General features: G+C 35.6%; 2 protein-coding genes across 2 annotated transcripts; one reads left to right on the top strand and one right to left on the bottom strand.

Annotated features, from left to right (window-relative positions):
* Nucleotides 1-18763: 18763 nt before the first annotated feature.
* LOC115623789 (serine/threonine-protein kinase GD17699) lies at nucleotides 18764-20104 on the bottom strand. Its single transcript, XM_030518331.1, has one exon. It carries the CDS (start codon nucleotides 20102-20104, stop codon nucleotides 18764-18766), a length of 1341 nt encoding a protein of 446 aa, XP_030374191.1.
* A 9957-nt stretch (nucleotides 20105-30061) lies between these two features.
* On the top strand, nucleotides 30062-32042 carry LOC115623788 (another transcription unit protein). Its single transcript, XM_030518330.1, has 3 exons — nucleotides 30062-30084; nucleotides 30137-31658; nucleotides 31689-32042. The coding sequence occupies exons 1-3, from the start codon at nucleotides 30062-30064 to the stop codon at nucleotides 32040-32042; spliced, it is 1899 nt and encodes a 632-aa protein (XP_030374190.1).
* The last annotated feature ends 34987 nt before the right edge of the window (nucleotides 32043-67029 follow it).

Here is a 67029-nt window from a genome sequence, read left to right as displayed (position 1 = left end):
ATTTAAATTATTTAAAAAATTATTTATATAATGCTATTTTCATTAAAAACATTAACTTGCCAATCTGTCACGATCGCATCACAGATTCATAGAAAAATCTACTGGCACGTTGTGTGTTTTGGGTTTTGTTTGTTTTTAAACATTTCATTTGCGCTCTGCGGTTGCCAATTCGCACAATCATACGCACATACACACAAACACAAATATATACATGCCTGGGAAATTAAATAAGTTACTTACTTGGAAAAAGGCCATTTAGCTTTGCACGTTTTGTGCTCTCTTTTTTCATACATTTCGCGTTTTGATTGAAAAAAGAAAATCACGCACTTGCACATACATATATACATTGTTACATAATAAAGAGTGTGATTGTGGCTTTCACTTGTCTTGTTTGTGGCAAATTATATTGCGGCACGTGTTGCTGTCATAGCAAATCGCGTTCGATTTGCAAAAATAAAAATCACAAAAAACTGTGCGTACTTCTGTGGAATTCTTGATCAGCTTTTTCAGTTGTTGTTGTTATTTTTAGCTGTTTATGAAATTATGAAAGGCCACACCAATTGGTGTGTAAGCCGAATTTTGTTTTAGCAACCCCCAAAAATAAAACCCATCACACAAAAGTTGAGCTACACAATTATCAGTGCTTAGTGAGCTGAAATTTTGTTCCATTTGAATAAATAATGTGAAAGATATGCGGAAATGCGTGCTAAATTTGACATGAGTGCTGCATTGAGAGACAGCTCGTTTGTTACGCTCCTCAATTTGACTGACGGTTTAGAAAAAAGGCTTCAAAACATACAATAGCCGCCAGCAGGCAATAACTATTGCCTACTTTTCAGCGCTTGCTTTCGTCAGTGAAGGAATTTTAGAAACAAATGACTCATGAATTGAAAAATTGTTTTAAATTAAAAGTGAGGTAGGTTTATTTTAATTAAAATTTTTAAAAATTAATGTTTGACTTTTATAAGTAATTATTTATTTAAACTAGTCAGAACTTGTTATAATGTTGTCGTTTACCGTGTTTATAGGGTGGTTTTCAAGGAGATTTTGTTTAATATGGCACTTGTCGAAAAAGCCGTTTAAATTGGAAATACCCTCTCTGAGACACTCTTATGAGTCCGCTATATGGTCAACAAAACTTCCATGTATTAGTAACTTAATTAGTTGACCAGCAAAAAACGAACTGATATCATGAATCGGCATTGCATAGGAAATATACAAGAATCAGCAAAAGTTTCTTTATTAACATAAGTTTTAAATGCATTTAATTATTCATTATTTACTAGGATAAAAATGAAGTTAATTTTTAGGAATGAAGGTACCTTATTCCAATATTGTTAATACATTTAGTATATTTGAGAAAATATTGACAATTTCTTTTGATTAACAATATGTGTTCTTATATCATTTTGCTAAGTATAACAAGTTTTGCAAGGAATGTTCCAATTATGCCTTTCACGTCGATATTGCTTTTTATCAATTCGCTTACCTTCTAATTTCTGTTTTTAGCAGCTTAGACTTTGCATTCAATTTCACATTCCCCTGGGGCCAAATTATTTGTAAAATTTACGTTCGGCCACCCATAGTTAATATACAAAATTGCTGCATTGTTATGCCGAGCTGGTCATTAGGTATACAAATAATTTGAAAAATACAGCTTCAAGATAAGCAACAACGACCGTCTTGGCTTATTAAGTATGTCCCGCCCATTCGAAGAGACACAAAATTGCGAATGCAGCAATAGTCAGAGCCAGACGTAGACCTTTTGACTTTGGATGGCGCGGAAACGGATGTGAGCACGGTGGCTGCTCAAAAAGAAATAAACATCACTGTGTATACAGCGAAAGGATTTTAATTTGCATGCGCCACTTTAGCGATAAATTTACAAACTGTTTTCGGCAATGGCGGCTGCCCAAAACTCTGAAGACTAAACACGTTCGCGTGATTTGCATTTGGTCGACCCGTTGCATGCGAACGCTGCGATTGTTATCCGCGTCCTTTGGCTGTATAGTATGTCCTATTTGGCAGGCTGAAAGGAGAGGGGGAAGGATAAATCTTGTGTTGCGGCAACATTTGTTGATATGTCGCTCGCATTGTTTTGTGCCATGTGTGTCATTTTTTTTGCCGGGCTTTATCGTCGATGGTACTTTTTGTTTGTGCGAATTCGTTGCTGTGTGTGCGCTCGTGGTTTTTGTGCTCGTGTCAAATGGCTTTATCATTTCAATGACAGAGTATCCGGTTACGCGACTGGCTGTCTGTCTGACTTATGGTCGCCTAAGCTGGGCTCAAGTGCCAGCGGCTTAGCTAATGATTCCAAATGGAATTATTGAAATAAGTTTTATACAAAAAGCAGAGCGAACACACACATATTCAGACACAAATCCACGACGATGGCAGGCAGAAGCAAAATGTCTGCTACACTATCTCATGAGTTGTCAAGCAGCCGTCGTTGTCATTGCTATCATCAGGAGACGGTGGAACAAATGCGAAATAAATGTTGTTTCGGCTTTAAAAAACTCGCAAGCTGTGTTTTATCAATAATTTTTAATGATAGACAAAGGACATTTAATTTAAAATAAGGAATGATGAGTGTTTTCAGGTATTGTTTATGAGAGCTTCCTACTCAGATTATATTTGCTTTAGAACTGAACATTTTGGTAATTTCAAACAGCAAATGAAAAGATATGGAAGCTTTTAAAGTTAAAGGTCACACTAACTTAGATCTAGCTTGATTAAACAATTCAATAATGACTTTATAAAACGAAAAATGGTAAAAGGCACACATTTTTTGAGTTATTGATAACTGAAATTTCACTTTTTTTAACCCAACAGCTACGAGTACTGCAAAACTCTATGTATATATTTAAACTGAAATATAGTACCTATTTTATGAACAATAAATAATATAAGGCAGTCATGAAAACCAAGGCTGTTATTGTTTTTTTAATATCGAATTTTTTGTTTCTAAATTAATGATAATGATAATCAATTAAAAAATCTTTAATTAATACCTTAAACATTTAAAATGTGAACATAATTTAACAATCTTTTCAATTTAATATTATTTAAATTATTCAATTATTATTATTAGATTTTTTCCCAAAAACTCATTTAGTAAAGATTGCATTAGTTTCAATTAAAGAATCTTTGATTCAATTCGCATGCTTTTTCACACATCATCACAAATCATTGATTTTAAAATACAAATGCCTTTGCAAAATAAAAATGTCTGCGATAAATCGTAAAAATCTCTTAATCGACAACATTTTGCATTATCGATCATATTTGATTTGAAATATTTACGATGCGATGATATCATTTCAAATGCATTATTGCAATATTCGCATTCATTTTTATTCCCATTGTCAATCATCTGCATAATCGGCAGGCAGACTTACGCCAACGGCTAACAGCCAACAGTTGTCACACACTTAGCCAGGCACGAACACGCTGTGCCAGACATGGTTGCATCCTCATCCATGTGGGACCGCACACTTGCCACTGGCGCTTCCTATGCTGACACAAGCAGCTGAACAGACAGACAGGCGGACAGACAGATAGTCAGTCGGTCGGTCGGTCGGTCGCTTGGTTGGTTGGTTGGTTGGTCGTACAATGTCTGTTGGATCGAGTATATGCAAATTTTAATTTTATACATAGACACATAAAAATAAATTGTTTTTACACAGCATTGGCAACACTTGCAGTGCCACATGTGCTCATGTGTGTGTCTAGTATGTGTGTGTGTGTGTGTCTGCTTGTCATGCAGACAACGCTGTTGTCTCTCCGGCATATAACGTTTGGGTTTTTTTCCAGCTCTTCTGTCTTGCCGCGTCCTTGCCGTTTATCGTCCTATCGTCCTATTGCAAGAAATTACTTCAACTCAAAACTTGTACTCGCATGCATTGCAGCATATTGATTTTCTGTTTTCAGATTATGGCAAAATGTTTTATCACAGATTTTTATTGATTGTTTTCCTCTGTGTTATTACTATGCTTAAATGCTTTGGGAGTTCTGTGTGAATATACGTAATGGGGGAAAACTTCGACAATATGTAAATTGTGTTGCCGCACAATTTATTGCCATGACTCGTGCGTCGTGTGAGATAAAGTTCGGGGGCGTAGAGTTGAGAATATGTGTGCCATGTGAGTTGCGTTATATATTTTGCAAAGTATTGTGGAAATTTCATTTTCTGTGCGTTTTATGAGCTTACCAGTTTGGTTGCCTTGTGTAGGTAGGCAAGCAACGGCTATTGTTTGTGGTTGCCTTAAAGAATTGCAATTAAATTTAGAAATACGAAACAGAGGAAAACTTGTTTTGTAGACAAGATAAGAAGAAATGAACATTTCAAACGAAACAAGTTAACTAAATTCCAATTGCAAGCCACTAATGAAATTTTTTCGTAGTTTAATAAAGAAACCACATCTTTTGTACAAACTCAACTCAAAAATGTGACTGCAATTAATTGTTATATGTTTATTATACTCTAGCTATACCCTGCCACCTTTTGCTCAGGTTCATCCTCAGTGTACGGATAAGCAATAGAGATGAGCATATAATTCTAAAAAGTGTAAATACAGAATATTTGCTGGTATAAAATATTTCTCACATTTCCATTGTTTGCGTAGATGGAGAGACACGGGAACGCTTTTATTTTAAAAGTGGCATTAATTGAGAGGTCAGCATGACATCAGATGAAAGCAAATAAATGCAGCAAGTAGAGATTTTTAAATGTATTGCTCCTAAGCGAGCTGGTTTCTTGGTATGCAGCTGAAACTTCCTCAGCCTGTCTTTTTTTCTTCCTTCGATACTCGCTGTACATTAGTTTCGATATGTATTTCAATTTAATTTAAATAAAATTAAGTTATGTTTGCAAACTTTTCAACATGCGATTTGAAACTGCTTTTAGCGTATCATGTTTGCAAGTTTTCGGCGTTTGCCTCTTTAGTTAAATGGCATTACCACGGCCTCATGCAAGTAATTGGATTAAAACTCGCCAAACATGACCTCTTCACTCCTGCTTATTTGTTGAAATGACATCAACTGCATTGCGGCTCGAAAGCGTCAAAAACTATTTGCAGCTCTTGGCCAAAAACTATTTGTTAGTTTGTTTTTGTTTTTGTTTGCTGCTGGCGTGTCAACAAAACAATAGACAACGGCATTGTGCTGTCCTGGCAAGAAGCCAAAAGCAGATATGTGTGTATATAACATCCATACACACACATATACATATATATGTAAAGATATACAACTATACAATGAAGCACTCAAGAGGCAATAAGTCCAAGGAAGAGAGAGCAAATTTATTTTGTGCAACAAATTTTAATTAAACACTTTAATTCGTGGGCAACAATCTTTAAAATATGTCGCTGTTTGGTGTTGTTATTACTGATGTTTTTGTTGGTACATATTTGGTTTGTACTTATTTTTTAATCACATTAACCAAAACTTGAACAGCAGTCAAAAGTTGCAGTGTTTAGAATTTTCCAACTTTGTAATTTATGCGCCTAATTGAGTCAAAGTGGAATTTTCGTTTGCTGCGCATATTTTGACGTGCAGCTCTCGAGCTCCCCTACTCTGCTACTCTTCAATCCTTCAACCCACGACACACTCATCTCACATTTCATGTAAACGACAAACTTTGATGTAGGCGCGTGTTGCTGGGAGAGAGTGCGGGCGAGGGGTAAGGGGTTAGAGGTGGCACGCAGCCTTCTATGTTAAGCCGATCGGTCTACACAACTTTAACTTGTGCTTAATAAATAAATTTACCGGAAAAAACATGCTTCTAATTTATGCAAATTGTTTTGTTTGACAAATTAAATGCGCAGAAAATTGTTTTCGGTAACTCACACAAGCACCCAACCACTTTATAATTCAAAATATTTTCCAACTTAATTAATAGAATGCAAATATTTTGTTTTTTCTAAGCACACTAGCACGTAAAACAAAATTTTATTTTAATAGAATTTTAGATAAATGAGTTTGAAATTGAAATTGGCCTTCGCCTATTTACAATGGAAGGGTTGGTAATTGATTGGCAATTCAATTTATACTCTCTATCCATATAGTGGCGTTAATTTTTGTAACTTGTATAAAATATTTTTCGCTGTATACTTAAGCGTAGTAATTAAATTATTGGTCACGTGGCATTCGTCATCTTAAAAAGGCAATTTAATTGGGCAAATTAATTGTTTTTATGTAAAATATATTGCTTACATTCTGGCCGATTTAAAAAAAAACAGAATTGAATTTCAAAAACAACCAAATTATAACCGTCTCCTTTCATTTTTTCTTATTTCTTAATTTTTGTTTCTCACAAAAGGAAAAAGTTACTGATGCTATTAGCTGAGATAAAACATATCCCATACCCTATGATGAAACAAATCTGACAAAATGAAAATAAATTTATTAAGATATTGAGTTGCTACAAAGTTCATTGCGGACCAACATTGTGATTGGAAATACATTTTTAAGTAGAATTGGTATACCGGTAAATAATATACATATGTATTTTAATAATTTATATTTCAACTAACTCATGTTGACTTTAAATGCGAATGATAAAACATATCCCATACCCTATGATGAAACAAATCTGACAAAATGAAAATAAATTTATTAAGATATTGAGTTGCTACAAAGTTCATTGCGAACCAACATGATGATGATTGGAAATATATTTTTAAGTAGAATTGGTATACCGGTAAATAATATACATATGTATTTTAATAATTTTTATTTCAACTAACTCGTGTTGACTTTAAATGCGAATGATTTTATTACATAACATTTTTTCTCTATTGAAAACATTAAAGTATACTAATTAACGTCTCTTGTTTTCCAGACTAAATTTGTTTACTCCGGAATTTGTTGAGCCTGCAAAAAAATGCATTAAGGAAAGAATTGCAAAGTATAAATAAAATAATGCTGTTCGATGTTAATAATAGGTCTAGTTATATCAATTATAAACTTGTATAAGTTTAGTTTTTTTGTATGAGTTTAGCTATCAAGTTCAAGAATTTGTTTCTATTGTTCATATTTACTTCACCTTATTGTTAAAGCGCAATGGTTTATATTTCTGGGACTTGTGAACCTAAACCTAAACCTTGTGAACCTAAATAAAATACACAAATTTATTATTATTGAGAATATTCACTGAAAGCTGACATTTTTTGTTGTGTTTCTCTCTAGAGAACTAAGTGCAGAATAATGGATACCTTCTGAAGTGTTCACGAAATTCCTTTGCACATTTCCATTTATTTCATTTCCTATTAAATAAAACTTTGTCTTCTGTGATAACAAAACTCTTGCCTGCCTGTCTGCCATCATTTTTACCAACTTCCCTTCACATCAAAAATGTTCACAAGCTGCACGTTCATGAAAATGCCTAAATTATGTTCCTTTGCTGTTGTTGCTTGTGCTTTTGTTTTTGTTGTTGTAATTGCTGTTGCCGTTACTGCTGCTGCTGTCAGTTAGCAATAAACGTCTGCTCTGGCTCTAAACTGAAGTGGCTGACTAGCTAGCCGCTGAACATTACGTATACGCCCGCTAGTCCCTCGTTAATTGCAATGTTTGTCATTTGCCTGTCAATTTGCATTTAAATTACAAAATTTAAACGCGTTTTTTCGGGCTCGTGCGCTGCGTCCCAACGTTTCGCATTCGTCATGTGACGACGGCTACGACGGCGACGACAAGCGCGTTCAGGCGCATTCCACGTCCATGTGGACGCTTTCAGCCCAGCACGTGCGCCCGCGAACAGTCACTTGGACGCCAGTGTGCTGACGTATGACTTTTTATGGCTAAAGCAAAATTACGCCCTCATAAAAGTCCACCACACACGCAAATACATACAAGTGTACACTAATTAGCGTAAGTCTTTGGATTTATTGAAGGATTTACAGTGTCGAGGCTTTAAAATGTTTATTCTAGTAATCTGAAATTATTTTATGGAATCCATCAAATGGAAACAGTGGAACTAAATTCAAAAGTATAGAAGTGAAAAATCAAAGATATTCAAGGATACTGTTGTTAGTTTGAAAGCCTTTTACTTGTATCAAAGCTTACAAAAAAATATTTAAAAAAGTGCATTAAAGACTAAATTAGGGACCTAATAGAGTTCTGCGTTTCATACTAAATTATTTTAATATCTTAAAATCTTGAGTAAGTAAGTATTTAATTTAAATTTCATAAAAATTCCAATTCAGTCCGTTTGGTCAGTTTTATATACAAATTGTTATAAATTGTATATAAAATTGTATATCAATAGTAATTACTCCTATAACTGGAAGTTTATCTCTTGATTATATTTACTTTACATTTTCAAACATTTACAAAATTTACAATTGTTTTAAAGTGTTTTTTTAAATTGTTGAAATATGTTTATTTAGAATAGATGAGTTATTTAAGAAATAAAGCTTACAAATTTAAATTTAAGCAGGTTTGTCTAATTTGCAGATTTAAATTAAGTGTATATCTTTTTTTTACCTTTAAAATGAAGTCTTTCAGAATACATATGCCGGCTGGTGTGCAGACAAAGAGCTCACGCTTAACCCAATCTTTTGTTTATATTTTGGGCGGGCAAATTCTCAATGAGCGGAGCTGTCGTGGCTGGCTGCCAGTCAAAAACGTTTTTGGCTAATTTTGTTGCAAATTGCTCGACTGTAAAAAATCAACGAGATGTTTGTGTTTGCCTTGGTCTATGCTTTTTGGCCTAGCCCGACCTCGAACTTTGGTCTCTGGCTGGCAGCTCGGCTGAAACTGCTGCTGTTGCTGCTCTGTTGCTCTTGTGGCTGCTCGGGAGGTGGGAGAAGGCATTTGTTTGCCGTTTAATTAAAGTGTCCACGGCCACAGAGGCGCCCTCCGGAAACTCTAGCAACCTCCTTAGCTTGACGAGCTGTGTGTGCGTTCTGACCTTATTATGTATCAGTATGTACGCAACCAGCTAAGTATGTATGTATCTGTGTGTGTCTGTGTTGACTTTGTGTGTGCAATGCATAAACTTTTGATAAGAATCGCATATTCTACGCTGCTCTTTGGCCCACTCGCCATGTCCTGTTGCTTGCTGCCTTTCTGAAATGTCTATAATTTATGGCGAACCGTTAAGCTATCTGGCTTTAGCGCTTCGCCTTTTGCTTAACAAAATTTGATGGCATATAATTATTAGTTCGTATAATTTATAGCTTCATTTTCGGGTACAAAGTTGTGCAACGCTGCCGGCTTGCCTTATTTATAACCAATTTGGCTCGCATTTTATAACAAGCCATCAAAATGTGCATTTGCATGGCACAGCCAAACTCAGTGCGTATACGTAATGACAAGCTACAGCAGGCTCTGGACTGCCAAGAGCTGCTAAGCTCCCATCATTTCAATTTTTGAGCACTTCTAAGTTTCGAAAGGCTTAGATTTTTAAGTTGCAAAGTTTCATTCCCATAACAAATCAATTTCAAGTCCTTCCCTCTGCGGCGTGCCACAAATTCCCAATAAGCAGAACTTTTTCGTTTTGAATTCGCAACGTGCAAACCACATACAGATAAGGTACAGTGGGGCGTACACATTATATATGTGGACAGAAATAAAATAAATAATATATGAAAAAAAAAAAAAATAAATAAATGAAATGATAACAATTTTTATTCATTAAAATATTTAGTTCTACAAGGTTATTTTTGTTTTTGTATAAATATGATAAAGTTAACATAATTCCTTCAAATGCAAATATATTACAAGTATATCGGGGTTTTCTCAGCGTGTACTAATATAGTTTACGTGTTCCTTAATAAATCAGTGCCCAAGGGAAAACAAATTTGTTGTCTATTCATTGCTAAGGAACATAAGCCACATTTCGAGATAATCGGTGAAAAATTTACAAAAATGGGAGCCCCGTTTCTTATTTTGGAGAAACATTTTTCCAATACCGTTTCTTGTTGATCAGCACTGCGAAAGGAAACTTATGTCAGCATCTTAGTTTATATCCTTTGATCACCATTGTATCAGTCAGAAGAAACTATTTTGTACTTATAGATATTTATAAAATGATTTAATTATTTTGTATGTTACTTCAAATTGTCCTGCTATTCCTTAACAAGCAGCCTCGTCCTATTGCACATGCTCGGAGGGCCTTAATTCCTCAAAAGTATGATTGGAATGCCGATTTTTAGATTCAATTCATGGTAATGGACTGTGTCTTCGATTTTTTTCACAGTGTCGATTGATTTGTAATTTTTTTATTTATCAATTAAAATAAACAAACAAACAATCAATTATTTCCTCTTTATAATATTACTATAGTATATACTATATATTAGTATGTTATAAATACTAGTTTGTAGTTTATCATTTAAATAGTCTTAAAAGTACACCTTGGATTTAATACCTTTTCAATTAAAATGTGAACACTCTTAAATTATAATATTAGTTAGATTTTGTCATGTATTTGTTTATTTGTATACAACATCTTTATTAAACAACAACTTTTTTAAACTTGTCCGAAATATATATATTTTGGCATTCATACAAGGTTTTTCCACGGTGCATCGTTTGGTAAAAACGAATGTAAAATACTGAATTTTTGGGAAATGCAACGCATAGAAAATTGAAAAGTGCTTTGGGGCACCGAGCAAACAAAGCAATAACAACTACATATATGTATAAGTACAATAAAAACAGCAAAAGTTAATAAAACTTCAGTGGGTCTTTGGTTTAGCAATGGGAAACATGCTAACAAATAAATATCGTATTATATAGCTGACGCAGGTTGAACTTGAAATCGATATTGCCAAAGTTCCGCATCACTAAGTTTTAATAAATTGGCGTGTAAAAGTTTTTTGCGTGGACTTTTCAGAGCGCATTGAAGAGCGAAGACGGTTCGGAGCCAATCAAAAAATGCTTCGACTTGTAAGCCGCATGCAAAACTTACGCGCAGCGCTGTTAGCATCAAAATGGTTGCTTTCGATGTTGCTCGTTTTGTAACAATTTTAATATTACTGTTTTTTTTTTATTTTGTCTAATGCAGCAAGCAATGGAGCAAGTAAGCAAACATTGTCAACTCGAACTCATGCTAACAAGCGGCAAATGGCAGCGGCAACTACTTGCAACTTACGACTTTACGAGCGTAAAACTGCCGAGCAACAGACGGACGGACGAACAGCCGGACGGACTGAAAGAAAGATGGAACGACCCACCGACCGATATCAACATCCGCATCCACATCAGCGACAAGTTTTAACAACGCACAACCAGCCCAGGCTCGCAACTTCGAACTGTGTGATGTACGGCAAGATGTGAGGTGCGGAACAGGGCAAAGCCATTTGATTTTTACGAGCATGGCTAACGAGTTTCTGTTGCAGTTGAGCCCAAGCAGTCAGGCAGGCAAGAGAAGAAAAAAGAAAAAAAAAACGAAACTTAGAACAAATAAATACAACGTGGCGTATGAGCGATATGTATGCCTAAAGAGGCAATCAGCGTGCGCCACGCACAACGTGACGTTTGCGCATTTTGTCGTTAGCCTTGGCATGCACTTCAATTTGTGGTTACTTGGGCCATAACTAGAAAGCCCAGCTGCGATACGTGGCAAAACGGAAACGATGCCAAAATTCTTACAGGTCCAGTTGCTTTAAGATCTCAAACAATTTAAGACAAGCAATACAAACTATAATCAATTGGTTTTGGTGCAAATATAATGGTAACTCAAGCCCCTCAGTAATTATGATTAATGACTTATTAATTAAATTTTATGAAGGTATGCTGCTGATTGCAAACACTGTTGGAATTCTGTTGTATATTGAAACATAGTATAGGAAATTTGAAAACTTGGATCTACTAATACGCTGAAAATATGAATTTTAACTTAATTCCAGTGTTTTTAATCAATTTTCTTTTCCATACAGTGTATGAATAATCCAAATTCGTACTAGCCAGTATGGTATGAATGTAACAATAATAATATGTTTCTTATCCAACAATATTGTTACAATATTTGAGTAGCTATCACATTTGCGTTTGCTCTTTTCATAGACTAAACTTTGTTACAAAGTTAGCTTAATATTTAATTCAAACTTTCTCACGGAATTAAAAATAAATTGACCAAAACTTGCTGCTTCCCAAAAAGTGTATTATAACATGATTAAAGAGTTGAACTAAACTTAAAACAAGTCTTTTAGAAGTGTATATCAACACCATGAGCTTTAAATATTTGATAAGTACCAAGGCTACTCAAAAATGGTTGTCCATGATTAAAATTTGATTTAAAAGTTTTCAAATGAAAAAAATAAGTTAGTTAGTCGTTCAGTATGAACGAATAAAATGAGGAAAGACTAATATGCGTGATTTATTGATACAGCCTTCCATACGCGTTGTTATTCAGATAAATTACATTTCTTGAATAAACATTTCTTTGCATAAACGAGCTAATTTCAGTATCCTTACTGTTAACTGTCTGCTTGGCTATCAATGAAACCCACACCCTATGCACTGCTATAATAAAGTCATAGTATATTGCCATAATTCCTCTCAGCAGGAGCTCATTTATCATTCAATATATACGAGTACTTTGATGCCACATTTGGGCATACTGTTTCAACCACTGTGCATTGAACCACATTTGATGACAAATTTTGAGTGTGGCCAACTGCTGCTATTGTGGTTGCATATGAATGAGCTATGGCCACACGCAATTCCTGTATACAAATGTCTGTTTGTGTGTGTGTGTGTGTGTGTGAACTCGGCATGTGCCGCAATCAAACGTAAGAAGGAACAGCAACGACCTCAACGCAAAGCCACTCATTAAAGAATTTAAGTGCCCACGCGAGCTGTACAAATTGCAGGCCTATTACGATCACAGACACACACACACACAAACATATGCACACACATATACACCATACACACCCATTGTCAAACTTTGACTACTGTTATCGGAGGTGTGTGGGTGAGCAGCTGAATGGGTCCTGCGAGTTCGAGCTCGAGTTCTGCGTGAGCCAGTCCCTATTTCTTATATATATATTTTTTTTTTGTTGGCCCGTTGAACTTTGAAGGCGTCGAAAAGGCCTAATTATCTTAATTAATGAGTGCCAAAGTGAAATGCGCTGAAGACAAATGTGGCAGAGTAAAAGGTGTAGCTTGAGAAGGTGGTAGAATTGCACAGTGGCTTGACTCGAGTCACGTTGAGTTAAATATTTTTAACGGAATAAAAAATCAAAAATAGTGGAAAGAATTTATGGCCATATAAACAAATAATTTACGAAAAGTGGTGGCAATTGGACTCTATAAACGGAATATTAATGAATAAAGAAAAGGTATATCCTTAATAAATACAAACCTTTAAAGAGGATCTGAAGAATAAAATTGTTGTATGACGAAACAAATTTTTTTGTATAAAACTGTGATGTGTTTTTTGTGATCACATTCTGTAACCTTCTCCTAAGATGTATTTGCCCAAATTAGTATTTAATTTTTATAAAAAATAAGCTAATATTTTAGATACATATATAAAATTGTTTTTAAATACAATGCATTCTATCTTATAAGTAGATAGAATTGTATTTTATTGCTTCAATTATACATTTCGGAAGCAATTTCTCAATCATAATAATATGCCATCCTTAAATAGGTGTTCATTCTGGTTTACGTAGACACTATCTACTTATTTAACCTCATCTTCGTAGTCAACTTGTGTGATCCTGAGAAACTTGCACCACTGTGGTTCGTTAACGGCGTTTGTCTGACAAGCAGGCTGGTGGTTCGGGGGCTGCTTTAGCTGTCGGCATTCAGTCACCCACCCAGCCAGTCAGTCAGTTAGCGCGCTTGCCGCAAGGACGTTTGTGGCTGCCGTTTTAATTGCATGTGTTTGTGTGTGTGCTCAAGCGATTTTCATTAATTTTACTTCGTTTGCAGACGCCATCGTCTTCATAGCGCCTGCCTGCCTGCCTGCCAGCCTGCATGCCGATTTTGGTTTATGACCAGCGCGTCGTTGTGTCTGTGTGCGGTTTGCCACAAAACGACGCGGCGGCTGCCGAGAAAAAAAGGCAGAGTCAGTAGTCGCTGCCAATGGCCGCTAGGCAATAACTGATCTGAACGACAGCACCAGGAATAACACAAAACAAAAGAGAAAAAATGAAATGAAACGAAACGTAGGTGCAAATAATAATAATGAGACGCTTGCCACAAACACACTCACACACAATAGGTGACACTTGAAGTTTGACACATCTAATAGCGGGTAATAGGTAGCCTAAGGAATTGCATTTAGAGCATACTAGAAAATAATTTAATGGCGTATTATAGAAGTATGCCGACAATTCGGCTCATTTTGTCTTCAATATTATAAAATATATCTGAGAATCGATTAATTGATTTTGTGATTCCCTTTCTACATAGAAAAAATCCTTCATTAAAATTGTAATCAATTGAAAGTCTATAAATATGCTTTGAAATCAATTAAAAACTTTGAAATACTCTTCAATCGGAAATGGGAACAGAGTTTATAAAACATTGCCATTAATTTAATCTCAATTAAAATCGGAATTTTTATTATGTGGGCTTAGCTTAAAAAAAAATGAAAGAAAAGCACTTCTGATAATTGCGTTCCAGATAATTAGTTTTCTTTCAATAACATGTAGCCGAGCATGGATTTGAGTCAGAGGACCCCTTTTAAAAGTTGTTTAGAATTTTTGTTATTTGCAGAGGTACTCTTAGCAAAAATTTCGTTAAAATTAGTTAGAACTTAGAATAATTTTTATTTACATATTTTCATAATTTTTTAAAATTAAAGTTGGTAGCTTTTCTAATAAAATGTGTATAAAATTACACAGCAAAAACAATATATACGAGTGTATTGTTAAATGCTGCTGTCTACTTATTGGCGCTCATGTGGATGCTGTTTGAGTGTAGGTATATTTGTACGTGTGTGTGTGTGTGTGTGCATTAAGGCATCACAAATCTAGGCGTCTTTTGTGGCGAGCATTGGCATTGCGGTCGTGAGGCTCACAGCTGTAGGTGTGAGTGTGTTTGTGAGTGGATTTCAAACGAGGCAAGCAGCTGAGATGAGCGCATGTGATTTACAGCTTTTTGAATTTTGCATGCGTGGAATGTAAGAGCAATAATGTTGGGAGGCGAGAAAAAACTTTCTTAACCAGACTTTAATGTGAATGAGAGAAATAAAACGACTTGCTTCGTACGTTTATCCATTGTGAAATCTATGTGGAATGTAATTCAAAACAGCATTTCCCTTGCCTTTTTATAAATGAAATGAAAAACGCGGACCTGCAAGAGTTTACTAGTGATTAGGCCTTTGGGTATTCTAAGTGTTTAGCAATTAGTTTCTATAGCTTTTTCTTTGCATAATTACAAATTTAGTTGCTAGTTGAGATAGGTCCGTTGCGAGCCTCTGTCTCAATTCCATATTGTTTCAGCTGCCCAAAGCGCAAGCGCATTCCAGCCAACCGAGCGAGAGGGAGAGAGAGAGAGCGCGCACACGAGAGAGTGAGCTTTTTTTTCAGACCATGTGGATGGCATTTTGCATTGTTGCGCACGCTAAAAAACTAGCACAACATGTTTGGCATTTTGGTATTGAGTTACACCGATTTACAATTTTTTTTTGAGCCCTCACTATTTCTTGTGTTGCGGCGATTGAGTAAGCGTATAAAAAAAGAAAGAAAAAAGATGACAAAGGTTGGCGTGCAACCAAATCTGAGCGCGTCAAGTGGTTGACTGACTGAATGACTTCCTAAACGACTGACTGACTGACTGGCTGACTGACAGACTGACAATTGGACATTCGAACTGTCCTGACTGAAACTCTCAGTTCTAATTTCCTGTCCAAACCTAAGAAGAGAAGAGTGAAGAAGTGCCATCCAAAGGATCTCCCCATAAGATCCCTTGTATAAAATATATAATATATATCATAAAATATAATTTCATTTTTCATGTAAAACATTGTAAATATTGTATATACTATACATAGATGTAAGAGCGTCCTACAAGTATAGATGCTTAATATAGACAACTTTTGTATTCCCTAACTTTCAACAAGCTTAAGCTGCCATATTGGTAGTAGAAAACTAGTTTAATAAATTGTATATATGTAAAAATATAAAAAAAAAAAATAATGCGTCATTTGTTTGAACAATTCAGTAAATGAAAAAAGTGTAGCATACTGCTTGGCGCACATGTAATTATCTCTTCTTCGTGTGCTCTACGCATTGTTGCACCTATACAATACGGGTCATAAATCATACGAAAAGCACACACACAACGTCATGCAAATATTCCCCAATGCCACAGAAGCCTAGCTCCTAATTTCAAAAATAAAAAAATTAAATAAAAAGCCAAGGCGTGCTGTGAATTGTTCGTACTCTTATACACATACATATACATATGTGTTAGACTGCTTAGCAGTGTGTGTGCGTGTATGCATATGCCTATCCATATGTTACATATACGTACATATTAAAACAGTAGTAAATATTTTTATATGTACAGCTTTAATTTTTATTCACGTATCGAATACTTTTTTGAGACGAATAAGATAATTCTTGCAGTTTTACATTTTTGTGTAAAGGCGAATTGATATTTGGAATATGACTAAGATTTGGATTTATTATTTGATTATTATTTTTATAAATATATTTAGGTAAATTTACTTTACACAAATTATTTCTAAAATGTATAATATCTATGAGATCTTATGGTTTAATATTTTAAGATTAGCAACAAATGTTTTGATAGAAATTTAATATTTCCAGCTCACTTTCACTTGAATTTATCTAAATACAAATGCCGCCTAGTGTGCTTTCAAAAGATTGATTTCCTTTTGTTTGCCTTTTTGTTGTGAAAACGTGTGTGTGCGATATGTTCGCGCTTATTCACCTCAATTCCATGCGCCTACTTTGCTAACTTCCCACCCATTTATCGCACGCTGGGACCACAATAAACTACAAGGCACCATGGGTGGTAATTTCACATACATGTACAAGCATATAAATATATATGTAACAGTTTATATATGCGTGTGTGTGTATGTGCCCCATTTGGCTGTTGAAATAATATGTTATATTCACTTGATTTCGATTTTTGCGTTGCGTTTTTTTTTTTTTTTTTGGCTTCGTGCAAGGTGAATGACTTTGTTGGTGTCATTTGGATGTTAGGACGCCAAAAGCAGTCTTCCGCCACAGCTAACAAGTACGTTTGTCTTTATATGTATGAGTGTATGTATGTGTATGTGTGGGTGTGAGTATTGCTTTGGTTTTAGTTTTCTCATGAATGCGCATGTGCTTGTGCTTTACATTGTAATTAAGGACAGCTGTTAGTGGCGGTATTCCCCCGCGGCGTCAGACATCGCTAGTTGATTAGTGTAAGTATAAAATGAACATGTGTCGCCGTCGCAGTTATCCTGACTATCGTGAGTAAATCGACGAGGCGCTTTGATTAAGCGATTGCATTAGGAAATTTGTGAAAATTACAGCGTTCGTATTCGGTTGATGACAGTTTGATGCCAGAGTGAGATTGAAAAGTGCAGCATAGAGTGCCAAATTATGCAAATTGACACATGCAGGCCAAATGGGATCTCAGATTTTGCTGAGTTCAACTGAAAAGCGTTCGCATTAATTATCAAACATACATAATATATGCACATATGTAAGTTAAATCGAACAGAGAGCATAAATTAGCAAGTACGAATGCTTTGTGTTAAGTTTCTGCTTGTATTGTTATGCTCAAAGCATTCCCAATATATTTCATTGTTGCTTTACAGGACAGTTTAATTTCATTTTCTTTCTCGTGCATGGGAGTGGTAATAGATTGAGTTGATTTATAGAACTGATTACAAAATATGTATTTATTTATTTATGGTTTCCCAACATTAGAGATTGTTTCAAATTAATTTCCACAGTTCTATTAAATAAAGTGGGTCTGAAAGCTGCACAAATTTCTAACTGAATATTATTACTATTATTTATAATGCATAAAGTTGAAATGTTCCTCTTTAGCATTAAATTTATCGCGTTCATTTTTTCTTTTTATTGAGCTTAAAGTAATAACAATCTGATTTTATGAAAGAATACTTTACCAAATTTTTATCAAAAAGCAAGCATTTCGCTTGGTATTTTTTAGTTCATTAAAAAATCGTTCTTTCAATAAGCTTCAAACTTCTTCGGCGACCATTACTTTTTCGACGATAAAGTCTTTGACAGCTATCTAACCACAAAATTTCTCATAGCTTTTCTGATATATTTTACTTTTTTTTTTTCGATTTTTTCAAATTCTTTAATTGTTGGCTAAAGTCCACATCTTACTCATATAATAATGAATCTATAAACAGCACATATCTTATATAGTAATAAGTTGATTATGTTCAAAATTAATTATATTTTTTAAGGAGAAATATAAGTATATTCGTATATTTATACTTTCTTTGTGATAGCACTGTGAAATAATAATTTGGGAAATAAATTCATTAAAGCATTCATTTTAGATAATTGTTTTTTATTATCTCATCATTATTTTCTTTAAGGAAAATAACACATTCTTGTCCATCCATTAAAATATACTTTTAATTTTGAATCCTAGTCGACAAAAAAGCGTACTATGTATGGTGTCTGTGAGTGTTTTACATTACAAAATATATTCTATTTACAAAAAAAAAAAAAAAATATATATATATATATATATATAAGTTAGCCTTTGATATATTAGACCAACTGTTATTGAATTCTATGGCAACTTGCTTAAATTGAACCTTTTTCTTAGCCTACTCTCGCCACTCATAACTTAACTATTCTCTTCCTCTAAGAAACGCATGTTCTAACATTTGTTTGGAGCTATAACGCTTTGAAGGATCATATTCCAGCAGACTGGCAAGAAAATGCTTTAACTCGGGGCTCATGCATTCCGTGTGCTGTGGCCATAGAGGATAACTTAGTTTTCTTGATTCGTTTGGTACAAAGTTGGTAATTAGGGTATAGAGCAATACGCCCGCAGCAAAACAATCCACAAGGTATGTATAACCAGTTTTTTGGAATATCTCGGGCGCCATATAGGCATCAGTGCCAACAATTTGAAAGAGAACAAAACCAGCTGGACATTTGGAGGCAAGACCGAAATCAGTAATCTTTAGGTTACGAATATGCATTGGCATTTTTAATTTGACCAAAACGTTTGAGTCCTTGATATCGCGATGCATTATCTCATGATCGTGTATATAGTTCAGGCCTGTGGCTATACATTTCATTATGAAACGCAGTTCGGACTCATCGAAACTCTTTTTCTGTTGCTGCAAATCGAAAAGGTCACAATCCATGGCCTCGAATAGCAAATAGGCGGCGTTTTTTGTAGCCAGCGTGAGCACAAGATTCACAATATTCGGGTGTCCTTGCAGCTGACGTAGAAGTTCACATTCTAAAAGCTCCAGATGCTGTGCAGTTGAAACATTCACCTTTTTGAGCACATAGCGTTCGCCACTGTGCAAATGGGTGGCATAGAAAATAGCTGCTGAGATGCCATGTTCCAACTGCTTGCCGGCACTGAAATATTTGGCCAGAGTCGCCGGCATTATTGGGATATCATTATTTTTTGTTGTGACATCTGGGGTCAAAGTCAAGGCCTCTGTCGAAAGAGGGTGCAAGGCCGAACAATGCGTCGGGGGGCGAAAGCTCCGTAGGTTTGAATACACATTGGACTCTGAGTTCAAGTTAAAGCGAAGCCTCAATCGCACTCTTTGCTCCAAAGCCTCGACAACGGTTTTCTTAACATTGTAATCAATATTGGCAAATCTTTCATGCTTACACAGTGCCACAACAACATCGTCTTGAAGAAACTCCTCTATGCTTCTGATGAGCACTCCATTCAGCCGACGTATCTGCCAAATGGCCACTGGCAGATATCCTTGGCATTGCTGCAAAGCGACGGTCACTTCTTCCAGCAATTTGTCAAAAGTGCGATATCGATGTGCGGAAACGGCCAGTGGAACGCCTTTGAAGACGGAATCATTGTTCCTCAGAAAGAGAACGCGTTTAGCCTCGCGTGGCGTTCGAGGTCGTGCAACAACCAATTCGTGACACCGCGGGACACTCGTCAGCGTTAAGCTCGGTACGTAGGGGTTCACGCGTTGTAGCATCTGATGGTTTTTTTCTTCGTAAACTAACATTAACTTAACTTAAGCCTATCAGCCGTGTTTTTGTGTGATTATCTTGTTGGTTTAAAGTGAGCAAAAGGGAAGTTAGTGTAAATTGTTTATTGTGTTTTCATAGACTGCTTTGTAATACTACATATGTGTTATGAAAAAATGTTACAAAATCGTGAGCTAATTGTCTAATTGGATTTTAGATTAATAAAATGTGCAAGGAGGCAATTGCTAATGGCTGCTATACCAGCTTTTCAGCCAGCACTCCAAATTGTTACCTGATGTTCGCGCAAATACTCGTACATCGCTCTCCTGATGTCGAATAACTTCGCATTAAATTGCAGATAATATTGATTTTGTGTTAGTATCCTAAAATAATGCATTGTATTACTATTTCCAGCTTTTTTTAAATTTTCCAATCCACAAACTTACTTTCACTAAAAACAATAACACGCACGTTATGCTTTTCCAAACATAATTTATAATAATATAATTTGATTTTTTCACTTTACGATTACTGGCCCACTATTACTAATATTGTTTTACTTTTGTATTAATTATTTAATTTATTCGTGGTATATTTTTTTGGGCCTTTTTTTTAATCCAATCATTTTCACTTCTTTTTACTACTCCCTATGATTCTATAGCTCTTGCTATATACATTTTTATACTCTGTACATGAAATGTACAGAAGTATATTAGGTTTGCGGGAAGTGAAAAATGTAACAGGCAGAAGGAGGCGTGGCAGACCCCACAATGTATATATATTCTTGATCAGCATGACGAGACGAGTCGATCTAGCCCTGTCTGTCTGTCTGTCCGTCTGTCCGTCCGTATGAACACCTGGATCTCAGAGACTATAAGAGATAGAGACACCAAATTTTGCACAAAGATGCGTTATGTGTGTATTCTATACGAGTTTGTTTTATTTTTTTGATTTTCCCCCCCACTTCCCCCCTATGTGGGTTTTCCCGATTTTCCATTCGTATAATCGCCTATATCTCGGAGACTATAAGACCTAGGAACACCAAATTTTAGTCCCAGATGCCTTATGTGAATACGCAGAAAATGTATATTTTGGAATTCCCCTCCCTCCCCCCTCTACCCCGCAAATCGTAACTCCCGTAATTCTTGGAATTTCGAACTAAAATTTTGGAAATACCCCCAGTTGGTTATTATGTGTCCGTATGCCAAATTTCATTATGATAGACCGATTTAACAAGAAGTTATAGCCATAAATATATTTGCTGATGCAGCGCTGCTGCAGCGCTGCTCAAGCGCTGCCCGCGGCTGTTGTTGATGTTGCTGTTTGGTTGACTGCGAAAATGCTTACACAGACACGAATAGATGCGCATAGGCATACATACACTCACACAGACGCAATTGCTATGTAAATGTGCAATTATACACCCTTTACGTGAGTTCGAATACCGAGAGAGGTAAAATCGATCAAATTTTTTTTTTTATTTTCTTAATTTTTTTATTTTCTATAATTATTGTAAACATATGTACAGAGTATTTCAAAGTCGGGACACCCGACTTTAGCTTTTTTACTTGTTATATGCATGTTAGCTGCCTAAGGGTGATTTATGAACAATAAGATGGAAATGAGCTTATTAAATATTAATAATAATAATAGGGCATTTATCTTAAATAATATTGATTGCCAACGATTTGTATTTTATGTTTTCACTATGCAATGTCAAATGTGAAGTTAATTGTCCAAACAAAATTAAAGTGCGCCTTCACGTTGCAGCAATTGGGTTAACAGCACTTCTATTGTTGCTGGGTGGTTTTGTTGCTTTTGTTGTTTTTGTTTCCGTTGGTTGCCAGCTATGTTTGCTTCCATTAATATTATTGTTGCTCTTGTTGCCAATGGCAGCAGCAACAACAATTGCAGCAACAGCAGCAACTAGCAAAGGTAAAAATAAAAAAAAACAAAAAACAATCGATTCATTGCATTTTGCATAGAAGTGGCAGCAACTGAAATAGCAACAACAAAAACAATATCAGGAAGGGAAGCAACAACAACAACATCGACAACAAACCCCAAAGGCATAATTTCAATTTCAACACTTTCCAAACACGCCACAGTTGCGTCATTAACTGTAAAGTTTGCACGCGCAGCACGAGAGTATCTGTATAAGTGTGCGTGTTTTCGACTGCTGGCTGTGTGCTTGTGTGCGTGTGGCACTAAGTACGCTGCCGGAAATGGCCAGCGGCGACGACGGAGATGAGTTCAGTTACAGCTTCAGTTGCTTCACGTGGCACAATGCAGGTGCAACAACGGCAACAGAAGCAGAAACAGAATCAGCAACGACTCCAACAGTTTGCTGCCTGACGCCATTTTCTGTTCGTTCTCTTTTTCTTTGCTCTGTTAAAATACATAAAACTTGATTGTTGTTGCTGCTTTTGCAGCTGCTACTGATATTGTTGTTGTGACTCACTGTCGTGTCATGTTTACCTGCCGCATCGTACTTAAAATCATTTTACACACTTTTGGCAACCCTGACAGCGTTGTTTCCCAACACTGACGACGTCCACATCGCTGCCACTCACAAACAGCATTGCGGAGGGAAGGCGGAGCGTTCGGAGAAAACATTACGAGAGCGTTTTGCACCATTAACTGGCGCTTTTCCATTGCGTTTACGTCTAGTGATGTGCGACAAAATGGCGACAGAAATGGCAATAGCACCAACAGGATGGTGTAGGACAGGGCAGGATGTGTGTCTTAAGTGCTAAGTTGACAGTGCATCGAGCATTGTTAGTATTGGAGCTCTTCTCATTTTAACAGTTTTTAACGGAGATGGCTATTATTTGTAATTTGTATTTTTATTCAAATATTAACTTTCAAAATGAAATACATTTTATAAAAAGCATATAACCATTTTAAAATCTAGTTGCACTAAGAAATTTTTTGCATGATTCAATTATTATAATTTGTTTTGATTCAAGTTTGGTAAGATTAACGGCAAGATTGACTAAGAGCACGAAATATTGAGGTTTTTAATTATACACACGTATTTGCTATATTTTAATTCCTTTTATCTTAGAAACTATTATGTAAAACGTAATTTTGCTGAGTTTTATTTTTTTTACGCTTAGAAGAAATCAACATCTCGACTCAACACTTTTTAGTTGTTGCGTTGTGTATACAATTTATGGATTTTTTACCCGATAATGCGCCGTCACATTTCAGTCTGATTTGCAACTTTAATTTTCGCTAAACATGGAACAAAAGTCATCGCTCAACCATCATATTCGCTGTGCCTTTTTCCATTTTCCGCAACTTAAATGTCCACTCCGGGTAATATGCTATTAAAATTCATTTACTGAAGAACCTAGAGGGCATTCCGACAAATTGGATTAACCTTTGTCATAAATGTTGTATAAAATTGTTTTTTTAACTTATTTAACTATTTATAACTTATAAAAATTAGAAGCTATTATTATTCCTTCAGTCAATACAGAAAGGCTGTGGTGAGAAATAATCGAGATTTAAACAAAGAAAATATTGTTACAGTCTTATGTATATAACATAAAGATTAAGAAATCTTAAACTAAAACTTTAATTGAAGACTAGTTAAATAATATTTTTAATTAATTTTTATAAATCAATATTGGGTTAGATGTGTCATATATTAAATAAATACGATAACACCTAAGACTTTGATAACTTTGCTTAAGAATAGTCATGTAAGGGCTCTATTTTTTCCACCCATTATCACCAGAGCTTCAAAAAGAAAGCAATTTTGTGGCAACAAGAACTGTAACGTTAAATGCTGCACTATGCTACACTTCGTGGTGCAATCATTTGCTGCACTTTGTTGAATTCCAAAGCAGACCTCCAAATCACTTGCGTATCCTTGCAACAGCTGCAACACCTTCTTACACCTTTTGTGTGCGCATTTTGGGGCAGGTGTTCGTTGCCTTAACTGTGCTCTTTTTTCCGCCGTTACTCTTTCCGGCCACATGCCGGCGCACATGCTTATTTCACTTGCTTTTGCTATTTGCTTTCCTCTAGCTAAACGTTGAAAACTAAGAGTACTGCAGACTTCGCCCTGCAGGGTGATGACGACGCCCGGCAAAAGTCAACCGCAAAGTGAATTTCTTTATCGACAACGCCATCTTGTTTGCTCACTTGCATGTGCTTGTGCAGTGTGCGAGTGCGTGAGAGTGTGTGTGTGTGCGTGCTGGGTTGCTCATCTTAATGCGGATATATTAAACTTATTTTTACAGCACTTTGCTATTTTCAGCGCTCATTTTATTTAGCCACTGCTTTATAAATATATATTTGGGAATTAGGAATGAGCGCGTAATAAGATGTTGAAATATCCAGGATAGGGCTTATTTAAAAAACCCAAACACTGAAGCAATCTTTCTAAAAGCATATTATTTATAAATCTTATAAAAAATGGTCATCCATCGATCTCATAGATTATTTGAAGATAATAAATAAAAATGAAACGAGTTTTATATTTTCGAACTGAAGAAATAACATTAGATAACATAAAGTAGTAACCTAGCTTAAGTTAAATCAAGCATTTTAATAATAAAAAATACATTGTTATTTTATTGTTTCTTTACCCTTTATAATTTAAGAGATTTACTTAAAGTACCCTAAATTTTAAAGTTTTTCAAGTACATCTTTTGAAACTATTGCATTATTCACAAATCGTGTTCACGCTGTATGGTCTTCTCTATGTGCTACTTATATTCTATTTATCACAAGCGAGCTCATTTTGGCTCATTTCCCAGCATTTGTGATTTCTTTATTTCATACACTTTTCTATTACTGCTGCTGCTCTCCTTTAAGTACATATAGTATATGTATATAGTATACTATAGATACATATATTTCCTTTGCTGCTTCTTCAGTTCCGGCGCGCTGCAGATTTGGCGAGCGCGATAAACTTTCGAGTCAAGCGCTTTTCAACACAGGCAGTCTAGAGATTGGCAAGACTCAGGAGGGCGGCAGGGCTAATATTTCTTAACTTGAGGCGCTTGCCACTTCCGCAACACACACACACACAACACCCAAACACACACACATTTATAAACTCACACAAATATAACATTTTTGGCTATGCGCCTTTTTATTTTAGTTTTATTTCCCAGAATTTTATTGCACAAATTTTAATATTTGTTTTTGTTGTTGGTTGTTGTTCCTTTTGGTTTATTTTGCACTATGCCTGATGGTATTGCCTGTGGCTGTGCGTCTTAGTGTATGTGTTTGTATGAAGCACACACATACAGACAAACACACACAATACTCTGGCGCTTCGTTTACTTGCTGTTATTTGTTATGTGTGGCGTGCTTTTAGTTGGCTTAGCGAAGAACAAACAGAAGCTAGGAAGGGGCGTCAAGAGGGGCCACCAAAGAAAAACTCCATTTTGATGTTTAACAATCTCGCAAGGCGCACACATGCAAGGATAACAAGGAATATTTTCGGGAGAAAAATGGAAAGAAAACTCTGTAGAATATTATTTTAAATTGTTAAAGCCGTTTATTCTCTCCTCGCAGCTCTTTCTTTTTGCAGTTTTTGCATTTCAGCATTTCAAGTGCAGGTATGAAATGTTTTGGGGATTTATTTTATGCAAATATTATAATTGCAGGATTTGTGCTGGGTGGAAGTAAAGCAAAGGGTTCCGTAATGCAAAAAATTTACAGGAATATGCAAATTCGTAGTAAAACATTATTTAAATGCTTGCAAGTCTTCTTTTGTTTAAATAAATTTAGAGCTCAGAGGGTCGTTTTCTATGTAACTATTATTAATTAAATCTTAATAAAGTGAGAAAGAGGTGAAAAAGTGAAAAAGAAAACTGAAAACCCGCATAAGTTTAAATATTCTTACAAATTCTATCTACAGTATTTAAATCAGGCTATGATTTTAATAGGTTTCGTTGGGCTGATAATCAGGAAACAAAATGATAAAGCTTTTCCAATTCTGTACATATTAAACAAGAGAGAACGCTACAGTCGAGCAAGCCCGACAGTGTAATACCCTGTACCCAGGTAAACTTCCGTCACTGAGTTATATGCGCCCATAGCAGCAGCAAAAAGAGGAAGAAGAAGAGCGAACTTGTTGCTGCAGTTTGGGGGGGTTGCACTGGGGAGAATTTGTTTTGCTAATAACTTTTCTTAGAATTGACCGAATTGAATAAAATTTCATACAACAGTAGACAATTATATATTAATTATGTGTGCAAAGTTTGGTTTAGGTAGCATTTGAAATGTAGACGCTATTGACGAAATTCTGTAGCGGGGGAAGGGGGGCAAAATTCCAAAAAAATAAAATAAACTCGTCCTTACTCGGACCTAGGAGAATCTGGATGCCAACTTTGGTTATTCTAGCTTTTATAGTTTCTGAGATCCTCGCGTTCATCCAGACGGACGGACAGACGGACGGACAGACGGACAGACGGACGGACATGTCTAGATCGATTTCTCTCGTCATGCTGATCAAGAATATATATACTTTATGGGGTCGGAGATGCTTCCTTCTGTATGTTACATACTTTGCACAAACCTAATATACTCTTTTTACCCTACGGGTACAGGGTATAAAAATAGTTAAAACAAATGAAGAAGAATTGGAAAAAAAGAATGGGTTGACGACATATTGTGGCCACCTCCAAGGGCGTACGCAGGGGGGGGGGGGCAGAAAAAATTTTTCCTTATAAAGTCGACAACACGTTCATTACTATGACGCACTATTTCGCCTATTTTTTGAAGTTTTTTCACCGATCATATGCATAAATTATTTTTTAAATGCATCGGGCATTATTTAATCAAAATTTTAATTTTTTGGCCCCCCCTTTGGTAAAAGCTGGGTACGCCCTTGGCCACCTCCAAACCAAAATGATATGATATAATATTTAATGCTAAAATAAATATTAAAAAAATGCTCAGCTTTAGGATCCAGAATTTTGGCACTGAAAGATTTGTTATAAAAAGACTTCTTTAAGAAATGCATTCAATTTTAATATAGCAAACATTAATTAATCTTTTAAATAATTAAATAACCGAACAATAAGTAAATGATCTAAGAACTCACATATGTATTGTGGAGGTGCGTTCCAAAGTAAACAGGACGCCACCCCCTCGTGGCGCTATCTATATGTCGACTGGTGCGTTAGAATCTGCTATCTTTATCGATTGTCCACTGAGAACTTCATGACATTTCATCGATTGGAAGTGAAGTTATTGCGTTTTAAGTGTTAGTATGTTTGTGTTATCGGTGCGAGAATGAGCTTCGAACAAAGAGCCAACAATAAATTTTGTTTTAAAATTGGTAAAACTTTTACCGAAACGTTTCAATTGATGGAACAAGTTTATGGCGATGATTGCCTATCCCGTAGCAGAGTGCACGAGTGGTTTCAACGTTTTCAAAGTGGTCGTGAGGATATAAATGACGATCAACATGTGGGCTAATCAAAAATTCGTGATCACCGAAAATTCCATCGAAACTGTGCGTGAATTCATCAAAAATCAGCCGAAATCATCATGGAAATGGAATTGAACATCTCCAAAACATCGATTTATCGCATTTTGACCGATCATTTGGGCTTACGAAAGGTGTGTGCACGGTTTGTTACGCACAAATACTGGCGGCCATGCCGGCCAACGAGCTGAAACACTCGTTCGACATGCTTTTGGATCGTGCAAAAGTCCTGTTTACTATTTTGAATAAAATAAATTGATTTTGCCGAAAAAACCATTTGTTCTGTTTTTTTTTAAAGTCCTGTTTACTTTGGAACACACCTTGTATACATATTTTTATTTATGCTTTGAAGTAACTTTATTGTTAGCACAATTGCTCCTCCATTTGTCAAACGCCTAGTTTAGGTAAATATTATTATAAAATTAATATTATTGGTCGATTAGCCAATCATCTTCGAATAGTTTCCTATTATCCTGGTGAGACTGTAGCGTTTAGCGACGGTATCATGCAAAGTTAAACGGTTATAAAGTTTTTGCTGTTCCATTATTAGTTGTGTGTCTATTTAATATGAAGCACTTTCAAACATTGGCATTTAGTTAATCGTGGTTAACACTTTTTAAACATATCTAAAGTTTCGTATGCTTTTAAAAAAGTAAAAACATTCGTTTTTTAGATTCCAGCTCACTGTGAGTATATTGCCAGAAATTAAATGAAGCATTATTTCACAGCGTAAAGCTCCATTAAATTCAGCTTTGTGAGGTGAGAGGCTTTCTATTCTTTGCATGCCTCAGATACCCATACTTTGACGATCAGTGGGGACCCAGAAATATCACTAAATTTTACAATTTCTCTTGGTTTCTTGTTTATCCTATTATCCTATGAATGCATGCATTTCCATTTTGTTCTTTTATTCAATATTTAAAGTATTTTGATAAAAACCATGTGCTTTTAGTTCGATGAACTACAAGTATATATGTATATTTATAAAAACAAACCAATTGCCGGGCAATCATTAAACTTTTCAACGCTTCAACAAGCTCTCTCTCAGACACACACTACATGGTCGCTCACATACTTAATTAACAATTTATTAATTGGAATCAAAATACTGGCCACAGACGCTCAGCACGTATTCAGGTACGTAGCTGCTGCGGTGTCTGCCGAGTTTGCCATGGCAACCTCATTACCACCGACTTATTTATATATAATAATTTGCCGGCTTACATGCGCACTTTTTGTGCACTTAGCATATGCAAAAAAAAAAAAAAAATCATGAATAAATCATTCGCTGTGCGAGAGACACGACCATTGTGAGATTCCCCAACCAGTGCGCACATCCACTAACGGGGCTCTGTCGTGCAACATACTCGTACAATGCCATGCATTTCCTACTTCCGATTTTCATGTACCGCTGTTGAGCGTGCTGACAAGCGTTGAGCTGGCTGTTGAGTTTTAATTAATCGAGAATTCATAAATATTGTAAAAACGAAAAGGACTGAGTGTACTTAAACCTCAATGAGCAGAGGAAACAGTGTAATGAATGCACAAATAAATGGCGAACTTTTGATGTCCACTTATAGTATTGTGAGATGTAATATTTAGTGCTATCAGTTTCTATATTATTTTGTGGAAAGTTTGATTTGAAGACGTGGTGCTTAAAATTAATAAATAAATGCAATTGTATAGCAAGTTATTACTTTAAGTTCAGTTTCGAAATATAAATGTTGGCTCTTTTATGTCTTGGAGCAGGTTGTTGTTAACTGTTGTAACAAAATATTTATATTATATTTATTTATTTGTATCTGGCTCAAACGACCATTCGTACTAGATTTTCCCAAGATATTCGTTGGTGTCAGTCGATCTTTTCACACTCCCAAGTACATAGAACATAATTAAACATCACCACAATAAAACAACGTATGTCCACGTAATGTTCAAATAAAAGATAAGATATGCCTGGCCCACAGGACACAGGACTGTCAACTTAATTTTTTAAACATCTTAATTAAATCTTTAAATCTAAAGAATTCGTTTTCATAACAGCTTTTAAGAACTTCAGATGTTCATTCGTCAGGATTTACTTTATTTTTTTTTTTAATTGAATTTTTAATCATTTTAAGAGACCTACAAATTGCTCAGCCGCTATTTTTTAGTTTGTTATTGACATGTTGAGTTATAGTAGATTTTGAAGTTTAACTGTTTAATTGACACTGGGTAGTGTTGCCATTTAATACAAATGTAATCACGTAGAGTTGATTAATAAATTTAGGCGGGTTGTCAGATTACTGTCAATCAATTAGACTAAGGTAGCGAAGAAAAAACATTGCTCCTATTTCAAATATCTTGACCGGAATTTTCATTACCAGAGATCAATCGGCTAAAGCGATGAGTAAATCTGTTTTTTCGGACAATAAAGGTAAGCTTCAACTACTAGAGAACACAGTTCTGCATAGATATTTTGTAATTAGACGATAATGAACTCTACACGACCGCAGGCACAGGCAAAATGAAATTGTTGACTGACAAATCGTAAGTTGAAAACGCAACATAAGCAAACGTTATTAAAACCACATACTTTTAGGCCGCGACAGCAGAGAGCCTTAAGCGAGAGCTCGATGTCTGATACAGAAGAAGTTGTGGCCAATCGTTCGCGCATCTTTTCGGAGTCTGATAGTCCTGCACCCTCGAAAAGAGAAGCTCTAGAAAAGAGCAATCGTTCGCGTACGACCTCAAGCTCTGAAGAGGAAGAAGTAGCTGAGTGTAATCGCTCAAGCAGTAGCTGGAATTCCGAAAAAGGAACAGTTCAGACCAACCGCTCGCGCAGCAGTTCTGGATCTGCGAGTTCCCCTTTCGAAAAAGCTGATGCGGATAATCGATCGACAAGCTGTTCGCGTCCCAATACTCCGAGTTCTGGCGAAACCAACAACAACATCGAAGAGAAAAGCAATAGCTTGGGGACTGAAGAAGAAGAGCCTGTTGACAGCATCAAAAAAAGTTCAAAGCATGTGATCGCAAATGAAGCCTTGGATAACGAGGGATTGAATTCACGTTCAATTTCACTTGAGCAGGAAAGTGAAGCCCAACTTCCAGATGGAAAATATAAAAAAAACACCAAAAGTGGCGGTACTAAATGTGATCCGAAAAGCGGTGGTAAATTTGGAATAGACTACTCATTTTACCGTTTTTATCCTGGAAGTCCGAAGCATTATGACTCAGACAACGAAGAGGATGACGATGCCGATGTTTCTGACACAAATTACTTGGCCAAGTTTTATGATTCCCAAAATGTTACTGCGATTTTGGGTGACGATGAGTATGCGAACATTGCCGCTGAGTTCAAAACTGAATTGCCAGCTGTAGTCACCGGTTTTAGTCGTAGCCGTCAAAGATATATCAAAATGCTTAACTTTATGCCAATGGAGGCGGAAGTCTATAATGAAAATACATACAATTACACAATGACGCACGACGAATACAAGGACGAGTCATCGCGTCAAAATTTTATACGCAAACTAAAAAATACAGTACGTTGGCGTGAGATTAGAAATTCGGAAACTGGCGAAATCCGGAAGGAGTCCAATGCACGTTTCGTACGCTGGTCCGATGGCAGCGAAACATTTCACATCGGCTCGGAGGCGTTCGATGCGGTGGAGCAGCCTCTGCCTCCACAACATCATCAGTACTATGTGCGTCAGGGCAATTATTATATAGCCCAGTCGGCGGTCACCGAAAAAATGTCGATTCGTCCTAAACTGGACTCTAAACTCATAGGCAGTCAAATGAAATCGCTGCGCAATGGGTCATTTTATAAGCCCCCATCTGGCGCTGTTAAATTGCTCACAGATTTCGGCACCAATCCGAATATCGATCGTGAGCGCAAGATTCGAGAGGAGATGGTGAAATTGCGAAGGGAGGAGCGCGAAAAGAAACGCCTACAACAGAAACCCACCAGCAATCCGAAGGTGAAGCCAGCCTGGCATCGTACAGCGGATGATTACGATTCCGACAACTTGCTAATAAATGATCGTGAGGATGCTGAGAACGATAATGCTATTTCATTGAATGCCATTAAACGCAACACTGGAATACGCACTAATCGCAATGTGGATGTGAAGCCGGACACATATGAAGAGGTGGAAGTGGACGTAGATGCGGATGCCCCAGACTACGATAGTGATATCAATGATATTATTAATGATGCGGAAATGGATTATATGACCGACAACGAAGATGATTTGGAGCCCACCACGGATGAAGAAGTAGCAGAAAATAAAGCATATAACGCTGTTGCCAATAAATCAAAAAAAGTACTAGATGTGGAAACTAATACAAAAGTCTGCCCTGAATATGAGCCGATATCTGATGAAGAATTGCTGTGTGAAGAAACTGAAGCCAGTCTTGAAGATTCAGGTTCCGATGTAGAAATGCCGTGTAAGAAGAAGCGGATGACAAAGCCGAATCGTATCATTTTCGCCGATTCAGATTAAATTGCTGAACATAATTGCAACGATATTTATATATGCAAGTAAACTACATAATTATTCCAATTTTATTGATACTCTACTAACATTTTCTCCAAAGAAAGAAACATTCCTTGTACTATATGTTTAACAGCAACAAGTTCCTGCAGCTACAACTAGAACCATAGTCCTGAATTTTGTACAACACTCCATAACTAATGTACTCCTGCCATTTGCTGTTAATTAAATAACAATATTCGATACAAACGTGCCATAGTTTAATTAGTACAATTGACCATGCGGGCAGGTTGCCTAACTGGCCACACGTCTCTGTGTGAGGCAGCTACACGAAAATTGCTTGTGGGCCGGGCGCCAATGACCAACACTGCTCAGTTATACTCGTACTTGTATATAGGTGTGGAATACACACATGTTCAGTTATGCATAACCAGATGCAAGGCATTGTCATACACTGGCTGGCAAATTTGCAACACTGCAATGCTTAAAGCAATTAGTGGGCAGCAGCAGCAGCAGCAAATTGGAATCTGAGTGGAAAAAGGGGGCTGGACTTTGGAATGCAACTGGCCAGAACTTCCCATTTTCCCAACTTACGTTGGCTGGATAGCTAGTGTGTCTGCTTTCTGTATTTTGTTCTGCACAAACACTGTGATTAACCCATGAATATATTGTATTCACAAACCAGAACAGCACATTATGAATGGAATATTAAAATTAAACGAGTTGGTACTAACTATGTAGTATGTACGTATGTAAGTAGTTACATTATTTTCGTTTGAATGTGAGCTACAAATATTACTTTTTAACTCATTTTTTAAGTATATACATTTTTTAGCCTTGAACAGAACAGTTTTTTTTTTTTAACACAAATGCAGCTATTATGAATAGATTTTAGTATTATGTAAATAAGACAAGTTCCCTATTTCATTTTTATTGAATTAAAATACTTTTTTTCATAAAATTCTTTCAATTTTTTGTATAAAACTAGCTGCCGAGCTTAATTTACTTTCGTATTTTTGGTAAAAATATTAGTCATATTTTACTTTATTTTTTTTTATTATAGATATTATTGTAATTTGATTAAATTTCTCCTACTTTGGCTTTCTTAGCTTATAAGGCCTTATTGAAACTTATATATTGTTTCCTTAAGTTGCCAAGCAATGTTTGTGGACATAAAAATATAATAAATTGAAGATGTTAGTGATTGAAATTTGTGCAAACTATTGTGTTTCTAAACTTATGATGACTATTTGGTGATCATTTAATTAGAACAAGGTAGCAATAGAAATGTTAAGCATAAGACGGCAAAGGAATTCATGATTTTCTCACAGCTACAAGAACAAAACACTGACATAAAGGTAGAGAAGGCAAGCTTCGAATTGATATACAAAAAAATAATGTTTGTTTCTTCTAAAATTTAAAAAACAGCTGTTTAGTTTTTGTGTAAAACAGTTTCTTTAATATTTGTTTTTTTTTATTGAAAAGTATAATTCTCATAAATACTTTTAATTTATATCAACAGTTCCAGTCAATTATTTTAAATATGTAGGGTCCTAAGATTTAAATGAAATGCAATTGATCAGCACAATTTTGATGGGATTATTATATTCAACCAAAATATTTGGGTTTGTTGGGTCTAGTAAACTGTTGTTATTTTTTCTCTTCGACCATAGCTGATTGGGCTGCACAATTTATCAAATGCAAGTCAATTAGAAAACATGATTGCTATTGTTGTTGCTGTGGCCAGAGCATTCAAATGAAACATAGATACGCCTTAACTTGTTACGGGCCATAAACTAAACTGTCACCAATGGGTGGTGCGTCTATGGGCCAAATATCTTCCGCATGTAGACAAACAAACACACGCATATACATTGTTGTCGACAAGATTGTAAACTGTAAACCCTGTCCTTGTGGGAGGGCATCGAAATCGGGGCAAGTAGAACAAGATTTGTCGCTTGGTCTTTGTGCTAATGCAATTTACTGCCTGCTGGTTCCGCCTCTACATCGCCCTGTACCTCTACCTCTACCTCTGTCATCACATTGCAACAGCAAATGAACCTTGATTATGTGTTTATTAGACACCAATTTACGCCTAGCGAGTCTCTCTGTCCCTCCACCTAACCCAGTCGTTCACTCACTCTCCTCCTCTTTCTAACTATCTGTGGGCTTTATGTTGCAGGGCCATTTAGGTATTTTGTATTATTACCTGAGGCTTATTTTAATTCAACACCATTGTCATAAATAATGTTTGCTGGCTAATCATGTTGATGACAATATACAAGGTAAATAAATTTTGCCTCCAGCTATGATTAAGTGTGTTATGCTCTTTCGTCGTGAACTAAACAAGTATGAAAATGTGCATGCAACATGCAAAGGAAATGTTGCATATAAGAAGAACTAGAATGAAGAAATGTTACTCATTACCAGCAATAATATAATAAGTATATGAAGGATTGATTATTTGGTTTACTATTTTCCACAGCATGTTGTATTTACCAGTTGTTTTTATTTATTTATTTTATTTCTTATTATTTTTTTTTGTAATACTATTTGTTCAATAAAAACTTTACAATGATCGGAATAGTTATGCATCTGTTTCTTTTCTGAAACAATTAATTTTAAAATAATGAGCAGCATAACGAAATTAAAATATTATCTTATAATTGGTCCAGCGACTTCGAATACGCAGCTAGGGTAATTCATAAAGGAAGTCAGAAATTTTTTGTTATAATTATAATTATATATTGAAATAAAATTGTGTGCCTGAATGATTTGAATAATTTCTAAATATACAGAAAAGCTAATAATTAATCAGTCTTTGAGTTTTAATCTCAATTTATTTATTATTCTAAGAGAATGTATAATAAATCAAAACGAGAACGTTTTATGTACATTTCTAGTATTTGATATTTTAGAAAAGTTTCTTTACATTTATTTTTATCTGGAAATACTAAGCTAACTTTTTTAAGATTATTTCTATGTTGTACCGAAGTTTAATTTCAAATATATTAAGTCTAAATATTCTCCAGCTTCTGTGTGAATTTTATTTCTCATTCGATTTGTATGCTTCTACTGGAATTTAGCTGCAGGCAATCGTTTCAAAAGCTCAATCAAGCAACAGTTCCTCTCTAGTAACAGCTAACAAGGTGAATGCATACCCTAAAAAGTTGTTAACTAACTTAACTAATACAAACACTATTACCATACACTCACTAAAATTATTTGAAGACCATAGTCACACACTTAAGCACTCTCACATTTCCACACACTCGTCCATGTCCGGCCAGACGAATTTTATGTGCCAAACTGTTTGCATAACTCCGAGGCATTAATTATTAATGAAGAGGACAGGCATGTAATAAAATTACAAGCTAATGCCGTAAACACGAACAATTTTGGAAATTCAAGCAACTAAAGCAACAAACTGACATTAAATTTATAAGCCGTCCAACTGGTCAAGTAATTAAAGACAATAATAAAGCTCAAGTTATATTACGGAGAGTGTGAGAGAGATGCAGAGAGATGGAGAGAGATAGACCACGTGTCAGTTGTCAACACAGCAATTTGACAGAGAAGACCAGAAAGAAACGTCAAGTGGAAACAACAACCACAAAACCATGCGAAATTTTGTCATAGCGAACATTTGACCAGAGGATTTACATACATACATACGAGGCGACTTTACATACATATGTATGTATATTTGTATGTGTGTGGGTGTGTGCGTGTGTCCAAATGCTTGACTGGCCTAAGCACTTTGGCTTTGTAAATTTTATGTCTTGCGGCACGCATTATAAAATTAGTGACATGACTTTATGTACAAAACAGTCTAATGTCCCACTATAAAGGACTTTGAGCCCACAGCTGATGGCAAGCTTTACAGATCACTATCCCCCCACCACCACACACACACTATTCCCCGCTTCACAGCACCCGCTTGGCTGACCGCAAAACAACTGTCTTATCACAATTGCGTGCTTGTGCTTCTGACAGTTGTCCGGAAAATTTTACAGCCCCACGATTAAGGGCCTCAAGCACATCAAGGACTCATCGGTAATATAATGTCCAATGTATTGAACTAATATTTGCTTAAATCAATGCCGTTTTAGCTTGAAAACTTGCCTACAATTTTATTATAATGCATGGAGCTGAGTGCCGACTAAGCGCATTAAAATCCCTAAAATGGTTTAATGGCTAAGCTCATAAAACTAAATCTATGCACAATACTATTTCCCAATATCTGCGTACTATGTGTCTGTATGTCTGTGGGTGTTTGTGTGCGTGTGCTTTAGTGTCATTAGTTTCATATTCATTAACAAACACGGTCCGAAAATGACTTTGCACTTGAAATAACGAGCGTGAAACAAATACATAAACAACCCGTATATGCTTCAAAATGGATCAGTGTTTATGGTGATTTCCACATTGCTTGCGTTAAAGCGGTTTTGTTTATGGATCGATTTCATTGCTACGAAAATTGCACATTTGGCTGCACTTGCCCATATTGTTAAACTATTTGAATTTGATTCGGAATTAAACTGCAAATATTTTACAAATTGGCTGCCGTCAAACACCCTTGTAATAACAAATTGGATTCTGAACAATTTTAACTTTTCTATTTAATAAGCTTTTAAAATGATCAATTCTTAAGAATGAAACATTCATATACAAGATTTTATTCTTTGATTCACTTTTTATTCATATATATAATTACTTGTATGTTATAACTATTAAAGTATTAAGTATTAAAAACTAAAACGAAGAATTGCTTGATTGCAACCATAAGGTCAATCCATATTTGTGACCATCTTACAATTTTGATATCCTTTTATTTTAGTTTGACACGTTTCAGTCCACTGATGTTCGCTCATCATCGAAATCCGTATTCACAATCTAACCAAATCGCATTCCGAACTCATGTCTGCCACCCATACTGACCATTGGAAATGTCAGTAAACTTTGGTGTCCTTGTTACCCGTGCCAGGAACTGTGAAATGCATTTGCACACTTTGCTGTTGACATTTTCCCATGCAGCGTGCGCAAATTAAAGGAAACGCAGCAACAACAACAACCGCAGCTGAAGCAACAGAAACAGCAATACCAGCGAATGCCGCACATTTGTGTCTACAGTAAAAGGTCTAGAAAGTGTTTCAGGTGACCATCGGCAAATTTAGTTTACATATTTCTAGTATCTTCCTTTATTCAACAAAAACAAAAATCAAGTGTTATAATATTAAATAGGGAGCATATATATTGGTTGATTTCATCTGATTTGAATCAAATTAACGCAGAAATTTTTAATAGCCTTTTTTTAAAAACGTATATATTTTATGAAAGTGTTTGATTTGAAAAGATATATTCTTAAAACGTTTTACACCGGCTTTGATCATAGCCTTTGTTTTAGGCTTCAGGAAGCATAGAGGAAGGAGCAACATCACGATACAGGTATTGGACAATAAGGGTTTGTTAATGTCCTGTTATTTGTGTTAAGTGTTCTTTTTTCAAATGTCTTAAATGTTGGAATTGTGTTCCCTTTTAGCTTGCATATTTAGTTGATAAAGATATTATATAAAGACTTAAATGCATTCATTTCATAATATTTATATATATATGATGTACACCAAATTAAAAATATGTAGATTTCGGTTCGTTTCGATAGCATATCACCTGTATGTAGTTGTAAGCTGATGATGACGCTTAACTGTCAGGGCATTGCTGACTCTGTTTGTGTCTGTGCGCTTGTGTGTATGTCTTTCAGTCTGGGTATCCTGTCTGTTTGTTTAGCGCCAGCATAAACAGTTGTAACAGTTGGCACTACAAGCCAGGACGCTGGCCAATACAATGCATACAATGGGCAGAGTGGGCAGACTTGTGACTCTGTTCAGAGAACATACAACGCACGCATGTGCAGCAACGGTAATTACATAACAAAAGTGCATACAAACAACAGCAATGCCACACACAGAAGCACACCCAAACACATATTGTATACTATATATGCCATATGTATGCTGGGACATGAGCGCTTGGCCAACATTAAATGAGTTATACAAATAATTATGCTGTGATTATTTTGCTAGCCACGTAACGGCAAGCGAAAAACAACAACAACAAGATCACGACGTTGTGGTCAGCAGGCCGAGTTCAAGGAAGGAGTTTGCGAATTAATATAAATTGCACTAAAGGCAATTAACGCAATGGCCTACAAATATTTAAATTTATTATAAAAATAAACCCCGAATTCTTATCGCTAAAGAGTTGGACAATGTGGCAAAAAAGTACTAGAAAAGTGATTATACTAAATAAATTTTCTTTTAAAATAATAATTTAAAAATAGTGAGTGTCTTGCTGACAGTATTAATTATATTTATAAGAAATTAATGTCAATAGCCTGCGGTTCAAGTCCTGCCATACAGAACAAAATAAAGATATTTTGGTTTTTAATACTGAAATTGAAATCGATCAATGATAATTCAGAAGCTGTTTCTATAAGCTTCAACTATGATCGACTTTGATAGTCTTTTTATACCCTGTACCCAAAGGGTACAAGGGTATATTAGTTTTGTGCGAGTGTACATGGAACACACAGAAGGAGGCGTGGCAGACCCCACAAACTATATATATTTTTGATCAGCATGACAAGCCGAGTCGATACAGCCACGTCCGTCTGTCTGTCCGTCTGTCTGTATGAACGCAAGGATCTCAGAAAGTATAAGAGCTAGAATAACCAAACTTGGTATACAGATTCTCCTGAGCCCGAGAAAGGAAGAGTTTGTTCATTTTTCCTATTCAAGATTTTCTGTAACTCCCGAAATTCTTGGTAAAACTAAAATTTGGTAGACAAATCCGGTTGGTGATTATATATCCGTATACCAAGTTTCATTATGTTAGGATGATTAGAAAGAAAGTTATAGCCATATAACCAAGCCCAATGCACACATACATGCATATGTACAAGTATACAAACACGCATAGACACGACTCTGATGTAAATGCATGTATGGAATATTTATAGCCTGTACCCAAAGGGTGAAAGGCTATACTAGTTTTGTGCGCATGTATGTAACACACAGAAGGAGGCGTGGCAGACCCCACAAAGTATATATATTCTTGATCAGGATGAGAAGCCGAGTCGATATAGCCTTGTCCGTCCGTCCGTCTGTCCGTCTGTCCGTCTGTCTGTCCGTCTGTCCGTATGAACGCAAGGATCTCAGAAAGTATAAGAGCTAGAATAACCAAACTTGGTTTCCATATTCTCCTAAGACCGAGAAAGTACGAGTTTGAGTTTTTTTTCGATGCACCCCCCCACTCCCCCGCAATTCGTGTTTTTTCTTATAACTTCCGTAATTCTCGGAATTTTGAAATCAATTTTGGTAGGTACATCCAGTTAGTACTAATGTGTCCGTGTGCCAAATTTCATCATGATAGGTCAATTCTGAAGAAAGTTATAGCCATAAGTAAAATCGCTGCTCATGCGCTGCCTCTGTCGGCAGCGCTGCCCGCAGCTGTTGTTGTTGTTGCTGCTTTGGTTCAACTTTGTGCTGCATACATACACGCATATAAACACGCATAGGTACGTGATGTAAATGTATGCTGTTAAAACTAAACATAAACATATATTCTAATTTAATTTAATTAATTAATTCATTAATTTTTTTTAATAATTTAATTTTTTTTTTTAATTTTTTTTTTTTTAATTTTTCTTTTTTTGTGGAGAGTACAGGCTATTTTACTGTCGGGCTTGCTCGACTGTAGCGTTCTATCTTGTTTATATTTAATTTAATTAATTAATTACATTTTTTTTTTTTGGTTGGGTGGTACAGGGTATTTAAGAGTTGAGCCTGCTCGACTTTAGCATTCCTTTCTTGTTTATAATAAAGTTTTTAAAAATATGCACGGAGAGAAATTATTTCTTTAAGCATATTTTAAAAAGTTTCTTATTTCTTAACAAAATCGTATGTTGGTAACTAAAAATGGAAAATATTTATGGTAAAAAAATATTACTGGATGGTATTTTGTATTGCCTTTTTAGCCAAATAAGTAGTTCGTTTTGAACCTTTAACAACATCTAAATTATTTTCTTGATAGCCACGTTTTAGTTTGCTGAAGTTTCTTTCACAAAGTTCGTATTTTTAAAACATTGACGTTCAGAATGACGCCATCAGTTTATTTCTACCACATACCCATGACCACGCATACTTACTGATATAAGTACTGTCTAATCGGAGGGTGGCTTTATCGGTCGATAGCAAAGCGTTTGATTTATAACTAATTGATGAACTCGATGCTGATGATGTACATACATACATATATATAGTTGAAGTTGACGAGTCATGCTCTCGGCATACAAGTGGGCGTGGCAAGTGTTCATTCACGCAAGCAGACGCCCAAGCGCCCTCCTACCACTAAAAGTTCGTTGGCCAGTTGGTGTACAGTTGTGCTCAAGGTCGTGCATTTGTTGGGCGCCTTTGTGGCTCGTATTTGTCGTTGTTGCTTTTGGCGATGCTGTCAAATTGATTCATTCAAGCGTTTCCCTTGAATAATTTGTACCATAACCGAATTTATTATCCCTTTTGTGCGCTGACGCCGAAGGCTTGCAATTTGCGTTGCGAGCTGCTCGCATTTAGCTTTTTTGCGGGGGCAACTTTAACTTACTGGCTGGTTTATTGTTTGTGGTGCTTAAATTGTTCGCGCGCACACATTTCCGTTTCCCGTTGTAATCAATTCGCTTTTTATTTGGAATTGGAATTGTGTGGCATTGTTTAGTCTTTGTTTTTAATTGATGAATAAATTTAATTGAACTAAATGGATTTCGGTGCTGTCGCTGTGTGTTGGGGGACACACGGTATAGGTTGGAATGCGTGTGAAAAAGCCATTAGGCACTCATGCATACACCCACACCCACAGAAACACACACACGCACAAAGAGCACACTTAACCCTTTGCTCTAAAGTACAACCCTTTGCATTTTTAGATATATAGTATATATGTGTGTGGGCAGAAAACAACCAGAAAAGTAAAACCCCAGCTGGTAACGCATTTTAATTGAATTTCAATTGATTGCAAAAATTTTCCATTTGCTTCTGCTGCCAAATTTCATTTTAATTAATTAGAATTGATAACAATAACGGGGTTTCTGCAAAATAATAGACATTTTTAATGGCAATGTTTGTTATTGTTAGCGTTGGCAGCTTTATGGATGGGGTACAGGCAGGCAATTAATTTGGCATTGTGTGGATCAAAGTTATTTTTACGCATTTTTTAATGTTAAGCCAGTCGTATTAGGCATAATTAATTAGAATTAAAAAATATGTGTTGAAATTTAAAGAAATTTCATAATAACTGAATACACGAATGGATTATATACACGTATGTATATGTAAATACACACATACATAGTAACCATAAACATCTGCTCCGAATGGTGCTCTTTAAAGAAAGCCCTGAAAAGTAGCCAACGATCGCGTGAATACAATTCACAAGCCATTTACTTTTATGTAAATATAGTCGAAAATTCATGTAGTTATCGAAGAGCCAAGTGGTGCCCTAAGAAGTAGGCAACACTTTACGTATTCATATTCAAATCAATATTGAGAGCCGCAGAATTCATTTTAACACTCAATTTCACTGCTTCTAAGAAAAAATAATATTGATATTCTATACGAATTAATTATTAAACATTTTAATCAATTTCCTATTTATTTGTTTTTATTTATTTGCTTCATTCTCTTTCTGCTCTCTCGTCTCTCTTTTTAGTTCCATTTATAATTGCGGAACTGTAAATATTGAGATGATTAAAAAAGTCATTTGACCTATAACTCATAAAATATGGAATTACATATGTATGTATTTAAGTACAGTTATTTTTACGAGGACTGCATATTTTTTCTACCACACATGCTGTTAGGCTGCACGTTGCTCTGCGGACACTTTCCAACAAATTGCCGCCCATAATCATTAAACAAAGACCAAAAACATCGGGAATAAAATTCAGCCTGTATGCTCACAATGTGAAATATGTTAGCAACTGCAATCAAAGTGCCATAGCACAAATTTTACAGATTTTTGCACATTAAAAATATGTTTGCTACTTTGCCCCGATGCCACGCCTCAGGCTCGAGCCGGTGCCAAAAATGCGCTGGCTTAAATGTTGGCGGACCAAAGTTTATGCCAGTGTGCCAGACAGCCAGAAAACCAGAAAACCAGCCGGCCAGGACGTGCAAGCTTTAAAAAATATAGGAATATGCCATGGCGCTCAGCTCGTGTATGTGTGAGAGTCCTGCTAGTGCTGCAATGCTATGCAAAACGGTGGCACAGGCAGAATGCATGCGCTGAATTTGATAATCAATTACCGTGCTGAGCCACATATGGCTCGCATTTACTGCAGACGACCACAAGGAGGCATTGGCCCCAAAGGCATAAATATATACACACAAGCACTTACACATACTCGAAGGCAGCACAAAAAGCGCAAAAGAAAATACTTGCAAAATGAGCCCGCAATATGGCATGCTTTTAGGGCGAAGCTGCAGGTGGTGGTCGCGCAAATAAATATCAAACACACACACATGAGTTGACATTTTTTGTATTACAAATGCAAATTGCATAGCTGGTATTGCAGCTGCTCAACACGCAGATCCTTTTGTAGCAATTAATGAATTGCTTATCGGGATAAATACGAGGAACTGAAAAAGATTCGAGTTTTGATTTGGAGTTCATCAAATTAGTCAATAATTATCAAATTATCATGTACTATATATGCATATATTTATAATTCAAGTGCTGTGGTGGATTCATGTTATCCTAAAGACACGAGGCAACTAAAGTATACCTGCTAAGTAGTTTTTATTCAAAATAAAATCGAAATTTTATATAAACATCAGTAATACGATAATACAAACAAGCTGCGGACGTACGTGTATAGTCCATAATAAAAATAAACACAAAATTGTCGTTATTTGTTTTGATTATTGATTGATTTTTTGATTGAATTTCATTAAAAGTGAGAGTTTCAAGACTGAATAACTCCTCTTAACTTCAACGTTTTACACACGAAGGGTAACTAAGATCACATATTTAATTGAATTAATTACCTTAAAAATATCCAAATAAGTTTGTTATGGCTGCTTCTGAGATTGTGGAGCTAGTTTAAATTAATATTTCTATATTGCTATTTTAGTTAGTAAGTTTTGTTTGTTAGTTTTTATTGAGTTCTTTTCAGAAAAATCAGCAACTATAGGATTAGAAGCTTCATATCAAGCATTTCATCCATTTCTAATTCAGGGGTTAATGTAATCTGAGTTCATCACAGATTAATAGAAAAAAACGCAGTTCATTTTATATTTATATCTAAATATGGAAAATAATTAGTGGAAAAACATTATTGGGTTTGAATTGATTTGGGAAATTTTAAAAAGTGGAAGCAACCACACATTAGTGCGTGTATCAAAATTATTAACTTCAACTGTCTTGTAAAATTCCAGTAAAATTTAAACACTGAGTTAAAGTCTGAAATAGTGACAAATTTCCATCATGCCGACCAATATTAGGTTTAAATTTTGCTTTGCTTAAATTTGGCAAAAAGAACATTTTTTCATCGATTTTAGATATAATCGTTGTTAAATTTGAAGTTGTTACAAAGTAAAAAGTTGTTGGGTATTTAATTAAATTCGCACAAAAATAGAACTGACTGCTTTTATTTAGTTGGCAACTTGACTGACAGCTGGCCATCAGTTGGCTGAAGCCAACCAACAATTACTTGGCCTGGCCAACTTGTCCGGCAGCTCATTTCAATGCACTAACACCAATTTACGAGCGTCTATGCAACGCCCAGCTTATAGCCCAACTGAAGAGCGCCGCCCTGACAATAAACTAAAATAAAATGCCTGCGCGGACTAAACACTTAAAAGTCGTCAACTTTTTTGTGCCTTCCCTTGTTTTATGGCCGGCAACGTATTTGATGGCCACATCATTATCAACGTCAACGTTTTCCGTGGAGCTATTTCTGCTCACGTTGATGAACCCAAGTAATGGAAGCTGGAAGAGGCACAACAAGAGCAGCGCCACAACAACAAAAACCTACTCAAAGTTAATCAAATTAAGTTTCGGTTGCTTTTCTACAAATCTCCAGCAAACAGAGAGACTGAGGATAAACCTAGAGAATGAAAAAAACGCAGCTGAAACAGTGGAAAGCAAAGTATAACGTAAATTAATCATCTTTTTTTCATTGTCGCCGCTGCTGAAATGTTGTGCATGCTTTTGGCTGTGGCTTTAGTCTTTGGCTTCAGAGTTGGATGTCTTGGGTCTTGGGTTTCTAGGTCTTGAGCTGGACACGGCATTTTTGTGGTCGGACTGTCGGCAATCGGCGTTTAGTCTGCGCTTTCATTCGGCATTATTATTTGCTTACTTTACTTTTCTATACTCTGCACATATAGAATATATAAGAATGTTACAGATTAAGCCTATTTTACTTAAGCCTTTGTGTATTATACTCGTATTATACAAAATTGATTTATTTTAGTACAGAAAATTATAATATATTAAATTTGCATAAAAAGCTAATATAAAATATTTCAAAATATTTCAACACTGTGTAATAAATACAAAATGCTTAAGAACATTCGAAAATGTATCAAGGACAAACAAAATATAAAAATGATTTTAAATAATTAGAGAGAATAATATTTGATTGTAAGTATCATAAATTAATGTGCCACAATATGAGTATGGGCAGGATACAGAGTATTTTCGCGTCGAGCGCATTGTATCTATCACTCTATCGTGTTTTTCTTTGTTTCAGTTTTATTTGCATTGCGCTTGGTAAAGAATTCTTATTTTGTTTTTTAAAGCGCTTTCTTGCGTTATTTATGCCCTTGTGGTTTATTTATATCCTTGGCAGGCATCCTTTTGGATGCGCTGAAAAACTTATTACGAAACTTATTAACAAAGTCAACACGCTTTTGGCTTTGGACGGCACAAAAAGTTTATTATGCCAAGCAGCGTTTTCCATTAAGGCGAGGCGAAGCAACCCCTTTAATGTTGCTCTTGTTATTATTGTTGCTGCTGTTGTTTTGGTTGCCATTTTACATTGTAAGGCGTTGCCACTTTGCGACACTTTAACGGAAATGTTCAGCATTATGAAAAACTTGTGCATATTTCCGGCGCTTCCGGTGTGACATTTATTCATTATGATTGCTCGTTTCGTTTTTTTTCTGTTTTCTGAAAAAGTTTTTTTTTGTTTTTTGGTGGTCTTTGAAGCTGCAGTCTGGAGAGCTTAGTCAGCGTTAATTGCGTGCAAGTCGCTCAACCGTGCCGCCTTTTATTTGCAAATAATTAAAAACTTTGCAGGTTTCGGGTAGCGTTTGGTCGCTTGGCCTGCTGCTTGATAAGGCTATAGCCAAAGCTTGATGGCGAGTTGTTAATTTATTTATTGACCTTTCTCACTTGTTGTGCATAATTTCATTCATTGAGCGCCTTTCAAAAAGCATTTCAATGACCCGCATGGTTTTTTTTAAGCTTCACACAAAATTCAATTGAATCAGCATTTCGGCTGCTTGATGTGGGCTCTTTAGATTTGTTAATTAAGCAAGTCGTAAATTGTTGGTAAATTGTGTGGGGGAGGCAAAAAGGGATCAGCGTAAGGCATTTTAAAGGGATAGTCCAAGGGAAAGCAAGTGAGCGTATGATTGATTTTATGGTGGGTTAGCTTCAAAGTATTTCGGCATGATAGATAAACATATATTGCGCACAGTAAGGTCTGTGGAATTGCTGATTAGCATTGATGGGATATGACTGCGTTTGTAAGTAAATAACTGCTACTTAGCGATTTTGATCGATATTATAGGTTGCTTTAAAATTATTTTCCTAAAGTTAACTAATTGTTACAAATGTAGGGAGCTAATAAGCGTAACGACGATGCTGTCAAAGACATGAAGGCTGTAAAGATTTTAATAGAAGAAAAGCACTTCACCGCTCCCCTTGAAAAAAGTTAACTTGAAAGAGCTTTGGACTCTGTGTCACTCTAAAGTTGGGTATCCGCTGCATCTGAAGAAAGTCTTCAACACTGTTGGAAGATCTGACGGCTTGTAAATCATTATAATTATAATAAGATGTGAAGATCTGAATTATTTCAATTTGTGAGCAGGCAGAATCAGACGACTGCGTAAATTTAGTTGGACCTTTAATTTGGCTACTAAATCCAGATTGGCGTATGTTAATGGAATTTTCTTATGGTTTGAATTAATATAAATATATTTAAAGGAAATATATATTGTATATAATGTATGAGTAGAGCCGTTTTCTTTTTTAAAATGAAGCATTTGGGCCGGGTCTAGAATGTATCGTTCTAAAATTCACTCAAAAAATGGACTATCTGATCTGAACTCTTTATTGTTAAACATTACTAAAAGCATACAAATTACATAGACAATTTTTACTGAATAAATGAAATTATTAAAAAATTAATTCTTAAAAGTAAAAAGTATCTTAAAACAAAAAGGAAATAATTGGGCAGCTCCTAATCATTATTTGGGATAATTTATTTACTTCATATATTTTATTTGACTAAGCATCTGGTTCCATCTTGTAGGAGTGAGAGCTAATCCGTGGAAATGTTGAAGCTTCACTCGGCCTCCAAATTAATATTAATCTACATCTCTTTATTTATCCATTTACGATTATATTGTATTGCCAATTAATATTGGGCCACGTTTTCGACAAGCTGTGTATTCTTGGAATTTTTTCGACTACTTTATATACCTTGTAAGCCTTAAATCTCAGCACGTAAATGACAAACATGTTAGCTATAAAAATAAAAGAAATTGAATAATCCGTAACACTAATTCAAACTAAATACAATTGATTGCCAAATAATTCCTAATTCAGTTGCAATACCATTTAAGACAGCAAGAGCTCCTGACATTTAAATAGACTTAGCAAAAATATATAAAGCAATTACATCTAGCCGGATCCGAAAATATAAACAATAAGCAACGACAGGATGTGGCAATCAACATGGTTCGATTTGTACAGTCAACTTATTTCATTTATGCGAACATTTTGCCCTGAAACGCCTAACAAAACTCTCTCACACCCACACACAAAAAAAGAAGAGGCAAATATCTAATAAATATTTATAGCAAAAAATAATGGCTAAAGCCATAAAACTGTGTGGTCTGCCCTGCATCCAAACACAAGTTGTATAAACAAACATAGATATGTGTATTGTGACAGAGTGTGTGCGTTCTATTGCATTTTGCGTGAAGCCCACTCATTTTTAATAGAAAACCACAATTGCCTGCCATTTGAGTGTGTTTGCAAACTGGCCATATAATACGTAGGAGTATGTATATATTGTATATCGTGTCCTCATGTGCAGCTTCGCAGTATAAACGTTGCTGCTAGTTCGTTTGGCTAAGTTGGTTAAAATACTCGGCAGTTATATGCAGCATGAGGTTCTGGCCATATACATTTGTGTATTTGTAGACATATATAGTATGTAAACATATAGACATACATGTACTTTATGTATATGTATCGCCGCCTGCTGCTCGGAATATAATAACAGAAAAGCAATAAAGAACTTTACTGCCGATGCTTGAGCAAAGAATTGGCGAATCGAGAAAGATTGGGCGTCTAAGCTTTTGTTGACCATCGCCGCAAAACAAATGAAGTGCAGAGATGCTCAATTGAAGCTGGATTATAGATTCTTACAGCAGATTATTTGGTTAACTGTTCACCAGGCAATTGTTGAGTGCGCTTATCCAATGTTCATTTCGATGACTAATAAATCAAACTCAGTTACAATATAAAGCTTACAATTTATGTCAAAGCATTAAAGGAATCAAGATCGCTTTTTTACTGGTTAGAATTTTTTTCTTTTTATATTTTTGTTTACTTGGGATCAATAGTGGACATATATTTAAATTGAATTATTTCTGTTGGATATAAAAAACAAAATGATGATCATCATTGTGCACATTCGCCAAAAATTAATGATCAAAATTTTGCTATGTAGCTTTAAGTTTTTCTCTAGAGTGAGTATTTGTCGATGCTGATTAAAAGAATGACAGAAAAATGTCTCAGAAGAATACTATACCGTCTAGGGATTAGCCCTTGAAATTAAAATTTAATATTCTTCGTAACATTCCTAGAGTTTTAATCTTTTTTCTTCAGAGTTAAAAATATGCCGATAGTGATTTAAAGGATAATCATTGCGGCTTTTAGAAAATATAAATAGTAAAGAATAATACTGGCTGAAAAATGGGGGAAAAAATTATTATTGTTCTAGGGATTCTAGTATTCTGTGTAGCATATTTACAAATCTTATTTTTCCATATGATCCTTATATTTTTTTTTTTGTAATAGAAATTTGGCAATACATTTAAGACATTACTCCTTGTTCAAGCTTGAAGTCTTTTGTTTGCAAAACAAGAAAAGATAATTTAATAGATGAACATTAATTGTTGAGTAAAAAGTGGACAGACATCGAAACAAACAGATATACTTATTATATAATAAGTATCTGCTATTTATTAAATATTCAATGCATTGAATAAAATGTTTTCCCTGAAAATTCAATTATATTGAAATGATTGTTTCTTATACGTAGTTCTAAATGTGCATAAAACCGAGTGAAATTCGTTAATTTTCTGCAGAAATACTAGCAATGGTAAATGTTGAAGGGTTATCAGACATATGTATATATATTTGACTGAAGCTCGACGTTTATTTTCAGAACATTTTGTGGCAGTTGTTACGCAAATTGTCAGCTAAGTGAAATATTCATATTAAGATGCTTGCCGCAACAATAACAAGAACAGCAATAACAAACGAAGAAGCAGAGCAGCTCTATTAATTTTCATACGCACATAGACACGCAATCGCATACACACAAACATACACATACACACACACACACACACACACACACACACATTCAAAGGGCACATTCAGGCAACTGTGAATACAAGGAAAGCTCATTTTGTGCACATTGCGCACGTAACTGAGTCTTTCTGTTTGTGTTTGTAAGCGTGCGTTTGACTGTGTGTGTGTGTGTGCGCTTGTGCGTGCGTGCCTTACAAAATTTTCCATCTGAAATTAAATTTTACATTAATTGTAAAAGAATTTCTGTGTGCGAAGCACACGCGGCAAAACAACAGCAAAAGAAAATCACTTTAATTTCATGACTTGGCATTACGTTTTCCAAATACCACACACTCCAACACACACACACACATACACATACTCGTACCCGTAGATGTGCGGCCCTTGCGAATACTCCGGTACATGACTGTAAAAGCGCTTAGCACACTTAAGCGCCGGAGCTGTATTTGGAACATAAATTAGCAGAAACAGCAAAAGGTTGCAAGCCTCGCTCTCTTATTTATTGCACTGAGATATACACATTTAGACGCATACTACGAGTATATACTCGTATATATTCGTATACAGACATCTGTTGGCCTAGGCAAGAGACTTGCATCAGTTGCAGTAGTCCAAGTACAGATATATGCTCTGGTTGTCTGTCTATTCACTTACACATACGTGGCCTTTAAAAGTATTGGTACAATATATACAATTAATAAATAATTAACAATTAATGTGCGTTGTTGTATTTGTTTAATTGATGCTCGCATGCCACAAGAGTCATATTTATTCTCTCTTTTTACATCGGTTTGGAGGCGTTTATTAGACAGTTTTAATATGATTTGATTTTTCCTATTTTGCTTGTTGACATAAAATAATATAAGCAATAAAAAAACGAAAGGTGCATTGTAGCTAGCTTTATGTGCTTTAAAATTAAATACTTATTAATTAAACAATATTAACAAATTTATATCAAATACATTTTATTGGAAGGTTGTGATACTGCAGATATGTAATTCGATAGTATTTATGGGTCAAATTTAATTTGTTATTTATTTCATTTGGTAATTATAATAATTTATAATTTTAGTTAGGTATACTCGTTTGCATTAAAAAGATGTAAAACATAAGGTAACTATAATATCAGCTTAAATATTTAAAATATATACATATGTATATATAAATATTGAATTTTATAAAATTCTTAATGTCGAAGCTTGATTAAAAGATATACGTTACATAGATGCATACAATTGTATAAAACTATGTAAATAGTTGTTAATATTAATTTTTAAAATAATTCATATGTTAATCCGATTTTTTCGTGATTTTCATTCCAGTCTATGGTTCCCAATAATCGACTCTAATGTACTTGCAGCTTCTCTAGAAATTAACGTCGAGTTGCCGAACATTAATATAATATATTATTATTATATTATTATTATAATAATAATTGTTTGTAGAATATAAATTATTGTGTGCTATGAAAATATATTTGGCGCTCAGTGTCTGTTTGTTTGCTTGTGTCTCTGTGGGTAATAAACGAGGGCATCCTGTAAAGCAGCCAACAACTTGTAAATGTATCTCTGCTGCGGCCACTTCCGGCTTTGGCCACAGTGTGTACTCGTTCTTTTTTTTGCTCCTTTACGGCCTGTACATTTCTTACAGCTTCACTTTATGCTCCAATTATAACCAGCGCACGAGGATATCCTGTTCAAACAAGTACAAACACTCGCCGCAGGCTTCGCTTCAACTCGCCTCCTTCTGCTCAGCCTTTGTTTGCGGTTTACTGTTGCTCAGTTGATTTTGTTTGTTTATTTCCGCTAAATTAATGGCGTCCACTACTGACACTTCCGACAAACTCACACTCATACTGGCACACACACACACACATACGTTGAGTTGAGCCTTTTAGTCCATAGCAGGCAACTGGCAACTGCTGTTGCGTTTAATGAAGTTGTGGTTAGTCGATGGGCTTACTTGTAGCACCGCCCGTAGCTTTCCTCCATTCCTTTCTCACACTGCCTTATCTCTTTCACTTCTTTCCTTTTGCACTCTTTTTCTGTGCACTCCTGGCCGCCTTGTTGTTAATCAGCATTTTTGCTATTATGCCTTTATATGCGCCTCTGATTATGAACATCATTAGTTACTGCTCGCTGATTCTGCACTGGCGGTGAAGATTTATGACCCTGGCTTGCCAAGTAACTGATACTATTACATGCTGTAGTTACAGTTAATTTGACATGCATAATTGTGGGTGCGAGTACCCGCTTGTGTGTGTGTGTGTGTGTGTAGTGTGTAGTGTTCATGTGTGTGGATAGTTGCCTTGGCAGTTTATTAGCAATGCCATTTAATGCCTGTCTTGTTGGAGTGCGTGTGTTTGTGAGAAAGGGCGTGTGTTATGACACACGTGGCACTTAATATCTCCAGGAAGCTTCCTTATGCTTGACGTGACAACAATTTTGAAGTCATCCATGCTAATGATAGGGTATTAATATGCTTGCTTATTCTTTAAAATTGGTGCCACTATTAAATATAGTTGCCTTTTAAAGACGCTTTGCTACAAGAATTATTACGCTGCAACAAAATGAATCCGTCAAAAGAAATCAAATTTGAGAAAATCAAATGTTAGGCTTAACGTGAAAAACTTTATTAGGCGGAAAGGATGTGGAGTCTTGTGGATGGTAGCCTTGTCGATGTTCTTGTGGAGAAGGATAATGAGGATGAGGAGCATGATCCACACAACAAACTTAAAAAGTACAAGACCGATAGAAAAACAAACGATTGCGTTGAAACAGATCGTAAAAAAGCGCCCGCTTAACTAGCTCGCAGACCGCAATAAAAGTCTGATTAATATATGTACATATATAGGAATTGATGACATTTATAAATATGTTGATTTTACAAAAAAAATAAAATGCTAATTTAATATTTTTCTTTGGAAATGTTCGACTTTAGTTGCCAGAGTTATACAAATTGTACGAAATTGTACATTTAATAGAAAACAAAATAATGGCTCTAACTTTGACTCGAGCTGGCAAAGTTAACTCATTAGAAACGGATGGGTCCAAAATACAACTCTATTTTGCTAAGCAAAACAAAACAATGTAAGCGTTTAAATAGAAAACAAGTAAAAAAGCTAAAGTCGGGTGTCCCGACTTTGAAATACTCTGTACATATGCTTTCAATAATTCTATCATACTGAAACTTGGCATACGAACACATAATTACTAACTGGGGGTACTTCGAAATTCCAAGAATTACGGGAGTTAGAGAGAGTCGCGATTTGCATGGGAAAGGGGGGTGGGAGGGAAATTCCAAAATACACATTTTCTGTGTATTCAGATAAGGCATCTGGGACTAAAATTTGGCGCCCGTAGGTCTTATAGTCTCCGAGATATAGGCGATTATACGAATGGAAAATCGGGAAAACCCCCATAGGGGGGAAGTGGGGGAGAAAATCAAAAAAATAAAACAAACTTGCACAGCGTACACATATAACGCATCTTTGTGCAAAGTTTGGGGTTCTACCTCTTATAGTCTCTGAGATCCAGGTGTTCATACGGACAGACGGACAGACAGACAGACAGGGCTAGATCGACTCGTCTTGTCACGCTGATCAATAATATATATACTTTGTGGGGTCTGCCACGCCTCCTTCTACCTGTTACATTTTCAGCTCCCGCAAACCTAATATACTCTTGTACATTTTCTGTTTATATTTATGTTAAGATAATTTGAAGAATCATGTCAGAGGATGAGGAATAAGAACCGGAGATATAATCAGCAGGCATGTTTGTTGTGTAATTCGGAAAATGCAGGCAGTTTGTTTACAAGAAGGAAATACGAAAAGAAGGACAGACGAATTATTGAAAGTTTCATATTACCCGCTAACATAGTATTTGAGTGACAAACATTTCCTAGACTCAGCAAACCTTTAACAAATATTTCAACAAAGAAAATGAACATTAAATTTGTCAAAAGTATGAAACTACTATAATTCGGAAAACTGGACTTCAGTTGAAATGCTCGTAATTAACCTCCTGCTCTTAAATTAATCACGCATTGTATTTAACAATAAAAACAATGGTTGGCCTTCGGCGGTACATTTCAGCAATCAATTATTGTCGGCGATGCCGAAAACTATAGCCATTTTAACCACTTGGCCGACCCATGGGCCATTTTGCTCGGGGAAGCGATTGGCACCAACTGTGCCCATCGCTTCCAGTGCTCCCAATGTCCGATGTTCTCATCGTGACCAGCATGTCACTTAATTGATAACGACGTCAACAAAATGCCATACCCGCAATTGGAACGAGAAAAACAATAACAACAACACGAACACGAATCAAAATGGCAGGAGAGCAGGCAAACAGGAGCAACGAAAGCTATAACAACAACAGCAGCAACAACTGTGGCTGAAAAATAAAATTGTTTTCAAGTAGACGGCCACTTGACATCAAAAACATGCACATGTCGAAAACAATATGGCGACACACGCATGCACACACATATACATATATGTACATAGTAGCATGAAACAGGAATCAACAAACACACACACACATACACACACACGCGCGTATGTACTTACTTGCTGGGCTAGGCAGACCCATTCTCTTTAATGCCTCCCATGAGAATGTGTCGAATGTATTTTTAAGAGCAACAATTTTCCAAACAATTATTACAATTTGTATAGCCAATGCTTCGAATTACCAAAAGTGTGACATACGTGTTTGTATATATATATACATGTGTGTGTTATAGCTCCTAATTGGCGAGAGTGGTGGGAGTGTGTTTGCAAAATAGTCAAAGGTTAAAGGCACTTTTTATTGCTACACTTTTGACACGCTTCCTTTCGTTTGTTTTTATCTTTGTTTGCCATTGGTTTAGCCTTTATTTTTCTATGCGTATTTGCTGAGCACCATAATGACTGAAGTATCGAATATATAGTAGTATTTTTTTTTATTTATTAGTACTTGGACATTTATGACCCGCCTTTTGTTTGCTCCAAAATAACGATCTAGTGTTGAACAAAGCAATATCGACAGCATATCATATTGCGACGAACGCGCAACTGTCATATACACTCAAAAAACTAATATAGTTAAGTGCTACAGAAAATATTTAATAGAGAATATTCAAAAATATGAACATGCTTCCACTCTTTTTTTGAAGTTGCAGAATAAATATAGTTCCAGTGGCGGATTTGCTCTTTAAATATTATAAAGAAACATGATTAAAAATATGAATATGCTTCCACTTTTTTTTGAAGTTGCAGAATAAATATAGTTCCAGTGGCGGATTTGCTCTTTAAATATAATAAAGAAACATGATTATTGATCGGTAAAAATTGCCTAATCAGCTTGACGAGAGACAGCGATATAGACACGTCTTGATGAACGGCTAGATTTCGAAGCCAACTGAGCCCATATTAGCCCAACTTGGTATATAGGCTCTCTTAATACTTGTATGCAGACAATATCCTATCCTTCGCTTTGCTACAGAATTTCGTTAATACTGTCTACATTATTTCGAAAGCTGCATAATGCATAATTCTCTACTTTCATCCAAATAAGAATAGGTATTAGAGAAACAATTTTCCTTCGGTACTACGCTTACAAACTACAGGAGTGGTTCGCGGTTCTTCTTCTTCTTTTTGCTTTTGCTACAAATTACAGCAATCATTAAGTAATCAGTAACATTAATAACATTAATAACTAACCGCAAATCGTAATAATCGTAGTCAGTAATCATTAATAACTAACCACAAATCGTAATTGCCTGGTAAATGTGCCCATTGCTTCCCCTGACCGACATATCGAACAATTCTGAACGATCTGGCAACACGCTACTTGGAGTCTGCAGCAAAAGAAAAGCATCATTTACCAAAAATATTTAAATATTTTAGTTTACATAAAAACTCACAGCACAATTTATCTTAAATGTTTGTTGAAAACCCCTTTCAAGTAAAATCCAAAATACTTTTCTTTTGCTTTTCAAGATATGTTCATATTTAGACCAAATTTTTCCGCGTGCATGTATAATGTTTATATGAGCGTTGAATGTACATACATATGTACGGGTATGTTGGTATGTTGATATGTTTGGAAGCATAAAAACAAAATTACAAATATTCGCTGCATTTGAGTGAAGTTTCACTACAGGCGCTGGAAATTTATGATTTTAATTGGTTTGGTCAAGTGGAAATTTCAAAAAGCGTTTTTAATATGTTCCCCAACGTTCCCATAAGTTTTTCATTTTCCTTTTTCGCCGCTGTGCCCACTTTCAATATTGTATATATTCCTTTTTAATAGCTTTTATTATGGACGCATGCGGCGCCTGCGGCCTCTGGCATGCATTTGTATTGATTGCTTTGTTCATGCGGAAAAGCGTTACGAAGCACCGAAATAAAAAAGTAACCGCCGATATTTGGGCACAATAAATACATATAAAATGCACATTGCGTTGTTGTGGTTTTGTTAATATAAGCATTAAATATGCATTCACGCTGCCAATCAATCATGTTCGTGCCGCAATTGTTTTTTATTCTTGAAATACAGAATATAAATATTAAACTTAGTATTAAAAATTGTACTTAAGTTTTATATTTTGGCTTTAATGTTATCTTATATTTCCTGAGAGGCATTCAATTAAAAATAAGAAAATCTATAACTATAGATATATTTAATTTATTTTTGTTGGATTTGTTAGAAATTGGGGACTGATGAGTCGGCTTTTCTGTTTTAAAAAAGGACAGATTTCTCGAATGAAAGTAATAGTATTATGCAACTTTAAAATATATAATTAATTTTTTTAATTTTCTTCTTTCTTTATTTGTATAATTTTTCCAATCTGGAAATGTAAATACAAAACTGTTAATCACAATTGCAGATTAAGTTTTATTAAATACAAGTATGTTACTTAACCATTTTTATTTGCATTGAACAATTTTTATTTTGTTTTTTTTTTTTCATTTATTTATTTTCTAAGCGTCATTGATTGCCTCAGCTGTCGAGGTAATTATGTCGAACTGAGTGTAATTATGTGTATAACATTCAACCTATTACAAAATAAATAAACATTTTTGTTGTTGTCAGCAATGAATTATTCAGCTACAACTGATCAATGTTAAATTACCTCTAATGGTCGGCTTTAAAATATCAAGTAGGGCAGGTGAAAAGATATATGTAATTTATTGGTATTAATTATAAATTTTTAAATGTTTTTCCATATACACTAATATATAGAAAAAATTCAAATAAATAATTCAAAGAATAAAACTGGGTAATTTCTAGTCATTTTAATATACTCATTTTATGGCATTCTCCAATTCGCTATCCAATCAAATAGTTACATATTTTCCACAATAATTATGTGTGAGCAAAAGATCCTTAATTGGCATTTAATTTATGTAAGCCCGTTACTCAATTCTCAGCCAACAAATTGAATTTAGAAACGAATGCAATGGAATCCAATTATTGCTATCGCCATAATACAGTGCAATGGAAAGCCATTTACCAATATAAAAGTCATAACAGCAACGTTTTGCGTCACATTACGTATACGCCATGTCTTCTCATAAGAGGATGCTTTCCTGTGCATGTGTGTATGTGTGTGCCTGTGTGGATGAGTTTGTGGCTTTGTGTGTTAATGCCTTTTTATGAATCTTATTCTGCACTTTTTATTGTTATTACTAAAGTGAGCGCGTTTTCAATGACTATTAAAAGTGTTGTATGTAATGCCAATGTGTGTATAAAGCGAGTGGGTGTGCATCAATGTGTGTATGTGTGTGTATCTGTCCATATAAAGCTGTAAAACGACAATGATTCGCCAATGTGAGAAGACAAAGACACACATTGGGCCATAAAAGCACGATGACAACGGCATAAACTGTTAACAAAAATACAAAATGTAGAAGCACACACTCAAATTCACACACACACATTCACCCACTCACACTTACATACATACCTACAATATCAAATGAACGTTGCGCACACAAACAAAGGGAAACAGAAATCGAAAACAAAACAAGCAAAATACGTTGGCTGCAACATTAACAAATTCGCATTTACACAAAAATGTGTGGCTGCATTTGGTCATGATGGGGGAATTTAAAAGCCATAATACGCGCACATGCACACACATATATACATACATATGTGTGCATTGAAGTCTTGCCGTTGTCCTGCTCAACAACCACAATGAGTTTTGCAATAAAGCGAACGGATGTTCGTGCAAAAAAAGATGATAATAATAAGCAGAGCTGGCGACCAGCAGGAGAGGGTGTCTGTTGTTTGGGTTGTTTTAGCCTCAAAGTGTAGTCCTAAAGAAATAAAACAAATTTAATTGTAAACAGGATATGGCTGGGATGTGCATGTACATGTAGATTTTTGAAAAGGTTTCATATGCGTGATACAAAAAACACGTTTATACCAATATGTACTTTGTCTGAGCGGATGTGCTGAGCAGTAATAGCGCTGTCCATTATCTTTAGTACGATATGCCCTACATACAAAAAGAAAAAAGCTGTTGTATGTTGAATGCTTTTATATAGTCAGCAATATGTAGGGGGGTTACGAATTGGTTATGTAAATAAAGAAAATATGGTATGTATTGTTTAATATACATTCTATAAGATGAAATAAGAATATGATATTGAATTAAAAACCATTTGTTTAGCATAAATTAAAGCATTTAAAGTTTAAACTTTAAGGCTTTGTGTGTGTGATGTATTCTAAAATTGTACTTAAGATCAGTAACTAAGGACACTGCAGTAAGAATTCAACTTACTACAAGCGTATAAAAATGATGCATAAATCTTTTAAAATAGAACAAGTTCACAAACGTTAAGTAATTAAAAACGTATTATATACTATATATTAATTTAATTTACTTATTTCGAATATAAATTTTTTTTAATAAAGCATCAGCTTGATGATGTTTGAGTTACGAGTACGTATAGAAAAGTTGCTAAAAACATATTTTAGGTATATGTTTCTTTAATTAAAAATATGTATTTGTTAGTTATAAATGTAATACGACAAAGAATAATTCTAGTGACAACATATTGACAATGGCAATGTAATTTGTAGGGACATTTTCACATTTTAAGAAAACAATTGTATTACTGATAAAACCTGCATTAAATTGAGTTCATATCTTGATATATAAATCATGATTTGTTTAATTATTCGAGTTCAGTTTTGATAAAGCTGGTGTAACAATAATAGGAAGAGCAGCTAACAAATACATACTACTTGTATTATGCTGTAGATAGGTGGGGGACCTTTTCGCATTGGTATAATCATAAGTATAATGTGTATTCAATACCTACTTTTATCTGCATTTTATTTCATGTTATTTGATAAATTTTGTTTGTCTTTTTCTTAAACTTAAAGTTTCATGCATGACCATAAATAAAATCTTGTCCATATGCGGGCCATGTCTTTCATACAATATTCAATTTGCCCGATGATATGCCGCTATATATTGCATGTTCTATATATTGCTGGCATTATTTTTACGATATATGTGGATGTGTGTGCTTGCTCTTACATTTCTTTTGTTTTGTTGGGCGCGCTTCTGCCTTCGTTGATTTTATTGCGACTTTCCTTTTTTATTGGAAATAAAACGCACTGTTTTTCTTTGGCCTTATTTTGTTTGCCAGCTGCGCTAAAATGAAATTATTGTTTTAATCCTTTAGTTGCATGCTGTTTTTCTGTTATTTTTATTTCATTGTTGTTTTTGTTTTGGGACCTTGCTTTATTTTTTCTTTTTTAGGCTGGTTGCTGGCGGTGTTGTTGTTGGATATACACCAATTGTCGAATATAACAATGCCATAGAGCAGACCATTAACGTGCTGCAGCAGCTACAACAACAATAACAACAGCAATAAAAGTCCAGCTGTGCAGCGGCAGATCCAACAAAACTGACCGAAAAGCCAGCCAGCTTACAAACAGACATACGCACATACCTACCTATAAAAAGGAAAAGAAAGTGCCCTTTGATTTTTCAGCATTTTCCAGCGTTTTTCAAGGCATTAAAGTTTTTATGCGTGCAAGTGTGTACGTATGGGTGTGCGTGTGTTTGTAGGTGTGTGGGCGTCTTCGAAAGCGCTTTAATGCGCATTGACTTGTTAGCGCCCACGCTTGGCTATGCCCGCAAATTGTCAGCCCCCCTCCTCCTTTATCATGGACACCATGCTGTCAGAAGTATTTCGGCCTTTGTATGTACAGATGTGTGGATTGCATTACTCCTATGGGCACTCGTTCAATAAGTTCGTAAATTTAATTTATCCACTTGCCAATAAAAGCAATTGGAAGTGAGGGGCCAGCACAAGGACATGGCCCCGGCCTGCTCCCCGGCTTGTTTGTTTGCAATCGAAAACGAAATCAATGTTGCTGCTTTTGGCTCTATCCACACACACCATCCATGAAATAAAATCAAGCAAGAAAGAAGATCAATTGTCATTTGATTGAGCAGCGAAGCGCCGAAGTGGGCAGGCAGTGAAGCGGAAGTAGTCACGGAAACTTTGCCAGACGTGTGAGGGTGTGTTTGTGTGTGTACATACGAGTATTTGGTCTACGGCATGCGTTCTTGGTATGCCAGCCTTTTTGACACGTTCGACTTTTGTGGCAACTGAAACAGAAGTGAAAGCCTGGAATCTCGTCACAAAGTAAGTTTGTCGTACCTGCAGAGCGCGACACAATAGATTTATAAATAGTACAGGTTTTAAAAAATTGCAAAGAGTTGAAAACTAAGTTTAAGATTAAAAGCAAAATTGGACAGCTATATGAAGAGAAAACTTAATAGGTTGTAATGCAACTATAAATGTAATATAAAGTTATTATAAAGATTATTTTTTATTTATTTCATTTATGTGTTTATTAAGAAAAAATGGGTGATTACAAAATTTTGTTATTAAAAATTAACAAATGTACAAACTAAAAATAAATAACATGCTTTTTAATAAAATTTTTTTACTTATATCATGTAATTAAAACCGAAATCATCTAATGTTTTAATTACGAATTAGAATGTTTCATTTTTCTGTTATTGTAAATAAAAAATAAGCTAAATAAAGTTATGATATATTAAATTATACTTATGTATAAAATGCCATTTATTGTTATTAAAAATCATGTAAAGAATAGCTTAAATATTCGATCAGTTGGGCAATATTCCACTGAATTAATACTATCTTTCTCACTTTATCTTAAATTGTTTCAAAACAACCTTTGATCTACTTTAAAAAAAAGAAATCAAATCTAAATAATGAAAAATTGGGAAGAGGCTCGCTCGCTCTCATAAACGTTGTATATGAATAAATTAAATTAAATGTGTTGCAGGAGAAAAAAGAATGCCGAAAAATGTTACTGCATTATGGCCCATAAAATGGTATTCAAGTTGATTATAAAGTCAAATACTTTGTCAAATTGAAGTGGCACTTATCCTGCCAGATCCTGCCGCTGGTAATGAAACAGGCGAAGCTTTAGACTTAAACATATAAGTATATTCTCGATATGGCGTTTGGCGCTTGTTAAGCTTCAATGAAGTGTGCGACCACACAACAATGCCCCCGCATACCCTGAGGACCACCATCGCTCCCACATTATTAAATGCAATTAATCAAATGTTGTGCAAAGCACTCCATAAAGGTTGGAACATTGCGGAGACGAGCGACGGAAGCGAGCACGCATCAAGTTTCCTTCCTTCCGCGTTCCGATTATGTGACAGCGGGCAGATTGGCAGCGCATGGTGACTGCCTGCATAACAACATATCGTCACGCTTCCGTTCCAGTCCCTGTCCCACTTCAGGTCTAGGCCCAGTCGTGTGTTGGTTTGCGCTACCGCTGACAACGTTTTGATGACGGTAATTTTCAAGTTGATGAGTTCAACCGCCCCACTGTACCCTGATTGCAATGCGGTTATAATAATTGTGTGTTTATTGGATTCCTATGGTCGTGAGTGTATGTATCGTACGAGTACATCGAACGCTCTTTTTATGGATTGCTCGCAGTATGAAATGATCGCAGCCATAAAGCAGACAATGTCAAATTGGAAATGTTGCGGATGCCATTTCAAAAATGATCATTAAAGCTAAAGAGCATTGTTTTACATTTATGTGAGGGTTTTGTATTATGCCAGCTATAAGAGCAGTGATATAAAATCACAATTAGGTATATAAGAAATTATAAAGATGCATGCTGATTTAAGTTAGAAAGAAAGTGTCTTTTCTGTGAAGGCAACTACTGAGGGCAGTTTGGAAGACAAATAATTTATTCATATGAATGTAAGTGAAAAAAATTAATGTAGTGACTAATATGTACAATACTTACCCAATTTCTTAATATTTCTACTCGGTTTATAGCTCCAAATTTCAATTATACTTTAAATTATAAATTGTATATACTATAATACGATGTACGGCGATTTATGAAAGTCATAAAACTTAAGAAGGCAGCTGACAGACTCCAATTTGTAATAAGCCTTGAACTAAAACAATGCATTAAATTCTAGCTTAATATTTCATTTTAAAACTTCAAAAGCAATTTAGCTTGAAGCAATTAATTTTCCCACATGTCATGGTCTGCGCTTGAAACAAACAAAATGCTGATTCATTAATTGATCGAAGAGAACAATACCAAAACCCATCTCGAAACACAAGCCAGACAAATGAAACTACTGAATTGGCAGGGAAAGGGGGAGTGGGAGTGTGTGTAGAGCGTGGCCCGGGCCATTTAAAATTCGACTGAGAAAAGTTCAACATCAAATTGACAGTCATCGTGGCTTAACGATGTGCGTAAATGCAACGCTATCGATGTCAGCAGTAAACTTTGCTCGTGAGTTGTTTGGTTTGAGGTTGAAGGGGCAAAGGAGGTTTAGAAATTTGCCAATAGATGCATTGATTGATAGCAGCATAGCGACTCATATATCAAATCAACATGTAAATATGTACATGCCAACATACTGGCAAGCAGACACCAGAGAGAGAGTGAGAGATGGGGAGAGAGGGAGACCGACAGCTGACTACACGCAAGCAATTTAAAAAGCCATTTGTCTACATAAAACAGCGATGCGATGGCGACGGCAAAGCAGTGATCCAATGAAGCACACAAACAGACAATGCGCGAACCCTTTTGCTTCATGCCCTTACTGTGTCAAGCGGTTTCAAGCGATAGTCTTTATTAGAGACCGCATTTGAGTGACATTTAAAAAACAAATTGCATTTGCTTCAATCGGACGGATTGATTTGTAAAATATTAAACATTGCTTGTTTATATGCACTTTTATTACTAAGTTTGAAGTTAAAAGCGGTTGGATTTGAGAACATTTGGTAGGGAATGCATATTTAAATTTTTCGTAGCATACTTTTTGGAGTTAAGTACACATAGTTTTTGGTTCTAAAAGATTTTGGGAATTGGTTTTTTTTAGACCTTTTTGGTAGCTAATTAGAAAGAAAAGTAAAATTAAACTATCGCAAAATGTATTATAAAAAAGCAATACACAAAAATTGAATTGGTTGCTAGCCATTAAGGCAAATTAAAGGGTTAACTTGGTTTTGGTTTTTTCAAAATTTATGAGTGATTTGAATTGGAGGTATGAGAACTAGAATAAACAAACTTCCTAAACGAGTTCCTATATGTTCGATCAAAGAGAAAGAAACGTTTATTTACCGATTAAAAAATTAATTTCTAATTTTTCTTATTAATTTTTTTTGACATTTCTAGAGTTCCAGTTAAATATCTTAAAGTTTCTTGATGTTTCTTACCGATTTCGTGCATTTGCCACTCACGCATCCACCGCTAGACCCTTCCTACATTTCGGACATCATCATATGGAAAAACGCGATGGCTGCCGTTAAGATAGCGAAATGTTTGCTGCGCGGCTAGAGGCATAAAACATGGCAAACGACACGCCACATAACAAGATGGCGCCCCATGTGCCTGCGGTAGTTTGTATGTGTATGTTCACATGTATGTTTATGAGTGTATGTGTATGAGTTTGTGTGTGTGTATGGGTGTCTGCAGCCCTTGGCTCGACTGCGTGGCTGCGTGTGAAATGACTTAATTTCCGTTTAAGCCGCCTGCCTGACCAGTTTTTAATGCTTGCTCGCCTGAGTTGCCCAGCGATGTTCACATGCGTGTAACTATGCATGTCTGTGGGCTGCTTGGGTCTGGCATTGGTCATGGGCCGGTCGCAGTGCTCAACTGGGCGTTAAAAATTCAATTTACACAATTTTGAACACAATTAAATTTCAGCAAGCGTGGACGGGGCACATCGCACGCAACTTGCTCACAATTTTTATGCGTTGTTTTTTTTTCTTTCATACTCCTATTTTATTTTCCTTTTTATTTTTTTCCAAGGAAACTTTTATGGTCATATTTTATGCATTAAGTGTTCTATTAAATTTGTTCTCGTGCCGGCTGGGTTAGCTTGGGCCAATGTGTGTGGCTTCAGTAATATTTGTAACCACCTCACTGACCCTTGCAAGCATCTCTTCCGCTTGCCTGTTTATGTGTGTACAAAGAAATGACAAATTTATGTGCCACTTGACTTGTGGGCGCCATTTCTGGGGCGTCGGTTGTCATGTGCTGTTTATTACCCATCCGCCGTATGTGTGATATTTATTTGAGTTTGAAGATGCCCTATGTCAAATGGAGAGGCGCGAGAATATACTGTTTGCGTATAGTTGGAAATGAAAGCATATTTTAAAGCAAATTTTGTTGTTTTTCCAAAACGCTTTTTGGATGTTGAATTGTTTTGTGGGATGACAACAAGAAAAGGTTGTTATGCTCTCTTCTAATATAAAATATAATTATTTTTATTTATTTGTACCATGCAAGGGTCATTTTAGATTTGACTTAAGCGTTCTCGTACTGCGTTTATGGGCTTTCCAAAAAATATATAATTTTTTATCATTTAATTATTTTCAGATAGCGTATCGTTTCTAGTTATTATTTCAGAAGACATTACTTTATTATACATAAAATTATTTTGCTCATTTCTGATAAATAAGTGATACTGTGGGATTTCCAATGATTTTGTTTACCAAATGAATTTTAAAGAAAATGTATATTTCTAGTTCTTTCTGACTTAATTTAAGTGTTTAAATTCATATCGTTGATCAATTTGTGATATTTTATAATCCATATCTGATATATTTCATTGATTTTGGCTGCTGTTTATTGGTTAACCTCAATCTTAACTTATTTTGCAGACGGTACTTTGTGTCAGTTTCTTATTTAATATGCTCGGTGAGCCTCAGCCGTTTCGTTTTTACAAAATACGAGTATGCTGTATTAATTTTTCTGACAATCTCCATGCCTAATTGATGGCATGTAGCGCACACCAATGTCGATGTTGTTCAATTTTGTCATTGCAAATTTTATGATCAGTGATAAGTTGACAATCCGGCAGGCTTTTGATGGTCTTAGAGGACACACAAAATGGCTTGGCGATGTAACGGAAATCGGCTTAAATTTACTCCGTTAGCATGCTCCCTTCCGCACACACAGACAGACCGAAACACTCGCCAATGTCGGCAACGCGTGCGTGATTTATGGCCAAATCGTGTGCTCGGAGAGTGTGAGAAATGTCAGCTATGACTACGACTACGAGTATGACTGCCACTAAAGTGCCACAGTGCAAACATTTTTCTGAAGTCAAGCTAAGCCGAAAGCCTTGGGCTGCAATGCTTGCACTAATGCAGCTGAACGTCAGCCCCAATGTCGGGGCAACATCGTCGTTAGTTGCAGAAGAAACAAAAAAGTTATTTACGGGAAACTTCCGCCGACGGAGACTCAGGGGCACTCTGTTGGTTTTAGGCCTCTACTTTGGTTACTTTACTTGGACTTGTTAGCATTTGGGTGTGGGAGTACAGTTTTTAAATCACATTTCGCCCAGAACTTTATTTTAGCTTGGCCGCCATTTTGCATTTACAATTTTGACACTTGCCTTTTGTGCACGCTACTTGCAAATTATGTTAGTTGGCAGAACTCGCATAAATCTTAAAGAGAGAACGAAAGTAGATGGAAATTGTGTGTGCACACAAATCACAAGCAAATTAGTTAGCTTTCTTTTTCTTTCTTTCACGCCATTTACGCCATTTGCTGCATTTGCTAACTTGTTGAGTATATTGGCCGCACAAAACTTGCTGCTAATGAGTAAATGTTGCAAAAGTTTAAATTAATTTTCTAAAGGTTTCTGGGTATGTGCATTTGAAATGTTGCTGCTGCTGAACTCTCATTTTTTCTTCCCTCAAATGGAGAACGCTCAACTTTCTTTTGGCCAAGCAAACACTAATTATCTTTTCAATATTTGTGACCCGAGGCCAGCATCCAGAGTCAACAACAGCAGCTCCACAGGTGCCCTCACTTCGCCTGAAGCTTTTCATTTATGTACTTGAAAGTGGCACTACACAAATGGTTTTCATTTTTATATTTAGACATTGCGGCCCCTAACACACACACGCACACACACACATACACGAATACACATACTTACACCAAAAGCAAGTACCTCTGAACTTTTGCAGGCAACTGCCAACAGCCAACGTTACAGGTCAGCATGGCGTAAGTTTTTATTTTTATTTTCATTTCAGGAGGTAGAGTGCAGGTCGAAAGTGGCCAATAACAAAAAACAGCAACAACAGCTACTACAACAGAGGTGAAAATAATCTATAGCATCAAAACGTTCAGTTTCCCGTCTCCACATTTCAGATCACGTTGGCGCTGTGTCCATCCAGGTTCGTCTCCGTTGCTAGATAGGTTGGGCCATTGTCAACATTATCACTTGTTTGTCATAAAAGCGAGTGGGCGGTAAGTAAAATAGAGACCATGATGGCAAAAGGTATGCCATGTCGAAGACAATGACGGCAGGCAAACACAGGAACAGCTAGAGATGAAAAAATGGCAGCCTTAAATAATGGAATGTACTATAAATATATTCAAGTTGAACATTTTTAACATTGGCAGTCTTTAGTTGATTACTAGTAAAGTACATATTTATTATGTGTTGCAGCTCCTGTTGCAACGAGGGAATTTTTAAGTTGAAATAATTATTTCTAATCAAATCTTTCAAGCAATTTCCAATTTATCAACACATTTATTTAATGTGGGAATATAAATTATTAAAACTTAAAACGCTGTTGTGCCCATCTCTAGCGACCAGTCGTTTTATTGCTTACATTTTTAATGTATATTTAAGGTACTTAGCAGCAAAGCAGATAAGTCTATAATATGAAAAATACTTTTTGTTTTTTCTCGAAAAGGCCATTAAGCAGAGTTCATTAGGATTAAATGGAAATACCAAAATGTTCGTTGTCGGCGAAAATATGTACATTAATTGGGGAAAAAGGAGACGGAAATGCTCTAAAGTAATCAAATAATTTGCAAACAAGGTCATATTGATATCCGTTCTGTTAAAAAATAATAGATAAAAAAGAATAGGCATTTAGATGGGCTTTCGAGTTATGTTGTTGTCGAAGAACTATATTTTAATGGAAACTATATTCCATAAATGCCTAAAAGTGTTTAATAACAAATAAAAACTAAACTGGCAAATTGCTAAATGCAATAATGCATAGATTTAATTGATGATATTAACTTACATCCAACTTACTTGGTACATATGGTAGCTGCCTAATTATACTGCTGATGATACCCAAAACTCTTTAGCCAGAGCCCCAAAAATTTGCAGTGAAATTGTTTTGAAAAATAATTGAATATTAATTTGAACGCTTCGATTGACTTTATGTTTAGCAGAACAATTGAAATTATCGACGGTATTATGGCCTGTTTGGCGTACGACATGCGCTTTGGGCGTTTCAAGTTACGCACCATAATGTTTGCTGTGGCTCAGTGTGTGTGTGCGTGTATGCCGCCATTTTGTGTGTGTTGCGCATTTCCGGCTTTGTTGCGTACTTCATGCATCGCTGGCTGCTGCGTCGCTTCAACTGTCAATCACAACTGCTTGACAAATTGCTTTTGGACCCAACTGACGTGCTGACAGCAGCGAGGAGCAACGGTCTCTATCCTTCCCTACCCTCCACCATACATTGTGTTGCTTTCTATCTCGTTTGCATGCCATGGGACAAACAGTTTGCTGCAAATTTTCTAGA

The sequence above is a fragment of the Scaptodrosophila lebanonensis genome, unplaced genomic scaffold (genome assembly GCF_003285725.1).
Source record: "Scaptodrosophila lebanonensis strain 11010-0011.00,11010-0021.00 unplaced genomic scaffold, SlebRS2 tig00000053-arrow-pilon, whole genome shotgun sequence".
Lineage (NCBI taxonomy): Eukaryota > Metazoa > Arthropoda > Insecta > Diptera > Drosophilidae > Scaptodrosophila > Scaptodrosophila lebanonensis.
This window is presented reverse-complemented; position numbering and strand designations above follow the sequence as displayed.

Bases quoted from the DNA above. Each gene is read 5' to 3' on its own strand.
- LOC115623788 (XM_030518330.1), top strand. From the start codon at position 30,062: ATGAAATTGTTGACTGACAAATC. The intron at 30,085-30,136 runs GTAAGTTGAAAA...ACATACTTTTAG, and splicing joins AAATTGTTGACTGACAAATC to GCCGCGACAGCAGAGAGCCT. The intron at 31,659-31,688 runs GTGGATGTGAAG...ACATATGAAGAG, and splicing joins GAATACGCACTAATCGCAAT to GTGGAAGTGGACGTAGATGC.
- LOC115623789 (XM_030518331.1), bottom strand. From the start codon at position 20,104: ATGCTACAACGCGTGAACCCCTACGTACCGAGCTTAACGCTGACGAGT.